The sequence below is a fragment of the Mytilus edulis genome, chromosome 2 (assembly GCF_963676685.1).
Source record: "Mytilus edulis chromosome 2, xbMytEdul2.2, whole genome shotgun sequence".
Classification (NCBI taxonomy): domain Eukaryota; kingdom Metazoa; phylum Mollusca; class Bivalvia; order Mytilida; family Mytilidae; genus Mytilus; species Mytilus edulis.
Window position 1 is genome coordinate 56,301,866 of NC_092345.1, and position 72,089 is coordinate 56,373,954.

Genomic DNA, 72,089 nt, shown 5'->3' on the forward strand with positions numbered 1-72,089 from the left:
AACAAATATACAATATTGTAATGTCCAGTTTTATCCAAGTATTTCACATGCAAAACTTTTATCACTAGGTCAATAGTTAGATAATCATAAAGACTTCGGTTTTTTTTTGGGTCAATACTTGTACTTATAAGGCTAGGTATATGACCTTCTTACTCTTGCAAAAAACATTGACTCATATTGACCGAAAAACGACTGTTTCATCACGTAAATCTTTTGAAAAACAACGGGAATTTCATGCATAATATGCATTTGAAAATAAAGATATCGCGGGTTGCATGTCGATAAGACGATATCTGATCTTATCGTAATATATACTACGAAGCGCAAATTATACAAATCATATTGTAGTATATGTGTTTACTTTAACAACGAAGTTGTTCCAGTAACAAAACGGAAGCTCAAATTGACTTCATTTAGAAATTCATGTTGAAGATGACAATTATTCAGGTGGAAGAAAACCTTCATTTTTTTAAAAGAAGGGCACTCATACCACTTCTTCTTTTATCTACGGTGATTACCAATCCTAAAAGTTGACTTGAGTATATAGAAACACAGTGACTGTCATGTTAACTTATTCTGTCTTGCAGTAAGACCCAAACCGATGGGCGACTGTCTGATCATGCGAGAGGTATAAGTACGAACCCACGTCCGATTAGAAAGGGGACGATAAATCTTATTCATCTTACTGAGCTATGACATATTTGGGGTTCTAATACAAAAAGGCTGTCCTTACCCAATATAACCTCTTATTTTTTTATGCAATGTCAGTCATAAATTGTCCCCTTTTTTCAGTCTACCTATTTTAAAAGCTACATAATTGAAATATTGTTTATTTACTTTCGGTTATCATATAAATGAAATATTTGCCACTGAACGTTTATATATCTAAGTGGAGACTATAGTTGAACGAGGTGAACCGACTGCGAACTTGTTGCGTCAGTGCAATGCCACTGACTATTTGATGTTTGGGTTACTTCTATGAGAGGACACACATGTTGTTTTGAGTCAAACTTAAAATATTACCATAAGATTTTAATAAGATTAATAACCTACCATTTTCCTTCAAGTCCAAACAGTTAGGTGAAACAATATTAAACTGAAAAAGATTAACTATTATGGATTAATTGTTATGATTTTTAAATACAATAGGTAATTTCTGACATTTAATCATACAATAAGCATATAGGTTTATGTACAAAAGTATAACAAAAACACCGAATTCAAAGGTAAATTTAAAAAGGTCCATAAAACTGACAAAAAATCAAACTTGAGACTACAAAAACCAACAGACAGAATTGAAAACAGCTGTCGTATTCCTGACTTAGTACAGGCATTTTAGAAGAAAATTTTGCCGGATTAATAGATGTAAGAAGATGTGGTATGAGTGCCAATGAGACAACTTTCAAACCAAGTCGCAATTTATAAAAGTAAACCATTATAGGTCAAAGTAAGGTCTTTAAAATGGAGCTTTGGCGCACATCGAACAGCAAGCTTTAAATTTTACCTTGATAGACATGTTAGTTTTAGGGTGTATCTAACGAAAGTTAGATTGTCTTCACATAACTCATTTGTTGAAACAGGCCTATATCACGGTGTTTATTAACCAGAAAAAAATGCACTCTCTACCTTAAATACTATAGAAGACGACTACTGAACATCAGGTTCCTGACTCAGGTGACTTAGGTGCAAACAACTGCAGCAGAATTAAACGTTTTAATAGATACCAACCTTCACCCTTATCTGAAACTATAGTGTAACAACACAACATAGAAAGACATGAACCTGATTATATAATACAATGTAGCTTCCTAAACCTCCAACTTATATATATAACAGGTGTTTTTTTTTATAGTTCTTTACGTAGTTCATGTATGCAATAGCTATGCACAAAGTCTAGTATCATTCACAACTCTAAAACATAATACCCTTTAAAACATTGAAGACGCAGAGGAGTCTACAATAATATTGCTTTACCCCAATTACATGACATACATAACGTACTAAAAAGTAAATGTATTTATGGTTCAAAAATCTCTGATCAATTAATTTTACAATCAAACTGTAAACTATGATTTTCAATATTGATCTTAGCATTTCAACTATAAGCAAATATTTAAATAATGACCTCTTTTGAAATCGATAAATGTAAAATATACCTACTTAGTACTTACTTTTAAAAACAACCTACTTCAGTACTAGTAGTTCCAGGTTTAATGTTTGCGGATTGCATATAACAATATCTCCTTTGATTGTTGATAAGTTTTACAGTTTAGAAACAAAAAGTGTAAAAGATAAGAAGTACGTAAACGGACGATATTTTCGATTTATTATCAAATTCTACATAAAGGATTAAGTTTTCAGAAACAGCTAAACCATGCTATGTGTTAATATGCTCGCACTTCTGTTTCGATCAGGAACTTACTCCATGGTCGTCTTTACACATATTTCTCATTGTTGGGCTTTTTGAAATCTTGATTGTCTGGAAGGTTTTTGGCATTTTTATGGCTAAATGTATATTTACAACTCATTGATATTAGAAGATGGGGTATGAGTGCCAATGAGACAACTCTCCATTCAAGTCATAATTTTTAAAAGTAAACCAGTACAGATCAATACATACGGTTTTCAACGGTATATGCTTGGGCAAATGGGGTTTGGAATACGAAAACTCTGTATAAGGGTGTCTGTTGGTTTTTTTTTAAACTTTTCTATTGGATTGCGATTTATTAAATGACAATTTGAATGGATATCTATAAACTTAGGGCTATATAAAGAACATGAAATAAAGTTTACAGACAATAGACATGATAGAAAATGCCTTTTATAAAAGCAAAATTCATGCGTTTCTATCCTCGTTTTATCACAGACCGAGCAATTGAGTTACGAAAAAACGGTGTGGTAGGATTGCCAGTTAGACAACTATTATATCTAGGTCCGAATGACGGGAATATTAACAATTCCACTTCGAACTACATTTGTATTTGGATTTTGAGAATACCACGTTTAGACTACTGTTATCACTATATATAATAGATGCTAGAGTACATGTCTATGTGGATATTACACTTATAACATGTTTTACTTTAATGATGCTTTTTGCTGGTTTACTGTAAGATGAATAAATGTCATAAAGCAACTATGTTTTATATACAGTTATCTTCTGAACATCTGACCTTACGATATATATCTCATCACTGAGATCACAGTTTACATGCTGTGAATTCCTATAACTTCTAGATGAATTTGTTGATTTAACTGAAACGTGAATAATTTTCTTTTTATTTTTTACAGTCCCAATCAAGTGCTATTCCTGTTTCGGCAAGGCAGAAAACAGTTCATGTGCTGACCCTATTGATTCTATGCATAACAACCTCCCTCAAAGCGAGTGTTTGAATGGAGTATGTATGAAAATGACCAGATACGTAAATCGTAAGTTTTATATGATTATTTTTAAAAGGTTACTTTGAACAATTAGTATTACACCAATCCGTTTCATTTTTTGGGAGATAAATAAAGCCATTCGAACTTCACATCATGTTCACGCTGTTCGTCATCAATCAATCAATCAATCAATCAATCAATCAATCAATCAATCAATCAATCAATCAATCAATCAATCAATCATCAATCAATCCCATGGTGTTCAGCAAACATCTATTAATCAATCAATCAATCCCATAGTGTTAAGCAAACATCTATTAATCAATCAATCAATCAATCAATCAATCGATCAATCAATATAAGTAGTTATGTGTAGACTACATATTTTCAGGTTTATTTTGTTATTTTTAATTTTGATATAAAATAATTAAAACGTAAATATAAAATTAAAATTTCTTTAAAAAATAAATTTCACCGGAAAGAAATTTATCTTGTACATCTTGTAACGGAAACTTTAATGATTTTAGATATGAAGTACAGTAGATGTTAAAGGAGATATAAGTAAGCTTCAATTTTAGCTACAGTTCAATCTAACAAAAAAAAACACAACAAATATTTAAATGTTTCCAATATGTATAAGGGTGTCAAGGGTTTCCAAACCAGGATAGAGGAGAGTTCCAGCCATATGACTCAGGGGCGGATCCAGTCATTTTGAAAAGGGGTTCCCATTTCAGGATAGAAGGGGGTTCCAATCATATGTCTTCATTCAAATGCATTGATCGTCCAAACAAAGGGGGTTCCGCGCGGAACCCCACTGTATGTCCTAATTTAAAAGCATAGATCGTAAAAAAAGAAGGTTTTCAACCCGTAGACCCTCTTCCCCTGGATCCGCTACTGATGTGTTCAATGTGTTTTCAATGATATATAAATTTACAGAACGCATTCTGATCGCAAGAAATATTGTTTACAGAGATAACAAAGACAATAAATTTTCGATTAGTATAATAGACATTTAATTAGTTTTATTCAATTGCACATAATTGTCTGATCGAGATAACCCACTATTACAGCACATAATTATCCGATAGGGATAAGACTGTATTACAGCATTTGTTATTCTTTATGCAACGAAGATTGGATTGAAGCCAATATCAATAACATACTACAGTAATCACAACATTAACGGGTGTAATATAATAAATAATTACATTTGATCTACGGCACTCTTCAATTTGGAAAACAATAATGCCTCGTTCACACGTACCTTTAAAATCGAATTCGCTAATCGCGTTCACACACTCTTCTTTTTTTAATTCGAATTGATTCGAATTGGCTAAAACTAATTAACTAATTCGCATTAGAAATACGTTTTTGTTAATCCGAATTAAAAGTTAACGTCTTTAGGACAGTAAAGCGAATTCCAATTCGAATTAGAATCGAAGTTAGGACACTAAACGTTTCGAATGCGAATTAAACTAATTCGAATTAGTTAATGCGAATCGAATTCGAATTACGTGTGAACTCAGCATTAGTTAAGTTACATTCGGGTTAGTACATCTAGTGAGTACTGATGCCCAAATAGTGGACTACCATAGGATAGCCGGGGAACAGAAATACAGTAACTGCTGCTTTTCAGTTATTTATTATATTAAAATATCCTGTCCAGATGTATACATAGAACAATTCTTAGTATCTATATAATTGATTACGTGTATGTGTATTTGTTCGGATAACATTTTTTTTAAAATCAATTTTGACAATGGATAGACTGTAATAAAATATAAAATAGTTGCTTGTCCAAAATTTAAAAAAAAAAAGATAAACTTTCGTCAGAAATATTTATCTATTTTCTGCTAGAGTACGATTTTCTCTTCATGAATATTTGATATACAACAATCAATTTTAACCAGAGTGTTTGTTACACACATTTGATAAAATTCTCCAAAACAATTTTAATCAGGAAGTTTCAGGATTTTATCTTTTCCTCTTGATCAAATATAGTACATGAAAAGAGGATGTAATTTTTAAGTATCTCATGAGTAATAACGTCACAGTGAAAGTACATGAATTATGTGATTATATCAGATTATTACATGGCATTTTTCATATCGCATGTATTATCAGCCCTAGGTTCAATATCAGCCCAAGAGCCGCATGGCTCGAGGGCTGATATTGACCGAGGGCTGATAATACATGCGATATGAAAAATGACATGTTATGATTTTTTTATCATATGCTTCAACAGTACAGAAAAATAACAGATGCATATATTGATCCTTCTACGTGGTTCCCGAAAAGAAGTTGAAAGAGTAAAAAGTTCACGGACGTCGGACCCACAATTTGATACATTCAATATGAAATCTTTCTATCATATGCCTCAACAGAGAAAAAAAAAAACACATTTTAATATGGACGAATCGACAAAAAAAATAATTCAACAATATACATAATGAACATTGTTTGGAAAAGTCAACTTTTTTAAAGTAACTTTCTAAATTATGTTTCAGAAAAACTTAAAAAATGCATTTATTTAATAATTTTTTTATATTTGTTTTTTTTTAAATTTAATTTAATTATTTTACACAATATACTTTCCAGTATTCAAATAATTGTTTTGTACACTACTTTGTAATGTTTTTTACTGAAAACGTAGCATTGAGGTGTATTTTCCGGAATTTGCCGATTATCACCGGAATGCCATGTGATAACGTTACGGAAAGGCATGTGATAACAATCGAAGCATGTGATAAACTTTTCATATCAGCCCGCTAAGCACCAATTCGAAAAATATGGAAAATACTTTAATTTAATGCTATTATCATACGGTAAAAATCATATGTTATTTAGTCTAAGTATATGATAATAGGTTATATCAGCTATGTTTGCATATTTTAAAAAATCTCTGCCAAGTTTTTTCTCTGAGTACATGTATTTGCCTCTTAAGTTTATAAAATGACATCAGTATTTTTTGTTTGTATTTCAGATGTGCTTATGATGGAACGGACATGTTCTGCCAAGCTCAATATTCACATCATGCTTGTGGATGGAGTTTGTCGGAGGGAAAGTTTTGGAAATGGATATTTATGTATGTGTGGGAAACATCTATGCAACGAAGGAAATAGTCTAAATCTTGCCAATACATATGTGTTTTATCTATTTTTCTTAATATCAGCAAACTGGTTGCTATGGTTGCGATGACGCCAAACAGAATTCTATAATAAATTTATCTATGCAAATTCCTGCAGGGCGCACATGTCGTTCTATTTCTATTCATCGTCTGCATGTAATAGATTTTTCCATGTGGAATTCATTTACCTGTCGAAGTCATTAATTTATACGTCGTTTTCATTATATTTATCATGATTATTTATACGAATGTTTATTTCGTCTCAGTTTTGAAGTTTCTTATTCAACTATTTTACACTGTACTCAAAAGTACGTTGTTTAAAACGGAAACGCGAATATGCACTTGTTATGTTTGACTATTTGCACTTGTAGATCAATATTACCAATTTTAAGTACATATATTATATACAAATGTGTATCGAACAAACTATTCGTTGTAAATGGCATGCAGATGCAGTTATTGATGATGTAATACAATGTTTTTATCTTCAAGAAGGTCATCACAATCCAATTTTTGCCAAAATTAAAAACACCCAAAATGAAAATGCAGTTAGTCAGCAACCACAACTACATTCGATATAAGACTCAAAACTATTCCGTTGAACATGTTTTTATTTCTGGAAAGGCAAAGTAGTTAGAAATCACGTTTTCTCTCCGATAAAGAAGTAGGTTCTTTTTTTTCTTAAATATTCTTTTAAATTATTATCCCATCTAAATGATTTAGTTAAATTGATATATATTAATTGTAATTGTATATTAGGTTCTTAAAGTCATGAATGTAGTATTTTTTTTTTGAATTGCGTTGATGTTCATTTTGAAACCAAACTTTCTGTTAAAAAGTCTTGTTGGAGACGACGAAACAAAACTTGAAAAGTCTTGTAAGTTTTGGCAGACTTATTAAAAAACCTGTTGTAATTCGGAAATATTGCGACTACACGTTTTTTCTTTCGTTTGACTTTAAAGTCTGGAAAAAAATGTAACGAAAGACAAATTCATTTAGCATGGAATATCGGAGATGATTATACTCAAAATGTGGTCAAACTTTATCTATCTTAAGTCATACATTAACATGCATTATTATAATATTTATTTCATAATTGAATATTAATATTGTCAGAATCTCAAAAATACACACTTATGACTATGACATTAGTAAAGATTTAGACTTCTGGGAATAAGAACCTAGCTGTGAAATAAACTTGCATAAATATCTTGTTGATGTCTTTAACTGAAAACAATAAGAAATGTATGAAATATTTCCCAATTGTGGACATTTTTAGGTATATTTAGCATAGGGAAACGGTGATTTCTTTCTACTTTGTCTTGTATTGGACCTCATACTATACTGTATATCTGTAAGTTTGAAATAATATACATGTAATATGTTTCCGTTTTTGTAAAAATCGTTTTGTTCAGCCATTTTGTTTGTGAATTACACGTTGCCTTGATTGTACAATCATATAATCCTGTGCTTCACTTTAGTCCAATACTCTTGAAGAAGACGGTCAAGATTCAAAGACCGATTTGATAATTTTATATATGCACTGTACCCATTGTTTTGATGAGCCACTGATATATAAGAACACCTTTGTATGATGTTTGTTGATATATACAATTTTATGTATATTCCTAGTTGTTTATTTTTATCCACATTGTACAGAACATTAATTGTATAAACTGTTTAATTTATTAAAATAAAATACACCTCATTACAACATTATTGTGTTTTACTTGATCAGCAAAAGAAAGATAACTCTGTTTCTAAATTTGAAATTCGTTACCGTAATTGTTATTTCCCTTTTTGATATGCTATATTGTTCATGCGAATAAAGTTTTTTTTTTAAATTTTGTTCATGTCATCAAATAAAAAAATATTTCAGACTCTAAATGCAGATCTAAACTGGGCTAAAGATATTATTGAACAGAAAAGAAACTGCATATGTCTTCGAATATTTAAGGAAGGTTAAGGTTTAGATGTTGTATTGACTGTACATGCATGTTATTTGGTAAGTTGAAAAATCAAAATTTGAATAACAGTTCAGTAAACAGGTTTGTTCTTAGTCATATTCTGTATGTGCAAGCCTTAATTTTAGGGGTTGGCACTTTTTTGGCATTTGTTTGCAATCACCATTGTTGTTTTAAGGTTAAATTATGCCGTAAAGGTTTTCTTTTATATGTCTTATATTGCAAAAAATGGTAATTTTTAACGTCCTTGACTGGCTATACAACCCTTGCACTGTCGGTATATCAGTCTTATATTGTTTAACTTTTGGGACCCTTTAAAGCTTACTACACGGTATGGGTTTTGTTCATTATCGAAGGTCTTTAGATGCCCTATTACATTGTGTTTTCTCGATATTTTTTCTTAATAATGTTGTATGGAAACTGCATGTTAAAAGTTTTAGTAACGTGAAATGTTAAGGGGTTAAAATGTAGACGACATCATTAAAATACAAATTAAAATGATAGCAGAAATCACATGTAATACTGGAAAACATCTCTGGTTCGTCAAATGACATGCAATCTATCCCCCAAGCATTACAACTGCAATTACTCATCCTGGTATTCTATCTGAGAAACAGAAACACAATTGTTATGACGTTGATCGCAAGTATACTCAATTGATCCGGACTGGTCTGTACGAACAATTTAAACTATATTATATTTTGTGAAACGTAGGGTTTTGACAGTCTTTCTATGATATCAATCTAATCAGCAACTACAACAAACTTTTATCAAGAGTGAAAAACGATAACATAGCATTCATGTCACATAATGACGAACTAATTAAAAGATGATAGCCAATAGTAGTCACATCATATTTTGACGATAACGCACTCCGGAATACATTTCTTGAGAAAGGAGTAGGTCCGATAAGGGCCGATTTAGGCCTCAAATATCAGGTTCATCTGACGAAAGATTTTGGACACTTTTTAAACACTTAAGTGTGTATTTCAGTTGATTCAATTAGTGTATGTGGAAGATTTCAACTGATTTCGTCATTAAAAACCCTCCGATTCAAGCTTAAATATGAAAAATCTATCAAATATGCCCAAAAATGTCAATTTTCAGATGGTTTTTGTCAAAAAATGAAAGTGGCCGCATCCGTGTTCATCCTCAACCTTTATCTATATTATGTATAATCTTTAAATACAACTTACATTTTAATATTAAGAATGAACACAAATGCGGCCACTTTCATTTACGACGGAAACCGTCTCTAATTTAACTAAAATGCTAAAATTGTGACGATTTCAGTAAATTAGCATAACTTAACGATGCACCCGATATATGTGTTTTGTTTTGTCAAAAACAGCCCATATTTATGTAGCAGAAGCTATCCGACTTTCCAATAAATAACTAAAAGTTTACATTTTAACAATTTTGTAAAACTGCTGTATTTTGGGGCCGAAAAGGGGTCTTACTGTACCTTCTCCTTTGCTTGGGTATTCGTATAAAATATCTATGACTGAAACCATTTTGAATTTCAACCTGAAGTACAATGCATTTCAAGTTCAAATTGGACTTGTAACTTAAATTTTGAAGTTAATCTTAAATCTCTTCCATTAATTTGTCAATATTTAATTGGTTTTGTTTTGTAATTTGGAGAATTAAGTGCAATAATAGTTACTGTATAATAGTTTGGATTCAACTTTTATAGACTGGGGACGATCTATAGGCTGGGGACGATCTATAGACTGGGGACGATCTAAAAGCTGGGCATTGTTTAGACACCCGACCATTGCAAAAGAGCATTTTGCCCTCAAGATGTCATTTGGTTACTTGTGTCGATGTCTTTTTTCAGTGACAGCTATTTTCATGTTTTGTGTTTTTGTTAATTGGGACAACTATATGAATACATGTGAATCTCTTTAACTGCATGGGTTTCAGCTTTAGAATTCATTGCTTATCTAAAAGCCAAAACTTTTAATAACTGTAAACCAACTGATTTTCGGCAGCGATATATTTTCGCGACTTTCGCGAGTAGAAAAATATAGCGGATATTATTCGTCGCGAATATGTAAAATTTGGATGTTTCCTTACTTAATTACACCGAGTTAATTTGAGAATAACGAAATTAAATCACCGCGAAATAGACTAGAAAGGGCTAAACGCGAAAAGTATCTACCGCTAAAATAGAACGTTGTCAAAATTACTTAATTATTAATTATCATGACATCCATTCGATAGATATATAATGTTTGGGAGGAGTATAGGTAAAAAAGTGCATTTCCTTCACCTATCAGTTTAGACAAAAAATTACATTCCCTCACGTGACGTATTTTAAAAAAAAAAATCTCCTAAACATTATTATTATATACAGACTGAATCTGTTGTATAATCAATGCCCATGAACATATAAATGACGCTCTAATATTCTTTTTAAAACAACTAAACCTCTGGGTATTCCGTTTGAATTGTCTCACATTGTGTTATGTTGAGTCCTTTCATAGCTAAATACAAGTTATGGATTTTGATCATTGTTGAAGCCCATATACAGACTTAAAATTGTATAAATGTACGTCATTTGGACTCTTGTGGATAGCTGTTTCATTCATAGTATTATACTACATAACCATATTTAATAATAACGGCTCGTTTGTTAGCGAAAGCGAAGCAAACCTACTATTAACGCTGTATGATGTTTGAATAGACGATATGTACTCTTGATATATTGATATTTTTGATTGGCCTACATTTTTATAGTTAACAAATAAAACTGACAGAGAATATATCAAAGGACGAAGATAGACTGGTTCTCTGTCCATTATCTGTTTGGTTCCAACAGATATGATACCCGTATGTTGTAAGGGAGAGGACCAGCCTAAGGATGGGGAATCATCTTGATTATTTAACAAAACGGGTCAATATAACAGATATAACATTGAAGCGTTAACCATTTATAGATTTTGCTGACCTTGTTTATCAATAATGGCGATCATCAACAAAGTACGGTGTATATGGCTGTAAATGGTACCATTTGGGACTTATAATGGCGTTTTTTGCGTCCTTGTATGAATTCCAACCTATTAATTCAATAAATATTTTATCTTTGCTTCAGTAAGACATAACTTTAGTAGAACCTGTATTGATGTTTGTATGCTAGGGGAACACATTCATGATAAATGCTTTGAGAAATGAGCAATTTGTTTACATCCTGTTTAGATATCTGACATCGATGGAATTAGAAGATGGCACTTTGATTCAGTGAAATGTGTTAAGAAGTTGGTCAAGGGTTCTTATGATTTAAAACTTTATAATCAGCTATGAAAACGAATTAATTTTCGTTAATGAGCAATATGGAGAGTGAGCTATCATGGTTTATACAATGGAAATTACGAAACTTTTATGCCAGCTTCTCATATGTGAGTATCTTTTTTTTTTGTATACTTTAAAAGATTTCGTCTCATCAAATTAAAGACGAAGAAGTCTAAAAGCACACGAGAACACAAGAGAACTACGTACGTGTAAAACATCATTGATAAAAAGATATTTGAAGACAAACACTAACCTAGCAACACATTCAAACCGAAGAAAAACATATGATCTTTTGCGACTGGTCTATCTGTGTTTAAATTTTATACGTAAACGTCATTTTTCTTCTTACTCTTCGTAAATAGCAACGTCATCGTGGTCTCCCCAAGTTCGTGCTTCCATGAGAACACCAATGAATAGCAAGGAATTTAACGTCGACTCATTTTTAAATTTAGACCTATATACATTATAGTAACGAGCGAATTCCAAGTTAATATTTCAAAAAACTTATCATGGTAAACTTTAAGCAGGTGTCATTTTGCGTCATTCAAACAACAGCTATATCAATCAATCAATTACACAAATATCAATACACTTAATCAAATAGATTCTATATACTTTTAAAAACTGAATTCGATAGTTAAATATAGTGTTTTCATATTTTGAAAGAAAATCAAACATTTATAGAATTATAGTTTGCAATATAAACATATAATATTACATAAGGAGATGTGATATGTTTGCCAATGAGGCAACACTGAATTAAAGTCAAACTGAAGTCGATTTAAGGAGATATCGGTCACCGATCGACCTTCAACAGTCTTTAATATTTCTTCACGTCAGAAATTTTGTAAAATTCAATCTTATCGGTATCAATGTTAGGATGTAGGTAACTTAAATTGCAGACAGCCGCTTTCCATAGAGTTATCGGTAATACGTGTAATTGATTGATTATTTGTTGGTTGCTTAACGCCCAGTGGCAAGTATTTCAGGCATGTTCAGGACGATACTTGTAATTGATATCAACTAAGAAAATGTAATTGTCTTTGCGAAACTGTACAAGATTGATATTATTAAAACTGAAATATTGATAGCAAAACAAATATTGTTTTTTTTTTTTGTCAAAACAAACTTCGTGGAAGGAACTTTAACATACACGTTTATAGATTTGTTTCCCAAAAGTTTGTTTGATTACATCTCTGGAAATAGAAATGCTAGATACATCATTTTTGACACTGGAAATAATGGAAATTATCACTCGCACATGAAATTCTACCATAGACATATTTACAAGAACAACAGTTTATACACTAAACATTTTAAATCAATTTGTGTCTCTTAAATGTACATAGTTCAGAAAGAATCAATGTATTATATTAAATTGCATGTATACAGAATACTAGTAACATATCGGAAAGCAATTAATATACAAGTATGAGCTTTTCAAAATGCTCCACTGACATCAGCAAATACATATTATTGTTTTTTGGATATGTAACGCCCAAAGTCAAAAATACCAAGTCAAGCCAAGAGTCATACGACATAAAGGTGCATAATAAAAGGGAAAACTGTAAAGTAAGTCAAAAGACACGTTTACAAAGTCCGAAAATCGTATGAGATTGGCCAGAAGTAGTGCACATTTGGTTCCAATAGGAATGCCGACAACCTGCTGGAAATTGTACGGCAAATTCAGCAAATATGTTGCCAATGAGAAACTCGAGCATATTGATCACTTGTTCTAAGGTAGAATGTATAAGGTGTGTTATTTTCGGGCTAATGTTTAACAAAAAATGCCAGATCATATTCCTAAAAAAATAATTTTTCGCGTGAGGTTTTATGTTAATGGAGGAAATAGTTTTGTATTGTTCCTTTTAGACGGGTTTTCAATTTTTCATTTAGAATATGGAAGGAGATGGTTTAATATTTAACATTTGAATCATGCGCTCGAGTCTAACCAAGAAAAGGGAACATTCTATATAACATTAGTCCACATTCATAACATGCACGCATATTATTAGTAATACTTGGTATGGATGAGTCATGTAAAAAATCAGCAGATCCCAATATCCAAGTGTCTGCTTTGACCATGTCGGCATTCCGCTCTTGATATCCTTAATCGGTGAAATGAATGCATTCTATTTTATCTGAAATCTCTAACAATAGAAATGCAAAGAAATAACTTGAACAATATCTATAATATAAATATGAAATATAGAAGTGACTATAAAAGTCCAAGGCTTAAATGTTTCTTTTATATCAGCATGATCATACTCAGCCTTCATTACTCTTGTATTAATTACATGAATTCTGAAAATTAAGTTAATGATGGCGGCAATGTTTTTGCTGATAGTAACCTGTCGTTATTTTAAATGAATGTCTCCTTGATCTATGATTACAAATATCGCGCATTACTATCTTTGAAACATAAAAAATACATTTATTCTCTTATATAAAGGACTTATCTACAATAACATCCGTGTATGGAATTTAAATGCTTCAACACCTAAAACGTCAACAACTAAAATAAAAAATATATCAATGCAGAGTCGTAAAACTTGACAATTGCAATTATATTACATTATTTTAAATACAGTTGTTGATAATTGAATTATATCTTGACGTACATGTAATATGGAGAGAGCGCTTTTTTATGACGTGTCTGTTGCGCAATCCTTTTCCTATCTTAATAAATAAAATATGTTAATATCAAAGTCACTTTCAGTATTAAACCATTCTTCATACATCAGGGAGCTACCATTTGATTTTTATGGGGGGGGGGGGGGGGTGGAAAATTTTGTCCTGCATTTTTTTTTAGCTGTAATCTCTGTCCTGCATTTTTATTTTTCACTCTGTTCGGTCCTGCCTATTTTTTTTAGTTTATCCTGACTTTTTTTTTACCTAAATTGTCGTCCTGACTTTTTTTTTTGCAAGTGTCTCATCCTGCCTTCTTTTTTTACTCAAAACTCCTGTCCTGCCTATTTTTTTCAAATTTCATCCTAGCCCCCCATAAAAATCAAATGATAGCTCCCTAAAATGGTTGTGGACTTTATTGAGTCAGTTTCCATAACACAACAGATTACCTGGGGTAACCTTTATTAGGGCCCCGCCAAAGGCGGGTCGCCCTATAGTGATCAGTCCGTCCGTCCGTAACACTTTGTGTCCGCTCCATATCTAGAGAACCATTATGATTTCATACTTTATACTTTACATGTTTATTAACCACCACCAGAGGGCGTGTCATGATGTATGTACAACTTCCTAGGTCAAAGGTCAAGGTAAAAAAACTTTGGTTTCAGTTGACAACCCTGTGTCCTGTGGTGAAGATCGTGTCCGCTCTATATCTTGAGAACCATTATGATTTCAAAGTTTATACTTGACATGTATATGAACCAACACCAGAGGTTGTGTCATAATTTATGAACGACTGCCTAGGGCAAAGTTCAGTCAAAAACTTTGGTTTCAGTTGACAACCCCATGTCCTATGATAAAGATCGTGTCCGCTCTATATCTTGAGAACCGTTACCATTTCAAAGTTTATACTTGACATGTTTATAAACCAACACCAAAGGGTGTGTCATAATTTATTTACAACTTCCTAGGTCAAAGGTCAAGGTCAAAAACTTTGATTTCAGTTGACAAACCCATGTCCTATGGTAAAGATACAATTTTTTAATGCACATTATTCACAGCGGGGCCCACAGAGATGGCTCCCATCTCAATGATATCTAGTTAAACCAGTCTTGTGTATTGTTAGTCTAAATAGAAAGTAGAATAATGTATTTTTAGTTTATTCTATTTTTAGATCATGTTATTACTACGCATATGGGCACTATTACCACGATTACCTGAGGGCACCGATTACCTCAGGGCATACAGCAGCGGACCTATCTTCCACCTGTGCAATAATTGAAACTGCAGTATTTGCTAGTAATTTTTTGCTGTTTGTGTTTTCATTGTATCGGTTGTCATGTTTGCTTCAAAATTGCAAGCCTATTTTGGACGAATGATGAGAGATGAATGTCTCGTGTAGACATTGAAGTTATTGAATTTCGTTCAATCCACTATTTTCTACATTTGAGAATGTCTGTACCAATTCATGAACATGACAGTTGTTGTCCATTCATTTAATGTGGGTTTTTTTCATTTGATTTTGCCATTTGAATAGCCTCAGGTACTTTCCGTTTTGAATTTTCCGCGGAGTTCAGTATTTTTGTTATATTACTTTTTCGTACATTTTGTTTGAAGTATATGAATGATACTCAGGCCGATCTTTCTTTACTCTTTTTCCTTATGATAGTGAAAAATACTTCTTGAATTGATACCGTTTGTCCCAAAGGAATAGTTTGCAGACAAACAAATTTAATGATGTAAATTTTCTCGTTGATCCTTTGTTTTTTAGCTATCATAATCAATATTTTCAGTTATCATGGGAAATATTCCAACATCAGTTATACCTCTTGTGGCATTATGATTTGCCTTGTTATATACGGAATATTGGTTATTTGTAACTTTTCTTAATGATATAGATCATAGCACAGAACCGATAACGTCTTCAGAGTTTATAAAAACCAAATGAATGGTTCTGACCTATCCTCATCTTATTTCTCGAAAATTAAAGATTCACCAGTAGATGTTGTCAGGTGATTTAATGTTCCGAATCATTCAAGGACGTACTAAGGTCAGGTTAAGGAGTGTGTGTCAGATTTTCGGACACCTTTGGGTTTTTTTTCTCTACGAGATATAGTGAGTGAAAAAAAATTTGCCCCACAACACCCATTTTTCTTTTCGTATAACAATTCAATAGCCCATAAAAAGTCATTTACCAAAATAAAAAGTCATTTACCAAAATTTAAGTAGATTCTAGATTTCTTTTTATTCGATCAGGTTAAGACCAAATTATTTCAATGCAGATATAATGAAAAAGCCCAAGTTAACCTTTTCCCGCCATTAAAAAAAAAATCTTGAATAACCTATTTTTAGATTAGTTGGTTCCTAAACTAAATGGTCTTCTGACTCAAAGTATCAATTCTTAATTCTAGACTTTTTTTTAATTCCACTTATGTAAAACCGTAAGACCTTATTATTTATCAAATTTCAAAATATGTTTCATTTGTCAAATCTAGTATAAATCTAGCTTAAAAAAGATTGTTTTACAGTGAACTATTATAATTGATACAGTTGTTTTTGTAGATTCAGATTCAATAAGTATTTTTAAACATTTATAACAAATTAAAGCCACAGTGTTGTATATTTTTTTACAAAAAACAAAACAGTCGATTGATCTAATACCCCCTTAACAAATGATTTATAACTTCTTTTTATACAAAAAAATAAATCGCTTTAATAGTGACAGCATATTAATTATAACTAATAGAGTTTTATAACAAAGTTCCAATTAGCCCTGATACAGTTTACAAGGAAACATATGGAAGGCATTGAATAAGACTGAATCAGTGAATAGAGTAATTAGGTACAATGAAGACAAGACAAGACAAGATAAATAATGTATTTAAAAAGTCTAACAATGTATGTGGAAAGCTTAAAAATCAATTGAATAAAAGTATGGGTTTAAAAAGTATGATATAGTTAAATGAAGGAACAAGAGGAATCCTTATTGTAAAGCTATACATGTAGCAACACAATCATATTCATTGAACCAATTGGAGAGGGGACCTAATCTACAAATCAGATTTCAAAGAATTACACAATTTTCCAGCTAATGATATAGATTTTGTTTGATAAAAATACCTTAATAAGTTTGTTACATATTGCCAAGAACAATAATATTTTGGTAAAAAAATCAATACACTATGTTAAGATGATACTTATCTTCAACACTTTGCATATTGAAGCAATTGGCTTATACATTTTTGTATAATTTATACCCAAAGCTCAACATTTACCTTCATGGTACCATGAGACTGTTAACCAAAGTTCAAATAAAGGTAATGTGAGCAATTATAGCCAACAATATGGCCATCAACAGTGAGCAAAAACCCATACCATTTTTTTGGCAAAAAGGTCCCATCATGAAAAGTATGAAACAACTAAGAAAACTAACGGCTTAATTTATAACAAAATAATTTACGATTAACAAATATGACATACATGAACCGAACCTACGACAACCACTGGGCTACAGGCTCCAAGCTTGAAACAGGCACACAAATAATGTGGCGGGGTTAAACATGGTTGAAGGCACAAACCCTGTCCTAACCAAGGACACATGCTCATTCATGGAACAATTATAAAGAATTTTCATTATTTATAGTTAAATTCTTTTCTGGCTTAGTCCTTGATATATTCTTTACAGAATTGCAAAGAGTTGACTTAGACATATTTGATCATCCTTGTTTTTTGTTACTACCGCTCTGGCAGTAAAACCCTGGATAAATTTGGGCGTCTGTGGCTGTAAATGGGACATTACATCTGATGCATCTGTAAAGGGTATACAACGCTCTTTGTACGATATAAAGTATTTCAAGCATATCTATGGAGTCCGTTGATGGCCTATCCCAAGGCACATGTTCTGTCCCTATCAAACATACTGCCTTTTTAAAATCTCCACACCTTCATCCCTGTTCACCTGTTCATTGCTGGACCTATCGATTTGTATCAAAATTAATTTGGACATGTCTTGAATATGCATGACACATTAACCACTGGACATAATGCAAACAACTATCCATATTCTTTACAGTTTTGCTCAGCAGTTTTGTCATATGTCATACATTTGTAATAAATCGATTTTAAATCAGTGTGTGTTCCTTCCCGTGGTAATTGATTACTCTTGTAACTGACAATTGTAAAAGGGTTAAAGTTGACACCCAGTAAATCGAAATTTCACCATAATCTAAAACTAAGTCATTATCGGAAATAGATGTCTATTCACAAAAACTTTATACAGATGAATTCATACTATGTACCATATCGATAATCTTTACGTAAAATCAATTGTTTACTCGACAAAACACACTCAAATAAAGTTCTATAAAAACACACTGATTATAATTATAGTAAAAAGACAAATCGAAAATATTATAGTAACGGGTTATTGACACTCTCTTTGACAATGGTTAACAGAACAAAACAATTTAAATCATTTATTTCAACGCCAATATATATACTGTTCTACGAAATTGAATTTAGACTGTCGGTCGTATGTTTACTGCCGTGAGTATTCTCGTTAGAGTCAATTAGTTACAGACCACATATCGTTTTTCCTTGTCTTTTTAATGACACGACTAAGCTCTCAGAGAATTCTATACCAAATCAATTCCATCTAAGAAAGCAGACGACCGCGTGCAAGATTGGAGAAATATAATATTACTCATAGTGCAAAATACATTTGGATTATTCCGTCCTCTGTGAAAACCGGTTATTTGGTTTTCATATTGTTAAATTTGATCAGTGTTTTTGAATTCTGGACTTACAGACAACGTGCTTAAAATCTGAAGAAATAATTTTATATTACTGTACTAAAGTGCTTTGACACGTAGGATTATTAAACATGTGACTGGAAAGAAAAAGAAACACATACGTGTATATTTCAATATGTCAGCTGACTTAAGTAGATAGTTGGAAAATAATTTTGAACACCACAACGCCTTCTTTTTCTTATATAATTGTGATGTCTTTATCAGATATATCCGTTTATACATGCGAGATATTAAAGTATCACAAAGACTAGACAATATAACGTTCTTTTCTAGCAAAGACACCAATTCAAAGCACACGTGATATAGTGCGACTTGTGCTGTTTCGGTAAATAGACTGATATACATGTAGCTGCTGATGCAATCTACATTAACAGTATGAAGCGAAGCATTATCAGATATTAATCAAAATAACACATATTCAGATGAACAATTAAATTATTACTATCCGTACGATATCAAATCAATACTGGGAGACATTCGGTTTGATTAATTTGTAATATTAATTCTCAAAGCAAATTCTCGATGCAAAAATAATTTATAATACATTGTTATATCATATAGGGAAAATAGTTTTTTTAATTGAACAGCTGTCAGCTTCTTACAACTACATGCTGTCTATATAGGTCTATTGACCGAAACGAAATATATGCTATTGTGATGTGAATATTGCTATTTGTATAATATACAATTGGACCCATAAATATGCATCTAGATAACAGAACTGACTAACTCGGACCATCTGTTAATCTTCCTCAATCTTATATGAATGTGATTCGTTGTTTAATAAAAAAAAAAGACTTGTGTTTATGCGATTATTTCTGGATTAAATACATTTAAGATTTGAACATTTTGTTATTCCGGAAACATGTACGAAAGCCCTTGGATACCGAACGTTAAGGTGGATAATTTTAGTAGACATTATTTCAAGCATGAATGATTTATGAATAACACTTAAATTTAAAGTGTTTACAAATTATTGCAGAATTATGGAATGCATTCAAAATATAGACACCGTATTATTTGTGTAAATTTATAAAAAGTGGGAATATTTAGCTTAAAATTGTACATAAGACTTTTTAAGAAGTAGCTGTGTTCAGTGTGTTGTTTATACAGTTTTCTATGTCAATTTCAGTGTTTTTAATGGTTTGCTTCGTTTTAACCAGCGATGGAATTGAAACAATTGATGGTAAGTGACTTAAATCATTTAAAATACTTATTAGTAATTGAAATTTATTCCTTTGGTATCAAATGCACTTAATAGCTGAACGCATTAAATTTTAGGAAAAAAACATTATTTATATGCTTTTTGTCATTGGCATAATTTGTACTCACGCGGTATTCTAGATCGATTATCTTTATCTAGAGTAAACATGTTTTTTTGTTTTTTCAATCTCCTGATTTTTGAGTAAAGCCTTTTCTTACCTGAACTGTTTTGATTTATTAATAAGAAGCTGGTGCCTTTAAACTCATACCATTTACTACACACTAAGTAAAAATATTAGCACATGGATTTACTGGCTGCCTTTCGTGAACATACACAATCTGTTTATCTCACTCGCATTTGAGAAAGATTGTCCATACTTACCCCCTAAATGTACTTTACTGAAAAACCAGTTCGGCTTTATGACATTCATGAATTAAAACAGAGGTGGAGGATACCAAACATGAGTATCAAAACTAATAAGTCAAATGAGACAGCCAAAAATATTACAATAAAAAACACTACATGAAAATTCAGCAACCATAACCCCTCCCCATCCCCCTAAAATAAGGAAAAAAGTTGGAACGGTATCAGGTGGCCCAAGAGTTTCAGCATATTCTTGTCCACATGCGGCGACGTGTAAGTAAAACTGCTGTCTTGTCTCATCCAAAAAAAAAAAAACAATCGAGGCACAGATCATGGGAGAGTATAACACTTTCGTCGAGTTCGTTGCATTTCCGGCAATAGCTTTGATTTAGTGAACACCATTCGTGCGTTAAGAGACAGAATGACTTACATGTATTTCCCATGTTGAGCAATCGGCTGAAAAAACATGATACTATATTGCACGAATTATTCTGCAAATTAAACTTGTAATTAATAATTAGCAGTGATGTCATTAGGGAATTGTAGTTATCAGTACAAAACTGAAAAAAATCCACATTATTTCTACTGTATCAAGCATAATGACGTTCACGAAGACGCTTGGTGAACTTAAATAGTGCAAGGATACAGGCGGTCCCCTCTATCTGGTAAATGACATCCCGACGGCACTATAACTTTTCCGGTGAATAGAAGGACATACCTCGAACGTGGTATATTGCATTGATAGGCATCATCGGTTACGTTTAAATCTAGACCATAGAACACGTTGTTCTACCAAGTCAGGACTATGATAGTTGTCCATTTGATTTTGCCATTTAATTAGATACTTTCTGTTTTGAGTTTTCCTCGGACGGTTTAGTATTTTTTGGGATTTTTCTTTTTTCAGAATTTTTGAAAATTCCAAGTTAAATTTCCCCAATTAACGGCTTTATTTGAAAATGCATGAACTGATTGTGTGTCATATATAGGTGGATACGTATACCCTATATCTTTTGATTTCTATCATACATGACCTTATGATACAATATGTATTCAAAATATTATCAAAATCGCAAAAAAGATTTTCCTGTTTTTTTAAACTATTGCAATACCTAATTTAAACTTGAATTCATTCAGTAAATGTTTAAGTAGGAATAGCCTATAATCTATATAAAGCACGATAGTTGACTCACATTTTGAGTTTCCACACTTATTTATACTGTTAATATATTTATAACTTGTTCTTTGGACCCGTTTCATCAAACTTGCAATTTCGCCAATTACATTATATATATCTCTCAGAATACTTAATCTACATCAAATACAAATAAAATGTCAATACCGTTCTCAAATTAGTATCGGAAAGATTTCTTAACCGTGTATCTTCATTGTGAAGTGTATTGATTATTGGTGTTGAAATATACAGGAAGGAGACTTACATATAAATTTCCAATACAGGCTTTTCTTGTACATATGTACTGTTATAACGATTCTACATCTTAAGTGTCAGAATACTTAGTTTGTAAAGTGTTGGAACATCACACATTTGAAAAAAAATACTAGTAATTTTATTTTGGTCAACATTAAAATTGTCGTTGAGGTAAATAATCCAGATTCCTTCTGATTTTTTATATTGGAGTGAAGAAAAACATTGTTTTCGGCAAATAAGGGGGTGTAACTTACTATAAGCCTTAGGGTGATCTTTATTCAAACACACAAAAAACAATCAATGGTTGACTTAGACCAAAGAAGCGTAAAATCTCAAATTTGTTTGGTGTTAACTAAACATGCGATGAGCACCGAAGGGTCTGCAACAATCAGAAAAAGACATAATTATATACAGTTATGTGAAATATATACAATGTATGTTATATATTGAGGATAAAAAAAAACATATGTCGAAGAAGGTCAACACATAGAATACGGATGAAGTTCAAAGTAAGATGTGTAAAGGACTCTTGATAGAGCACGATCTGAACACAGGCACTTGTTTCAGGGGAAAAAATCCGATATTAAGGTACATGTATATAGGGAAAAATCCTGAGACAACTGCTTTTGGATGTGAAGCTATCCAAAAGAACCAACTTTTGAGTGAAATTAAGATAAAAAAAAAAAAAAAACCAGCAGATCGAAGTCTACATTCAATTTGGGAGATTATAACGTTTGTGGTGGTGTCAAGCAAATGTGTATACCATATACTCCCTAGATACATGTATAATCCTGTAAGTTATATAATTTATTGTATATTTACGCATAAAATTACAAGCAGAACTGATCTTTTTATTTGATTTTTTAGTAGGGCGATATGCCGACCCTGTCAAATGTTATGACTGCCTATCTTACTCGCATTCCAGTAATAATTATTGTGGAGATCCTTTCAACGGAAGCCATCCTAGCGTCAACCATACTCTCTGTCGTGGACAATGTGTCAAATGGGTTCGATCGCCTGTCCCTGGTAAGTATATTTACACAAGACTCAATATTCCTTTATACTGGTAATTCTTAAAGTTTCTCAATATGTATTGATGTTCTGATGTGAACATTCTAATAAATTTTAAAATAATATAAACCATAATATGTATTGGATTTTGCTTGAATTATTCAACCTGGGATGAACGAGGTACTATACGTGTAACATAGAACTCTCCCAATCATACGTGTATAACCCCCCCCCCCCCCCAACCCCCATTTTTGTTTTGTTAAATCATCCTCGATAACTTTGAAAGGATATGAAAACACTCTGTCGTACTTTCTGTTTTAATGTCTTTCGGGATCATCTGGTTTTGACCTAATGATATATACCTTCAAAAATATGTAGGCAGAATTTAATTGGCTGATTTGACAAACATCAAAACAGATTGAAGAATGTTGTCAGATCATTGTCAGCAAAACTTGGACACATAATCTGTATATTTTTATCAGATTGTAAAGAGAACTAAGTTGATCGAAAATGGTCTCCTTCCTAACAAAACAGAGAGCGTTAGATGCGAGTGGAGTAAAGATTATATATATAAAAAAATAATGCGTTCAGTGTGCTTGGAAACATGGAAAACAGTGGTAGCAATTGTCTTATTACAATAGATTTGTCTGGTTCCCACCATATCTTACTGCACAAGTCTTTTCTGAAACCAACTGGTTAATTACCCCCAACACCCAATAACCATTTGGTTCCTAACATATAGAAGCACTACATATAGCTTAAATCACATGCAACGTTTAACTTAGCAGAGATTTATAGCTGATTAATATCGATATATTAGATAAGAAAGTTCTATTTGCGTAATCACTATTGTAATAATGAAATGCTGTATAATTCTATCGAAGGTCACCGTCTGTGTGTGATTTCGTGATGTGATATCGTTTCTACTGCCTGTCAAGACATTTTCCCCAAGAGCCTTTTTGTTCTCCCTGTGAAACCTATTGGAAGTGTTATTGAAAACGTCAACACTAACTAAACGTCATAAGTAATTCAATCGAGGTTCATGAAATGGCAAGGAGTATAAATGGAGAGCCGACTCTACAGAAACGTTTAGATGTTATAATTTGTCATATTAAAGATCAATAATAAGTTGCCGACAAAAAGTTGTAATGGCATTTTCATGCATACAATACAGTTAATTGATTTCCAATTGCTTCAGGTATCATCAGTGCATAGCTATATCGTGAATAAGACTTTATTTATTGACAAGACATTCATATAATGACGTCACAATTTCAGATAGAATTTCTGTCAATACTCATGTTGTCAGTTAAAATTCCGCATGTGGTAGGTGCGCTCGACTCCAATCTTAATTGACCAGGATTGTTAGTTTTAAGATTGACGGTCGGTGCTTCTCTCCGTGCAAAACGGCTTTCTCCACCCCCAAAAAAAATTAAATACCACAATAACTCTGTAAGTTGTGTTAAACACCAATCAATAAATTAATCAATCCAATGAGGTGAACAAGTCCACTATTTTAAAGAAGTAAAAGGGTCAAAATTTCAGGTCGCAGCAGCAGTTAGTATACTAATTTGGGGCAAAACGATTATTTCAGTAATTTATATTCTGAACCGTAACTTCAATATAAACAATCATCATTGAGGTGAAGAATGTTTTGTTATTGATTTTTTAAAGTCATTAAGTAAAAGATCAAGAAATCTGTTCATCAACTGAAATTTTGAGAAAATTCGGTTTCAATCAACATTTTTTTAGTCTTTTATCAGATCTTTACCAATCATTGCTGGATGTGTCTCCGTTGAGTACTGTTTTGTAGATATCTTTTGAACCATTTATCAAATCTTAACATACACGAGCCATATTGGTTTTTGAGGTCATTAGACCAAATGATAAACAGTAACTGTTATAGATTGGAATCGTGAGGTTTATGATTTTCATATATTGTAACGATATGTCAAAATTGTTAATTTACTCCATCTTGGTACATGTATCTGTTAAAATTGAACTAAAGTTTAAAAAACAGCAGTACACATTTCTTGTAGCCATTTCTTGTGATCTATGTGAATGTTGTTTTAAGTTAGAGTGTTAAAAAGCTTATTTTAACCTTTCGTTCAAAGAAGGAAACATTGAATGTTTTCGTTAAGATTATGAAGAGCACGCAACTAGGGTCAATTCGGGAGTTTTTTTTTATATCTATCTCCATCTCTTTTATATCTTGATCAGTTTAATAACAAATACATGATCAATAAAACTCAGCATCACTCTATAAAGCCACAATAATAGACAATATGACTAAACGGTGAATTAGATGTGTATTTGAAAAATAGACAGTCTTGCAGAAATTGACTATCTAATTCAATGCAGTTTTATAATTATGTAAAATGTTTTATGTTGTTCTTCCAGGTGTGTACAGATATCAACGTACTTGCTCAGATAACCTGCGAATTTTAATGACTATTCATTTAGTATGTATGGAAGAATCAAGACCTGGTACAGGACGAATTTGTTTTTGTGAGAAAAATGACTGTAACGCAGCGAACAGTATTAGAAAAGAAAACATGTTATTTATATCAACTGTTACATTGTTATGGATAATTGTATCATATGTTTTATAATGCTCAATTGAAAATGTATACACGTTTTTATTATTGATATTATACACCCATTGTGTAATAGGATATTCATCGAATATGCATTAAAAATATGTTACTAGACACTTAGCAAGTCACAAATCACATTTTTTTTAAAACTGTTATTTCAAGCATAGTTGGTACTTGCAGACGTGTATTTTTTTCTGGATAAATGTTAACCACTGTATAATTAATTGTCGAAACACGTCTTCCAATAGGTATCTAACGATTCAAGCCAAAACCTTAACAAGATTAACTCATCATTCCTTCATTGTTTTTCTTATTTTTGTGGTGTTCTACGCACATTTTGTGGTAGAATTATAAGGTTACTCGTAATCTCTGTATCTGCTTTTTTGCCGGATTGAAACGTACAATTTTTTCTTCTTTTAAATGAATGGGTATTTAACAAAAAGTAAAATCCTGTTTGTGTAGTAACTTACTTTATGACATAATTTGATCTTTAATTATGGTCTCAAACCTTCTCAACACAGCAATGGGAAGACTAATTTAATGAATCGTATTTGTGGTGCAAAGCTCCATTAAAATCATAATGGTTTTATTTTGCTAATGATAGCTAGTGACCTTTAAACTTAAAATAATTCAAGCAAAAGGATAATTTTCATTTGTTGTCACGAATCTTTCATTTTTTTTTTGGAGCAAAGGTTTTATAATAAAGAATATAATACGGTCATTTAAGAGGTTTGGATTGAATGGCGTATACACTAAACATTTAGTTTCTAGTGTATAATAGATCGGAGTTTAGTATGACGTCCATTATCACTGAACTAGTAAATATTTGTTTAGGGGTCAGCTGAAGGACGCATTCGGGTGCGGGAGTTTCTCGCTGCAATGAAGACCTGTTGGTGAACTTCTACTGTTTTCTGTTCTATGGTCAGGTTGTTGTCTATTTGACATATTCCACATTTCCATTCTCAATTTTATAACTGCAACTATTAGACATTGACAATCACATGTAACTGACAGTTTTCGTCGTTGTATATAATATTTATATACTGTATGGTATATACTGTGAGAACTAAATAATGATCGTTGATGATTTCAGGCATTTGACCTATAATGGTTTACTTTTTTAAATTGTTATTTGGATGGAGAGTTATCTCATTGGCACTCACACCACATCTTCCTATATCTATTTAACCGAAAAGAATCATGCTAGTAATATAAATGTTTTTTCATCAGCATTAGTAAATAAATAAATCATATGACTGCTAGGCGAGGTCTGATACTTGTATGGGAGCTATAGAGAAACTAACAATAAAAACGTGACTTGTCGTCGTCCTTAGACACTGATTAAAGTTTGAATTATGAAATATTGTCCAACAGTGGCTTATTTTAAGGTCTAATTGTATAATAAGTTTTTAATTTATAATCAGTTTAGTTCGTCTCATTGAATTTATCAATTTATAAATTATGAATATTAATTCATGCATGTATTAAACTCCTGACAAAATAATCATGATGAGATGAGCTATAATAGATCTTTCATAGTTAAATTGTTAATTGTGATATTCAAGGTGACACATTTAAGTCTCCTTTGAGCCTTTTGTTTATAATCTTCAAGTTGATAATACCAAAAATAACTGATACGTAAATATGTTTTTTATAAGTATTTATAAATATTAAATCAGTTTTCAGTTATTATATTATTGTATAGCAATATAATATTTCTCACAGAAAGTAACCAAAAGTTAGCGTGCAATAAATTCTAATATTGCACTAGTGCAATAAATCTTCAAAATTCATGACGTCATCAACGACAAAATCTTAGTTTACGCCAATTTTTACTTTTAAATATTATATTGCTATACAATAAAAGGGTTATTGCATGAATATTGGGGAATATTGTCCCTCGTAGAACATATATTGCACTCGCAAGCTCGTGCAATATAAAATTCTACTCGGGACAATATTCCCCAATATTCATGCAATAACCCTATATTATCATATTGACATCAATAGTGTTTTTTGTGTGTTATTGAACAACTTGAATTAATAGCACAGTGTACTGTCAAGTTATATTGGTACACACTATTATATACTTAATAAATATATAGCAAAATATCCCAAACACATTTACAAGTGTCGATCATCCACAAGACCAGAGAATATACTTCGAAACGCAGAAACTTATTATTCCTTATTGGTATTAATAAATAAATTGGATCAAAGGTTTATTAATGTATTTTAAGTTCTATGTTCAAATTGAAATTATCATGCCTAAATATTTGTAAAGCAACGCTATCGAAACAAGAAATAAAAAAGGTCAAACTAGCCTAGCTTCTTTTTTTAATAACTCATTTTTGAAATTCCACAAATGTTTAATATCATTTGTGCTTTTGTACCTTTGCATGAAAATAAAGTTGAAACGAATTTAACTTTTTTTTTATTAATGTTTTAGTTTGAACACTTATATTTAAATATAATTTTTATATATATTGCATTTTTATCAAAATTAAGTTAAACACATGGTTAAGGTTTCAACATCAAATAGTTTTTACAATGCTGTTTGTATCATTTTTTTTTATGGCGATCACTTACACATGTACAAATGTATATTAAAGAACCTTATTTACGTTATTGGAACAATAAAATGTTAGATTAATCGAAATAAGTATTTGCATATTTATAAGGCCCAATAATATACATACGGTTATAGTTTATACATATTTATTTATAGTGGATTTGGTTACAAGCTATAGCACCTTATGAAAATTCCTTTCCTATTTGTGGGTGCGAGTGCTGCCTTGCAGCGACATTAGTCTGCTCTTTTTCGAAATCTACAAGGGTGTCTGTCTTTAACGTGAAAGTGACATGGCTCTCTCTCAACACGGGTCGGTCATTTATCTTCTCCTTCCGACGGACTATCATCGTTTCTCAATTATACCATACTCGCAATGATTTCGTGGGATAGCCGAACGGGGATCGAACATTTGTGTTAGTAGTCCGATGCGCTAACCTCTACACCACACATATATACACTTGATATCAATCATGTAATATAAATAAACAATTTGTAAAAAAAAAAATAACAAGACATATTTCTCGAAAGTTTAAAGACTACCAGTATTACCTTGGTGAAGGTTGTTAATGATTTTTGGTACAATCCCTATAGATTGTTAAAGATATATATAGACCTTGAGTGTATGTTTCAAGCCAGGGGACAGCTCGTTTAAGTTGATGTTTTAAAACAACTACCAGCATGTTCAATTAGAACTGGTTCTTAGACACTTTACGACTATCTGATTTAACAACGCTTGTATTTAATTGAGTTATTTATATACGCCGACTGCTTGGGTTTGGTGTAAAGTTTATTTTTTTTAGAGTTGTTTATTTTTTTTTTGTTAGGCATTTGGTCTCTCACGATGGTAAACTGTCCTAATATTTTTGTTTGAACTAGCAACGTTGTCATTACATGCAATGCAACATTTGAAATGACGAGGAAAAGCAGGAGGTATTCGGTTTGTAAGGGAACAATATATTTTATCCACAACACGCAATCAAGATTTTCCAAAAGATAAATATTAAACTTTACCAATAAAGGACCCTCAGCTCAATACTTTTCTTATAACCATAAGCTCTTTTAAGGAAATCGTTAAAAGAAATACATGTCGTAGCAAATCTTATCAAGTGGGATATACACCTATATGCTGTTTACATATTTAAACAAGTTCAAACATTCATAACCCGCCCCTCGCTGTCAATGTCAAAGTAAGCCAAGATACTGGACAAATCTAACTGCATATGTGGTATCGTTTGTTTGAAAACTCAATGACATAGAAGTTGTCAACTTAGTGATCTACTATATATAAATAAAGTTACAAAACGAATATAGCAACATAAAAAATAGAAATTGAGTTGAATTTTATGCGACTGTCAAACAAGTCAGAGGTTTAGCTAGCTGTAAAACTAGCTTTAAACAATCCACCATTTTCTACTTAAGAAAATGCCTGTACCAAGTCAGGAATATGACAGTAGTATCCATTAAATTATGGACTTTCCGTTTTGAATTTTCATCGGTGTTTGGGATTTTTCTCTCTCCATTGTTATCTCTCAGGGTAAAAATGACAAAGAAACAAATAAAATACGTCAACCATATTTCTTTCTTTTTTCCTTTTTCTAATTTATCTAGGAATGCTCTGGGCTATGAATTATAAGAGCGGTATGTCTTCAAGCTTTATTACATACATATTATAAATGGACCTTAGTCTAAGATTTTAAGAGAAAAACAAATACAATCAGTTTTTGTAAAAAGATTTTCAACATGTCATTACAAAACATAATGACACATGTAAGGTACATAACATTGAGATATCAACAGATACAGTTTTTGTACAGTAACAATGGAACCTGTTCTAAATAATAATAACACAAACATTATACATCATAGTTAAGAGAATTAAGTTAACTGCAATCATTTATTTATAAACACAAATAAGGCTATTTTTTAGTAATAAAATATTCACAATATTTTGAATTACATGTAATATATCACAAATAAATTGAAAACAAAACACCAAATATTTTATATTACAACTGGGATTTCTTGTATGATAGATTGTCAAAATATTTGTCCCTCAGTGATATTCAAGTCAAAAGTAGCCTTTCGCAAACAATGTATATGTACATGGAATTAGATCTAATCATAATATGAATCAACTCTCTATCTGGGTATCTGTGCATCCCATTAATATATAAATATATACTAATACATCTAACAATACAATGATGTAATCGAAAATAAGATTCCAGTTTACTTGCATGCATCCCTCTTTTTTCCAATTCCAACTAATTACACCAAAATCACAGTCAAGTTTCCCTACATTTCAAAAGAGTTTAAAATAACGATGGCTAATATGAAGGAGATTCTAAAAAATATCTACAGTGGCGAATGTTAATCCTTATTCACCCGAATCTATTTTTTGTTTACTTGCACTGTGCAATGATTCCGACTTGAAGGTACACAAGACATGGAGCATTTTCTTAACAGTATTTCTAAACGGCATAGACAGCCAGCTGAACATAAATAATGTAACTGGAGTGTTGGAAATATTAAAAATATTAGTAATTATTGATAAATATTGAGTAAAATCATTCAGCGGTGATTCTTCAGAAATAGTTTGAAGCAAGGGAAATATAATAGTCGGTGCAAACGAGATCACATAGAAAGCTGTTACTGCTCTTGTAATTATTGATATCCTTTCCAAAGAAGAAACGATATTAGATTTAGTTATGTTATTGTTCTGCCTAAATTTCATCTGTTGTCGTAATTTGCGAATCGTGAGGATGCTTAAAACAACAAAAAATAAAACAGGTAGGAAACCAGAAAACACAATTTCTGTAATCTGAAGAACTTTATATCCGAATTCATTTCTCTTATTTTTGCTTGAAAAAGATGAAGCATCCCTACATACAGCGATCACTTCTCCACTTTGTTTATCAAGATGAAAAACCTTTTTAAAATCTATTAAAAGAAAACGAAAGACGGCAAAACCAAAAGATAAAAAACACATTATAGTTACATAAGATGCAACTTTGATGTTAATAAAATAGCTTTGATAAGTGAACGGCTTTTCCAAAATTATATATTTCTGGAATGATTTGTAAAACTTTTAACCATTGGGAAAATGCTGATATTAATGGTATGTCTTGTATTGCAAAGCAAACAAGATCAAGGCTTGTACTGTAAACCAACTTATTTTCGCGGATACTTTATTTCACGTTTTACCCTTTCTAGACCACCTCGTGGTTATTTAATTTCGCGATTTTGTGACTTACTTGATTAGGTTTAATAAGGATTGATCCAAGTTTTACATATATTCGCGACAATTTATATTCGCGTTATTTTTCTACTCGCGAAAGTCGTGAAAATAAATCGCTCGCGAAAATAAGTTGGTTTACAGTATATATCGCCATTATACCACTCTTCTTTATGAGGTCGTTAGACTTTAGTGATCGAAGCAAAACTATTTGCCAAGTTATAAAAATGACGAGCAGTATTGGCAGGATATAAAGGAAGTACTTCTTTGACAACTCATCAGTGGACCTTTTTGGAGAAAAATACAGCACTTCCATAGATGCAGTTCCTTCATGAGCAACCACGTGACTGAAGCCCTTCATAAAGTCCATAATGATATTCGATGTCATCGTATCTTTCTGTTTAAAGCTGAAATAGATTTTAATTTTTAAACGAAGTCGTCATTTGAACCATTAATCGGCACATACTACAACTTTAAACAGAGTTCATGTGTGTAAGATAAAGTCAGCTGCTATTCGCATGAAAACTTTGTTAAAAATTGGGAATTCAAAAACACATAAATTAATCAGAATGTTAAGGCTGTCATACACGGTGCATTACATTTACGCGAAAAATTAATTACAGTTGAAATTGAACGTTCCGCGTTAAAAACTAATAACTATCGAAATATTTATCATACATAATCTTTATATTTACCTGTAATACCTGTTTACAAGATGAATACGAGTAAAAGAAATCAAAAGCTGCAACCAAATGCGGCCGTAATACATATACAGTATGTCGCATACTCATAGTCAGTAGAAAACTGAGTGGTGTTGAATAATAATAACCCATATAAATTAAACTCTTTGCATGGTTTCTGAGCAGGTTTTTTTTTTATTAATTAATGTTTGATACATGGTAAAAATAAAAATCATTTTTGATTCTAAAAAGTGTTTATATTGATGTAATCGTTTCTCCAAATAATGCAAACAAACAATAAATTCCGTGCGTCCGCAAAGCTTTTCTAGATTTACCTTCAACAGGAATGCTTAAAGCTGAATATTTGAAAGCCTATGATGTATAGGAACCATAACAGTTAAAAATTGTTTAACTAAACAGGACCTAAAAAATAGCCTTATTCATCTAAAGTCAACTTTGCATGAGAAAGTTAATTCAAAATGTAGAAACGGATAACTTTAGGAAGGTTTGTCAAAAATAATATCAGTACAACAGAACTGACTACTGAGCTGATGATACCATCGGGGACTGATAGTCCACCAGCAGAGGTATTAACTCAGAGCTGTAAGATGAGAACATTACTTTATAGACTGCATGCGACTGAAGAGCTTATCAGAGTGTACCTTCACCAGGAACGCGTAGATCAGAATATTCAAAAGGCAAGGATGCATAATAACCAAAAACAGTTGAACAGCTTTTTATCTAAAAAAGGATCTAAAAATAGCCAAATTCATCCAAGGCATCCATCCATCAGTTTTATGCACACAGTTCCCTGATTATAATTAATCATAATATAACCAACCACTAAAAAAATGTAGGCTTGTGCAATGTTTGATTTGAAAACTAATGGGAACAGTTTAAATAATAAAAGTAAGTGTTTATATTATGCCTTTACAAGTACACAAATATATGAAATAACAAGTATAGGTCAAGCACCAGGTTGTGCAAAATTGTCAGATGAAGTTAAAGTTTATATATTTTGTACAAATATTTGTATAAAAAGAAAGATAACTCAGTGACATAATAAAAACATGTATATCATGCTATTTGATTGAAATTCTTAATCAAGTGCACGGTAAAAACGTTGACCGCTGAATACATATATCTTTCATACTACTTGATAATTTGCTTCTACTCCTCTAGAATTACACAAAGTGTACAGGAATAATGAATGAGTGACTATTTTACAAGTCAAATATGTTTGTGTGTCCATCATATTTGATTGAATATATGGCAAGATTTATTCAAAATACTAGATTTTATATATAAAGATGAACTAAAAAATCTAACCCTTAACCATTGACATTTTTGGGATACATTCATTATGAAAACGTGGTACTAAGTCTTTCAATGTCTAAGAATTATATATAATAGAAAGAAAGCCACGAAAACAGAACATAATTTTCATAAAATATAAAATATAGAAGTCCTAGTCACGAGACAGCAGAATGTTTCCCTTTGTTACCATATGTTGGAATAGTTAAAATGTATAAATTCCCTAACCGTTGGCCGAATATACATAGAGGAGTTTTCAACTTTCAAATATGTAACAGAGGACGAACACAATAAAACAATATCATTAAAAATGCTAAAATAATGACGCAGAAGTTACCTTACTGGCTAATCGCTCTTTACTGTATATGCATATACAACGAGAAACAAACACACTGTGTGCATACATTTTGCGGTCACTCCGTTTTCTTTTATATCTGTTTGTAATTTGACTAGCAAGATTAAAACAAATTCTATCAAAACGATCGTTTTTCTTGCCATAACCTGATGGAGGTGATAAAGCTTATAGAGGTGTGAATCCATAGTATTATCTTACGTGTTACACTTTCATATGTCCGGCATCGAATCCAGGTCGTATATTTTGTTTTATACAATACGTTTTCTTTAGATGATGCTATACCAATATACTCAGTGATTTATATTATCTTGCATCCAGTTCATGTTAAGTTATGGGCATATAAAACTCAACAGGAGAGAACCGAATACGAGATAATATCTATACGTTTCAGAAACCAAAATGTGGATTACTGGTATGCACACGAGCTCACTAGATATAGTGCGGAGTTGTTTCCTAAAAATGGCTATATATCCACTTTAGAGATCAAAAATGAAACATTATAATCATATATTCTTAATATATTGTCATCTGAGATCCATAATCTTATTTTTACCATTGTAATGAAATAACAAACACAAACATACGAATCCACTTGCTCTAATTGACCTTTCCCTTGAAAATTGCTAAAGCAAAGGCGTGTTCCGTCAACATGATCCCATGGTAATTCTTGTGTTTTTCTAATGTTATCTCGTGCGCTCATCAACCCAAAATGCATACATGTAATATATATATACCAATATCAAAATATGAATATAAAAACATATCCACATTTTGGTACTAATGGATGGGAGGGGCGGAACTTATCATGAACCTCATCAACATAAACAGTCAATATGTATTGCCTGATTAAATATAGCCCTTTAAACAACCACAACTTGGATATTTAAAGAATGAGAATGTATCACATGTTCTTCCGTCAAAGATATCAACTAATAAGGTTATACCCATATCCTCAGTGAATGATATAATATTGAATCCAGTTCATATTAAATTATGGGCATATAAAACTCTATAGTACATACAGCCTATTTGTATGCCAATCTCAAATTACACCACTAACAAGGCTTTTCTTATGAATAGTATTCCCAAAACTCAAAACAAAAATATCTTAAACACTTTAATTAAATATTTTTCCTTAATAACTTTACAACGCTACACAATTTTTCAAGATACGTGCACACTGTTCTTTATTAATAATTTCATCATAATTCAATAAATTCTCATGAATTTGACCACATACAAACTTTTAAAAGTCGCGTTAAGGCAATGAACTCATATCAAAATGAACATTGTTTTATTTTAATAACATCTTTAGCATGTGGAAAGTTTGTTGTAAGCAAAGGGACTTCACCATCAAGTGTCAACTATGCTGGCTTGTCTCTTACTTTACTGTTGTTTAATCAAACACACTCATTGTTTCCTAATCAGGAACATTGGCAATTGTATTTCTACTTGATTCTTCACAACTCTGCTGAAAATATATAAACCAATAACAACTTGTTTATTTGTACTTGAAAAGGAAAAATCCCTTCGCCTACAATCCATGTGGAAAACCACGTCCCTTGAACTGTAGACACAGAAATTTAAATTAAAAAAATTAACCATACAAGTCATGAAATCTTAGTATACATTATACTAATTAATTAAAACAAAACAAAACAAAACTATTGCAACAATTATTTAATCTCCCAAGACAAACAGATTTTTGTGACATATTTAAACACCAATGAAATTATATACACATCCAATAGTAAACAATATAAAATTACGGACACATTATTAGAATAACTTTTAAAAAGGTTCATTTGAACATAAAGCTGTTTCAATCACATATTTATTTTTCTTATTTTTTTTTTTAGTATCGTGCCATTTTTGCATCTTCTGCCTTTCTCAATACAGACAAACACAATTCAATGACTTGCAATTTGTTCTCACCAGATTCAGATCAGAAAAATCATTTCCTTTTAGATTGATCGAACTCATTGACATACATTTATCGTGCAACGTCATATTGCTTTTCCTTTATTCATTAGCTTGTCCAAACTTTAGGTTGCACCATCTGAAAACAAAAACTTTCTATTCAATTCAATGTACAATCAAACTGGCTGCTGAACGCGGGCCTCGAAGAAGACATCTAATAATTCAATACACATCACTCTGGCAAACAAGACTAGTAATATCAAGTGACATGTAATTTCACAGTAAACTATTAAACTTTCTCAATATTACTATTTTTCTAACAAAGTCTTTAAAGGGAATTTTCTATAAGTATGAACGATGTTATAATAAATAAAAATTCCACAACATTCAACAGTTACAAAGGAAATTATTTACCCTATAAACAATTTATTATTCTCCTTTCAAATACAGGTTTCAAATACAGGTCTCTAAAAGGGCCAGAGCCCCCACTTCTACATAAAATATGTTTGCGCGATAGCACTTTTCCGGCGTTTAACCGGAACACAGCATAACCAATATCTGACCACCTTGGTTGATAATAACTACCCAAGGTCTAACTTCCCAAAACATTTTGCCACCGAGGTAAAAAAAACCCAACCTAGTTCTATCAAGACACCCTAATGCGAATATAAATGACCACCAAGGCGAATATAAATGGCCACCAAGGCGAATATAAATGACCACCAAGGCATACATAAATGACCACCTAGGTCTATTGTCCCCAAGGCATATATAAATGACCACCTAGGTCTATTGTCACCAAGGCATATATAAATGACCATCTAGGTCTATTGCCACCAAGTCATATATAAATGACCACCTAGGTCTATTGCCACCAAGGTATATACAAATGACCACCTAGGTCTTTTGCCACCAAGGTATATGCAAATGACCACATAGGTCTATTGCCACCAAGGTATATATAAATGACCACCTAGGTCTATTGCCGCCAAGACATAAATAAATGACCACCTAGGTCTATTGCCACCAAGGTATATATAAATGACCACCTAGGTCTATTGCCACCAAGGTATATATAAATGACCACCTAGGTCTATTGCCACCAAGGCATATATAAATGACCACCTAGGTCTATTGCCACCAAGACCTATATAAATGACCACCTAGGTATATTGCCACGAAGGCATATATAAATGACCATCTAGGTCTATTGCCACCAAGACATATATAAATGACCACCTAGGTCTATTGCCACCAAGGCATATATAAATGACCACCTAGGTTTATTGCCACCAAGGTATATATAAATGACCACCAAGGTCTTAAAGTCAATCAAGGCAAATGTAAGTAATAGTAATTAAATATAATTACTTTGCCGACAACATGTGAAGCACGACCATCCGGCAGCTTGGATATTGAAGGATTGAGGATTTATCACATGTACTTCCGCCATGGATATCAACCTTTGAGGTTATGAATCTTGCTATTTGAGACTACATTTAAGATTTTGATTAAACGTGTTCTTTCCTACTGAAATCTGTTAAAACACATGCTGAACTTTTCTGTGAAACGTTTTTTTTGAAAAGTTATCTGCACGAAACATAATTTTATGTTCAACCTTGTCTTTATCACATTGGGTGCTCCTTTATTACAGTATAAACATACATTGTACCAAACTTCTTAACATCTCTCAGACGGTTACAGTTCTGAATATGTTCAGGCTTGTATTGTTGAAGTTAGACAATCAGTCCCATATATTCACACATTCACATCTTCTCGACAGTAAATTAAAATGGAAAAAGTAACCTCCCAGTCGTAATTATTTTAGTGATATTTCAGTAGTTTATGATTATTTTTATTGACGGGAGATCTTTTTTTGAGACGTCTTTTAATACATAATAGATGTGTCTCAATCGTTTCACCTCGGTCGATTCCATACCCTCATGTAACCTCGTCCGTAGGTTTCCATTTCTGATCTCCTGTAAAGGAAGGGAATAAAGTATCAAAAATAGCAAAATAAGCAGCAAACCGTTCATCTTCCGGCGAAGAAATGTACGGCGTAGACACAGATCACATACCGTATTACAACCGAGGGATAGAAGGAGAGTAGCGGATTCTACCGAGAATTGCCGAATGAGATGTGTCTATAATTAATTCAGGCTGAATATTGATCTCTAAATATCGTTCGTGGCTTTTCATGTTGTTGAATCATTGACATGTATATACCATCACTTGAATGATATAGAAATTATAAGATTTGAAAACGTTCAAAAAATTAATAGAAACTGAGTTGAATTTTATGAGACTGTCATACAAGTGAGAGGTTTAGCTAGCTGTAAAACTAGCTTTAATCCATCATTTTCTACATCAAAAAATGCGTGTACCAAGTCAGGAATATGACAGTAGTATCCATTCGTTTGATTTATTTGAGTTATTGATTTTGCCATTAAATTAGGGCCTTTCGGTTTTGAATTTTCCTCGGAGTTAGGTATTTTGGGGATTTAACTTTTTTTCTATTGTTTTCTATCAGTGTAAAAAATGATAAAGACAGATAAAATACGTCAACCATATTTCTTTTTTTTTTTATCTAGGAATGCTCTGTGCTATAAATTAAAAAGAGCGATATATCTTCAAGCTTTATTTCATACATACTATAAAGTGACCTAAGTCTAACAAATACAATCAGTTTTTGTAAAAAGATTTTCAACATTTCATTACAAAACATAATGACACATGTAAGTTACATAACATTGAGATATCAACCGATACAGTTTTTGTACAGTAACAATGTAACCTGTTCTAAATAACTATGATTAGGGACATTCTATACTTTATAAATATAGGAAGATGTGGTATGAGTGCCACTGAGACAACTCTCCATCCAAAACACAATTTATAAAAGTAAACCATTATAGGTCAAGGTACGGCCTTCAACACGGAGCCTTGACTCACACCGAACAGCAAGCTATAAATGGCCCCCAAAATTACTAGTGTAAAACCATTCAAACGGGAAAAGTATAGAAAGTCCTTGTTATGACACACAAAATACAACGTAGTTAACAAAAATAAAGTTAACTGCAATCATTCATTTAAACATAAATAAGACTATTTTTTAGTAATTAAATATTGACAATATTTTGAATTAATATATCACAAATAAATTAAAAACAAAACTCAAATATTTATAATATTACAACTGGTATTTCTTGTATGATAGATTGTTCAGATATTTGTCCCTCAGTGCTATTCAAGTCAACAGTAGCCTTTTGCAAACATTGTATATGTACATTGAATTAGAGCTAATCATAATATGAATTAACTCTCTATCTTGGTATCTTTGCATCTCATATGTTTATTACATATAATTTGATAAATAATAATAATATATATATAGCGGACGGCTGCAGTGCAGGCGATTTGGTGTCACGATATCACAGTAGCATAGGTTCGAATCCCGGCGAGGGAAGAACAAAACATTTGCGAAAGCAAATTTACAGATCTAACATTGTTGGGTTGATGTTTAGACGAGTTGTGTACACATAATGTACACAGCCATGTATCACCACCATTGATGGCGATCCAATGGATACATCTGTTGTAGAGTTGTCACTGACTCAGACGTACTTATAAATATAATTATTTTCTGTGACTGTATCTTACATTAATTTGTAGGATCCTTTACTATAGATAATTGAGCTGATCTGTAACAATAACATCTCCATGCCTTATATATCATGTACTGTAGTACGACGCTAGAATAAAACTGACGAGGAAAGGTAACACACGGCCACTGAAAGCTTTATTTTTGAAGAGCCCAGGTGGTCGTGTGGTCTAACGGGACGGCTGAAGTGCAGGCGATTTGGTGTCACGATATCACAGTAGCATGGGTTCGAATCCCGGCGAGGGAAGAACAAAAAATTTGCGAAAGCAAATTTACAGATCTAACATTGTTGGGTTGATGTTTAGACGAGTTGTATATATATATAGTGTCTAAAAATAGCAACAATCAACATTCAATCTATCTAGGTGTGGATCAGTTTGTAAATAAACTGATGCAGTTATAAATTAAATTATATAAGTGTCTAAGAAAGTGTCTATATATTTATATATACAACTTGTCTAAATATCAACCCAACAATGTTAGATCTGTAAATTTGCTTTCGCAAATTTGTTGTTCTTCCCTCGCCGGAATTCGAACCCATGCTACTGAGATATCGTGACATCAAATCGCCTGCACTGTATCCGTCCCGCTAGACCACAAACCCAGGTGGCCAACAGAGTTATCCATCGGATCACCAGCAATGATGGTGATACATGGCTGTGTACATAATGTATATACAACTCGTTTAACATCAACCCAACAATGTTAGATCTGAAATTTGCTTTTAAAAAACGAGATTCGAACCCATGCTACTGAGATATCGTGACACCAAATATATATATATATATATATATAAGTACGACGAGTTGTATATATATATATCCTAACGTTAATACTGAGTAGAAGACACAAAAGCATGACATAAAATCAACAAAATTGTTTTCATCTAACAATACAATCTTGTAATCGAAAGTAAATTGTAAGATTCCAGTTTTCCTGCATACATCCCTCTTTTTTCCAATTCCAACGACTTACACCAAAATCACAGTCAGGTTTCTCTACATTTCAAAATAGTATACAATAACGATGACTAATGTGCTGGGGATTCTAAAATAACAAAACTCTACAGTAGCGGATGTATATCATTATTCACCCGAATCTATTTTTTGTTTACTTGTGCAATGATTCCGACAAGAAAACAAGACATGAACCGCTTTCTTAACAGTATTTCTAAACGGCATAGACAGCCAGCTGAACATAAATAATGTAACTGGAGTGTTGGAAATATTAAAAAAATTAGTAACTACTGATAAATATTGATTAAGGTTAAAAAACGTTGATTCTTCAGAAATAGTTTGAAGCAAGGGAAATATAATAGTCGGTGCAGACGAGATCACATAGAAAGCTGTAACTGCTGTTGTTATAATTGATATTCTTTCCAAAGAAGAAACGATATTAGATTTAGTTATTTTATTATTCTTCCTAAATTTCATCTGTTGTCGTAATTTACGGATCATGAGGATGCTTAAAACAATAAAAAATAAAACAGGTAGGAAACCTGAAAACACAACTTCTGTAATATGAAGAACTTTATATCCGAATTCATTTCTCTTATTTTTGCTTGAAAAAGATGAAGCATCCCTGCATACAGCGATCACTTCTCCACTTTGTTTATTAAGATGAAAAACCTTTTCAAAATCTAAGAAAAGAAAACGAAAGACGGCAAAACCAAAAGATAAGAAACACATTATAGTTACAAAAGATGCAACTTTGATGTTAGTAAAATAGCTTTTATAAGTGAACGGCTTTTCCAAAATTATATATTTCTGGAATGATTGTAAAACTTTTAACCATTGGGAAAATGAAAATATACATCCTGGCATTAAAGTACCTCCAATCTCAAATGCATAACACCATTCATACTGAACATAATTCTCTTTTCGAGATAAAGCTGATATTAAAGTTATGTCTTGTATTACAAAGCAAACAAGATCAAGGCTTGTATATATCGCCATAATACCACTCTTCTTCATTAAGTCATTAGACTTTAGTGATCGAAGCAAAACTATTTGCCAGGTTATAAAACTGACGAGAAGAATTGGCTGGATATACAGGTAGTACTTCTTCGACAGCTCATCCGTTGACCTTTTTGGAGAAAAATACAGCCCTTCCATAAATGCAGTTCCTTCTTTAGCAACCACGTGACTGAAGCCCTTCATAAAGTCCATAATGCTATTTGATGTCATCGTATCTTTCTGTTTAAAGCTGAAATATATTTTAATTTTTAAACGAAGTCGTCATTTGAACCATTAATCGGCACATACTACAACTTTAAACAGAGTTCATGTGTGTAAGATAAAGTCAGCTGCTATTCGCATGAAAACTTTGTTTAAAATGGAGAATTTAAAAACACATAAATAAATCAGAATATTAAGGCTGTCATACACGGTGCATTACATTTACGCGAAAAAATAATTACTATTGCGCACAGCTTTTGATTACATTCGCGCTCAAATATATACAGTTGAAATTAAACGTCCCGCGTTAGAAACTAATAACTATCGAAATATTTATCATACATAATCTTTATATTTACCTGTATTACCTGTAAGATGAATACGAGTAAAAGAAATCAAAACCTGCACCCAAATGCGGCCGTAATACATTTACAGTATGTCGCATACTCATAGTCAGTAGAAAACTGAGTGGTGTTGAATAATAATAACCCATATAAATTAAATTCTTTGCATGGTTTCTGAGGAGGGCTTTTTTTTTTTTTATTAATTAATGTTTGAAACATGGTAAAAATAAAAATCATTTTTGATTCTAAAAAGTGTTTATATTGATGTAATCGTTTCTCCAAATAATGAAAACAACCAACAAATTCCGTGCTTCTGCAAAGCTTATCTAGATTTACCTTCACCAGGAATGCTTTGAACAGTTAAAAAAAAATTTAACTTAACAGGACCTAAAAAATAGCCTTATTAATCTAAAGTCAACTTTGCATGAAAAAGTTTATTCAAAATGTAGAAACGGATAACTTTAGAAAGGTTTGTCAAAAATAATATCAGTACAACATAACTGACTACTGAGCTGATGATACCATCGGGGACTAATAGTCCACCAGCAGAGGTATTAACTCAGAGCTGTAAGATGAGAACATTACTTTATAGAATGCATGCGACTAATGAGCTTATCAGAGTGTACCTTCACCAGGAACGCTTAGACCAGAATATTCAAAAGGCAAGGATGCATAATAACCAAAAACAGTTGAACAGCTTTTTATCTATAAAAGGATATAAAAATAGCCAAATTCATCCAAGGCATCCATCTATCAGTTTTATGCACACAGTTCCCTGATTATAATTAATCATAATATAACCAACCACTAAAAAATGTAGGTTTGTGCAATGTTTGATTTGAAAACTAATGGGAACAGTTTAAATAATAAAAGTAAGTGTTTATATTATGCCTAGGTCAAGTGCACGGTAATAACGTTGACCGCTGAATACATACATGTATATCTTTCATTTTACTTGATAATTTGCTTCTACTCCTCCAGAATTACACAAAGTGTACAGGAATAATGAATGAGTGACTATTTTACAAGTCAAATATGTTTGTGTGCCCATCATATTTGATTGAATATATGGCAGGATTTATTCAAAATACTAGATTTCATATGTAAAGATGAACTAACAAATTTAACCCTTAATCATTGACATTTTTGGGATACATTCATTATGAAAACGTGTTACTAAGTCTTTCAATGTCTAAGAATTATATATAATAGAAAGAAAGCCACGAAAACAGAACATAATTTTCATAGAATATAAAATATAGAAGTCCTAGTCACGAGACAGCAGAATGTTTCCCTTTGTTGTTCTTAATTTAGTAACTTTACCATATGTTGGAATAGTTAAAATGTATAAATTCTATAACCGTTGGCCGAATATACATAGAGGAGTTTTCAACTTTCAAATATGTAACAGAGGACGAACACAATAAAACAATATCATTAAAAATGCTAAAATAATGAAGCAGAACTTACCTTACTGGCTAATCGCTCTTTACTGTATATGCATATACAACGAGAAACAAACACACTGTGTGCATACATTTTGCGGTCACTCCGTTTTCTTTTATATCTGTTTGTAATTTGACTAGCAAGATTAAAACAAATTCTATCAAAACGATCGTTTTATTACCATAACCTGATGGAGGTGATAAAGCTTATAGAGGTGTGAATCCATAGTATTATCTTACGTGTTACACTTTCATATGTCCGGCATCGAATCCAGGTCGTATATTTTGTTTTATACAATACGTTTTCTTTAGATGATGCTATACCAATATACTCAGTGATTTATATTATCTTGCATCCAGTTCATGTTAAGTTATGGGCATATAAAACTCAACAGGAGAGAACCGAATACGAGATAATATCTATACGTTTCAGAAACCAAAATGTGGATTTATGGTATGCACACGAGCTCACTAGATATAGTGCGGAGTTGTTTCCTAAAAAAGGCTATATATCCACTTTAGAGATCAAAAATGAAACATAATAATCATAAATTCTTATTATATTGTCATCTGAGATCCATAATCTTATTTTTACCATTGTAATGAAATAACAAGCACAAACATACGAATCCACTTGCTCTAATTGACCTTTCCCTTGAAAATCGCTAAAGCAAAGGCGTGTTCCGTCACCATGATCCCATGGTAATTCTTGTGTTTTTCTAATGTTGTCTCGTGCGCTCATCAACCCAAAATGCATACATGTAATATATATATACCAATATCAAAATATGAATATAAAAATATATCCACATTTTGGTACTAACGGATGGAAGGGGCGGAACTTATCAAGAACCTCATCAACAGAAACAGTCAATATGTATTGCCTGACCAAATATAGCCCTTAAAACAACCACCACTTGGATATTTAAAGAATGAGGATGTATCACATGTTCTTCCGTCAAAGAAATCAACTAATAAGGTTATACCCATATCCTCAGTGAATGATATAATATTGCATCCAGTTCATATTAAATTATGGGCATAGAAAACTCTATAGTCCATACAGCATATTTGTATGCCAATCTCAAATTACACCACTAACAAGGCTTTCCTTATGAATAGTATTCCCAAAACTCAAAACAAAAATATCATATATATTAAAACACTTTAATTAAATATTATTCCTTAATAACTTTTCAAGATACGTGCACACTGTTCTTTATTAATAATTTCATCATAATTCAATAAATTCTCATGAATTTGACCACATACAAACTTTTAAAAGTCGCGTTAAGGCAATGAACTCATATCAAAATGAACATTGTTTTATTTTGATAGCATCTTTAGCATGTGGAAAGTTTGTTATAAGCAAAGGGACTCCACCTTCAAGTGTCAACTATGCTAGCTTGTCTCTTACTTTAATGTTGTTTAATCAAACACACTCATTGTTTCCTAATCAGGAACATTGGCAATTGTATTTCTACTTGATTCTTCACAACTCTGCTGAAAATACATAAACCAATAACAACTTGTTTATTTGTACTTGAAAAGGAAAAAATCCCTTCGCCTACAATCCACGTGGAAAACCACGTCACTTGAACTGTAGACACAGAAATTTAAATTAAAAAAAAAATAACCATACATGAAATCTTAGTATACATTATACTAATTAATTAAAACAAAACAAAACAAAACTATTGCAACAATTATTTAATCTCCCAAGACAAACAGATTTTTGTGACATATTTAAACACATCAATGAAATTATATACACATCCAATAGTAAACATTATAAAATTACGGACACATTATTAGAATAACTTTTAAAAAGGTTCATTTGAACATAAAGCTGTTTCAATCACATATTTTTTTTTTCTTATTTTTTTTTTTTTATAGTATCGTGCCATTTTTGCATCTTCTGTCTTTCTCAATACAGACAAACACAATTTAGTGACTTGCAATTTGTTCTCACCAGATTCAGATCAGAAAAATCATTTCCTTTTAGGTTGATCGAACTCATTGACATACATTTATCGTGCAACGTCATATTGCTTCTCCTTTATTCATTAGCTTGTCAAAACTTTAGGTTGCACCATCTGAAAACAAAAACTTTCTATTCAATTCTATGTACAATCAAACTGACCGCTGAACGCGGACCTCGAAGAAGGCACCTAATAATTCAATACACATTACTCTGGCAAACAAGACTAGTAATATCAAGTGAAATGTAATTTCACAGTAAACTATTAAACTTTCTCAAAATTTCTATTTTTTTTTCTAACAAAGTCTTTAAAGGGAATTTTCTATAAGTATGAACGATGTTATAATAAATAAAAATTCCACAACATTCGAAAGTTACAAAGGGAATTATTTACCCTATAAACAATTTATTATTCTCCTTTCAAATTCAGGTTTCAAATACAGGTCTCCAAAAGGGCCAGAGCCCCCACTTCTACATAAAATATTTTTGCGCGATAGCACTTTGCCGGCGTTTAACCGGAGCACGGCATAACCAATATCTGACCACCTTGGTTGATAATAACTACGCAAGGTCTAACTTCCCAAAACATTTTGCCACAGAGGTAAAAAAACAAAACAAAACCTAGTTCTATCAAGACACCCTAATGCGAATATAAATGACCACCAAGGCGAATATAAATGACCACCAAGGCATACATAAATGACCACCTAGGTCTATTGTCACCAAGGCATATATAAATGACCACCTAGGTCTATTGTCACCAAGGCATACATAAATTACCACCTAGGTCTATTGTCACCAAGGCATATATAAATGACCACCTAGGTCTATTGCCACCAAGGTATATACAAATGACCACCTAGGTCTCTTGCCACCAAGGCATATATAAATGACCACCTAGGTCTATTGCCACCAAGGTATATACAAATGACCACCTAGGTCTCTTGCCGCCAAGACATAAATAAATGACCACCTAGGTCTATTGCCACCAAGGTATATATAAATGACCACCTAGGTCTATTGCCGCCAAGACATAAATTAATTACCAGCTAGGTCTATTGCCACCAAGGTATATATAAATGACCACCTAGGTCTATTGCCACCAAGGTATATATAAATGACCACCTAGGTCTATTGCCACCAAGGTAAATGTAAATGACCACCTAGGTATATTGCCACCAAGACATATATAAATGACCATCTAGGTCTATTGCCACCATGGCTTATATAAATGACCACCTAGGTCTATTTCAACCAAGACATATATAAATGACCATCTAGGTCTATTGCCACCAAGGTATATATAAATGACCACCAACGTCTTAAAGTCACCAAGACAAATGTAAGTTAAAGTAAAAGAATATAATTACTTTGCCGACAACATGTGGAGCACGACCAGCCGGCAGCTTGGATATTGAAAGATTGAGGATTTATCACATGTACTTCCGCCATAGATATCAACCAATGAGGTTATAAATCTGCCTATTTGGGACTACATTTAAGATTTTGATTAAACGTGTTCTTTCATACTGAAATCTGTTAAAACACATGCTGAACTTTTCTGTGAAACGTTTTTTTTTAAAGTTATCTGCACAAAACATAATTTTATGTTCAACCTTGTCTTTATCACATTGGGTGCTCCTTTATTACAGTATAAACATACATTGTACCAAACTTGTTAACATCTCTCAGACGGTTACAGTTCTGAATATGTTCAGGCTTGTATTGTTAAAGTTAGACAATCAGTCCCATATATTCACACATTCACATCTTCTCGACAGTAAATTAAAATGGAAAAAGTAACCTCGCCAGTCGTAATTATTTTAGTGATATATCAGTAGTTTATGATTATTTTTATTGACGGGAGATCTTTTATTGAGACGTCTTTTAATACATAATAGATGTGTCTCAATCGTTTCACCTCGGTCGATTCCGTACCCTCATGTAACCTCGTCCGTAGGTTTCCATTTCTGATCTCCTGTAAAGGAAGGGAATAAAGTATCAAAAGTAGCGAAATAAGCAGTAAACCGTTCATCTTCCGGCGAAAAATGTAAGGCGTAGACACAGATCACATACCGTATTACAGCCGAGGGATAGAAGGAGAGTAGCGGATTCTACCGAGAATTACCGAATGAGATGTGTCTATAATTAATTCAGGCTAAATACTGATCTCTAAATATCGTTCGTGGCTTTTCATGTTGTTGGATCATTGACATGTATATACCATCACTTGAATGATATAGAAATTATAAGATTTGAAAACGTTCAAAAAAATTAATAGAAACTGAGTTGAATTTTATGAGACTGTCATACAAGTGAGAGGTTTAGCTAGCTGTAAAACTAGCTTTAATCCATCATTTTCTATATAAGAAAATGCGTGTACCAAGTCAGGAATATGACAGTAGTATCCATTCGTTTGATTTGTTTGAGTTTTTGATTTTGCCATTAAATAAGGGACTTTCGGTTTTGAATTTTCCTCGGAGTTTGGTATTTTGGGGATTTAACTTTTTTTCTATTGTTTTCTTACAGTGTAAAAAATGATAAAGACAGATAAAATACGTCAACCATATTTCTTTTTTTTTTTTTGATCTAGGAATGCTCTGTGATATAAATTAAAAAGAGCGATATATCTTCAAGCTTTATTTCATACATACTATAAAGTGACCTAAGTCTAAAAAATACAATCAGTTTTTGTAAAAAGATTTTCAACATTTCATTACAAAACATAATGACACATGTAAGTTACATAACATTGAGATATCAACCGATACAGTTTTTGTACAGTAACAATGGAACCTGTTCTAAATAACTATGATCAGGGACATTCTATACTTTATAGATATAGGAAGATGTGGTATGAGTGCCTTAATGAAGCTTCCATAAAACTGCCTTTTACAAACACATGACTGATTTGACGAGTTTTCTCTGTTAGTCTTCAGCTTGGTCTTCCCAAACAATTGATGAGACAACTCTCCATCCAAAACACACTTTATAAAAGTAAACCATTATAGGTCAAGGTACGGCCTTCAACACGGAGCCTTGATTCACAACGAACAGCAAGCTATAAATGGCCCCAAAATAACAAGTGTAAAACCATTCAAACAGGAAAAATGTATAGAAAGTCCTTGTTATGACAAAATACAAAATACAACGTAGTTAACAAAAATAAAGTTAACTGCAATCATTCATTTAAACATAAAAAAGACTATTATTTAATAATAAAATATTGACAATATTTTGAATTAATATATCACAAATAAATTAAAAACAAAACTCAAATATTCATAATATTACAACTGATAGATTGTTCAGATATTTGTCCCTCAGTGCTATTCAGGTCAACAGTAGCCTTTCGCAAACATTGTATATGTACATACAAATGAACTCTCTATCTTAGTATCTGTGCATCCCATATGCATATTACATATGATTTGATAGTTAATAATATATATATAAACAAGTCTTAATTGAAAACTACATTCAAATCTATGATTACATTGGATAAAAACCGCAATTTTTATACATTTGCATATAAAACAAATTTCGTTATAGAAGGGTCTAAATACAGCACAAACAGCATTTTCAAAAAGACCAAAAGAGTGAAAAAGTATATTTAAACAAAACGCATTTGACTAACAGGTTGAACAACTGATGTTCTTTAACCCTGCTGACTGCCATTGGCGATTGACAAATAAAATTGATTACGAGATGTAACAAAATGGATCTGAATATGAATTTAATACTAAACAGAAAACAATAAAATTATGGCCCAGATATTATACCAGTAACATAAGGTGTCAATATTTTTTTGTACACCAGATCTAGATTTTGACAATATATGTCTCTTCAGTGATGTTAGGGATCGAAATTGTATGTGGAAGGCCATATAATTCACTCTCAATTTAAGATAGACTCTTGAAGTTTATGAGTCAATATAGGATGAACGGATATCTCTTCAGTGATGTTAGGGATCGAAACGGTATTTGGAAGGCCATATAATTTACCCTCAATTTAAGAAAGACTCTTGAATTTTAAGAGTCAATATAGGATGAACCGATCATATAAACCGGAGGGAAAATATGATACATGCCCAAACGAAAAAATATAAACAAGTCTAAATTGAAAACTACGTTCAAACCTATGATTGCGTTGGATAAAAAACAGCAATTTTTATACGTGTGCATGTAAAACAAATTTCGTTATCAAATTTCGTTATAAATATATATATATATATCCTAACGTTAATATTGAGTAGAAGACAAAAACGCATGAAATAAAATCAACAAAACTGTTTTCATCTAACAATACAATCTTGTAATCGAAAATAAAATGTAAGATTCCAGTTTTCCTGCATACGTCCCATTTTTTCCAATTCCAACGACTTACACCAAAATCACAGTCTAGTTTCTTTACATTTAAAAATAGTATACAATACCGATGGTTAATGTGCTGGAGATTCTAAAATAACAAAACTCTACAGTAGCGGATGTATATCATTATTCACCCGAATTTTTTGTTTACTTGTGCAATGAATCCGACTAGAAAACAAGACATGAACCACTTTCTTAACAGTATTTCTAAACGGCATAGACAGCCAGCTGAACATAAATAATGTAACTGGAGTGTTGGAAATAGTAAACAAATTAGTAATTATTGATAAATATTGAGTAAAGTTTTTAAACGTTGATTCTTCAGAAATAGTTTGAAGCAAGGGAAATATAATATTCGGTGCAGACGAGATCACATAGAAAGCTGTAACTGCTGTTGTTATAAATGATAGTCTTTCCAAAGAAGAAACGATATTAGATTTAGTTATATTATTATTCTTCCTAAATTTCATCTGTTGTCGTAATTTGCGGATCATGAGGATGCTTAAAACAACAAAAAATAAAACAGGTAGTAAACCAGAAAACACAACTTCTGTTATATGAAGAACTTTATATCCGAATTCATTTCTCTTATTTTTGCTTGAAAAAGATGAAGCATCCCTGCATACAGGGATCACTTCTCCACTTTGTTTATCAAGATGAAAAACCTTTTCAAAATCTAAGAAAAGAAAACGAAAGACGGCAAAACCAAAAGATAAGAAACACATTATAATTACATAAGATGCAACTTTGATGTTAGTAAAATAGCTTTTATAAGTGAACGGCTTTTCCAAAATTATATATTTCTGGAATGATTGTTAAACTTTTAACCATTGGGAAAATGAAAATAGAAATCCTGGCATTAAGGTAGCCCCGATTTCAAATACATAGCAGCATTCATACTGAACGTAATTCTCTTTTAGAGATAAAGCTGATATTAAAGTTATGTCTTGTATTACAAAGCAAACAAGATCAAGGCTTGTATATATCGCCATAATACCACTCTTCTTTATGAGGTCGTTAGACCTTCGTGATCGAAGCAAAATTATTTGCCAAGTTATAAAAATGACGAGCAGTATTGGCAGGATATAAAGGTAGTACTTCTTTGACAACTCATCAGTGAACCTTTTTGGAGAAAAATACAGCACTTCCATAAATGCAGTTCCGTCATGAGCAACCACGTGACTGAAGCGCTTCAGAAAATCCATTATGCTTTTCGATGTCATCGTATCTTTCTGTTTAAAGCTGAAATAGATGCTAGTTTTTAAACGAAGTCTTTATTTGAACCATTATATATAATATAATACAACTTTAAACAGAGTTCACGTGTAAGATAAAATCAGCTGCTATTCGAATGAAAACTTTGTTTAAAATGGAGAATTTAAAAACACATACATTCATCAGAATATTAAGGCTGTCTTACACGGTGCATTACATTTACGCGGAAAATCATTACTTTTGCGCACATCTTTTGGTTACATTCGCGCTCAATTATTTTACAGGAAAACTCAGGTATATTTAAAGGTAGCTTATATGTATTTAAAAAGTAGGGATTGAGATTACCCCTTCCCTTAACATAGGTGTCCCTGCTCGCCAACGTGAAGGAAAAGGAGGGGCCTCTAACATGTTTTAATTTACTTTGTTCTATTATGCACAAATACCAAGTTCTGGAACTATATACAGTTGAAATTGTAAACTATCCGAATATACCAAGTCAACTGGTTTTACGTCTTAGCGCTCTTAGTTTGGTGGTTTTGAAATTTAAAATAATGTCTCAAAACACAAAAATACATCGATATAACTAAGCAGATATTTCTTTCGATTTCAATATGAAATACATATAATTTGAGAACTAATAATGTGTTAAAAACTAATGGGGAATTGCATTTCCGCTAATTTTTCAAAGTCCAAATACTACATTTCCGCAAATTCAAGGAATACGTTTCCGCAATTTGTATTTATTACTTTTCCGGAAATTTACCTGGTAAATTATACATATTTGAATACATATTAGATAAAAAAAAGCCATCACCTCTTGACCCAGAGGAAATGAGAACAACGAATGGTGACGAGTCTTTTCATGCCCACCTGAACGAGAAGTTTTACGCTAGCCATCCTAATATTTTTGTATTTGTCGATTTGATATTGAAACTGCAAACAACATCTTACATAAAGATGAGAAATCTAACTGTGAAAAGCAACCCTTCGAAAATATGAAAAGAAGAAGATTGACTTCCTTCTTGAACAAAATACAAAACTTGCAAACGGTTAATGTACTACTGTGGACTTTGTACGACGTGTTGGCTAAAAATAATCTGCAAGAATTGGCTTATGAACTCATATCAAGATATATCTGATTAGTGCTGACTTTTGAACATACGTTTTCATACGTTTTATGACGAGTTTTACTTTCATGTAATGATGACCTTAAACTAAATAAAGATATTATTTTTTTTTATTATGATTGTAAAGTTTGCTTTCGATCAACAGGTATTCCTTAATTGTTTGCGGAAAAGTAACAATTTATTTTCCCCGGAAAAATTACTTTTTTTTCCGGAAAAGTAAGATGTTTATTTGCGGAAACGTAAACTATTTTTCCGGGAAAGTAATGCCAATTTGCGGAAACGTAAAAAGCCGAAACTAAACGAAATATTTATCATACATAATCTTTATATTTATGTGTATTACCTGTAAAATGAATGCAAGTAAAAGAAATCAAAAGCTGCACCCAAAATGCGAGCAAATGTAATGCGGCCGTAATACATAAATAGTGCATACTCATAATCTGAATGGTGTTGAATACAAGTTACCCATATAAATTAAACTCTTTGCATGGTTTCTGGGGAGGTTAGTAATTAAATTTTCGCAAGTTTGATACATGATTAAAAATAAAAATCACATTTGATTCTAAAAAGTGTTGATATTTATGTAACCGTTTCTCGAAATAATGAAAACAACAAGCAAGTTCCGTGCGTCCGCGACGCTCTTCTAGATTTACCTTCATCAAGATTACTGAAAGTCGATGATGTATTAGAACCCTATAACTGTTGAAAAGAAAAATAACTAACAAGGACCTAAAAATAGCCTTATCCATCTCACGCCAAATTTGCCTGAGGAAGTTGAAACTTTTGCTTCTCTATAATTTTAAAATTTAGGAATGAGTAACTTTAGAAAGGTTTGTCATAAATCTTATCAGTACCAAAGAACTGACTACTGAGCTGATGATACCATCAGGGACTAATAGCGCTCCAGAGGTATCAACTCAGTTCTGTAAAAATAAGAACAAGACCTTTTGAACGCCATGCGACTGAAGCCCTTATCAGAGTACAGGAATGGTAAGACCAGAATATTTAAGCCAAGGAGGTTGAATTCCCAAAACAGTCGAAGAGCTATAATATAACACTATAAGAGGACAAACAATAGCCAAATCCATTCAAGGCCAACTTTGCCTTATTATATTTAAATATAGAACTAACGACGAAAAATAAGTAGGCTTGTGAAAGTTTAATTTGAAAACTAGTTGGAACAGCTTAAATAATAAAAGTAAGTGTATATATGTTGTGTACAAGTTATCATTTTGTACAAATTATAATTTGTACAAAAATATTGTACAAATTATAATTTGTATTTTGACTTTGTACAAATTATAATTTGTACAAAACCTGTCTGTACAAATTACAATTTGTACAAAATGTGACCAAAATTCACTTATAACTTGTACAACAGTTTTAAATATGAATTTTAGTGAAAAATGCATTGATTCACACAATTTAATTGTAATTAACTGACCACACACTAAACCTTATTAACAAAATACACCGTTTTTACACAACTACAAAAGGCAGATTGATCTTCGAAATTTTTGAGAGAGAAAAAAAGGTAAACAACTAAGATTTTTTTTCAAATTTTTAATACATAAACTTCTTTTTCTTAAAAAAATTCATTTAATAGTACTACTTGATTAGTTCTTATCGTTTTTTTTGAGGATTTTTTTATTCAGAAACTTTGCAAAAACGATTATATTTGTGAAATTTAATATTTTGTATCGTGAAAGATCGTGTACAGCATTTTGATGATCGTGAAAAGGATCTCAAAAGATTTGTTGCCACTTATTTGTTATTTCATAAATTCCATGAAAACAGTCAAATCTTTCTTTAATCAAGTGAAAATTTATATATTTGTAATTGGTACATAAAAAAATTGGAGTTACATGACTTATTCCGCTTCACTTTATTTTGTGACTAGATTGATGGTTCAATGTCATTGGGTCAGATGATTTTATAATACTACAACAACTAGCTTTACTATAAAATAAAAGTCTGTCTGTCTGTTCTGCATAAGTTTTATGTTGGTTTTAAAGTTTAGATTGTCTCACCTGATTTCCGTTAAGTTTTATGCACAGTCATAGATATTTATAAAACAAAGATCCTTGTTGAAAAAAAAAACATTGATAAAAAAAACGGCAGAAAAACAACTGACATATTCCTAACTTTAGCATAGTTATATTCCTAACCAAATGGGGTGTTTAATCTTGCTTTCTTTCTGGATATTTATTTGTCTAAAAGTCTAACTGAAGCAGTGAAATACAAATGTTTATTTACAGCAACGGTTCCTTATTTTCAACGTTCCCAATGTGAAGCAGTTAAAATGCCTGTAAAACCGGTCATCATCGATTTGAGAGTCAAAAGATGGTTTGCAATACCTGATTCCATAAATCACTAGATCACCTTCTCAAACGAATGATAAAAAACTACTTTTGAAATTTGTAACTTGGTGTACTATGTGGTTATTTAATAGCAATTCAATAATGTGTATCAATGCTTTTTTCACCAAAATCCATATGATAAATTATTGTACAAGTTATAAGTGATTTTTTGTCCATTTTTGTACAAATTGTAATTTGTACAAGCACTTTTTGTACAAATTACAATTTGTACAAAGTCAAAATACAAATTATAATTTGTACAATATTTTTGTACAAATTATAATTTGTACAAAATGATAACTTGTACACAACATATACATAGTGTTTTTACAAATATGTAAATAACAAGTATAGGTCAAGCAAATTGTCAGATGAAGTAAAATTTTATATATTTGGTACCAGTATGATAAATTTGTATAAAAAGAAAGACAACTAAGCGGCATAATAAAACTCTTATATCAAAATAATTGACTGAAGTTCTTTATCTAGGCCATGGTAATAACGTTGACCGCTTAATAAACATCTGTTACATATTAGTTAATAATTTGTTTCTAATCCTCTAGAATTGCACACATTAAACAGGACTAATGAATGAGTGACTGTTTCACAAGCTAAATTTTGATGTTTGTCCATCACATTTGATTGAATCATATATGTGACAGGATTTATTCGAAATACTACGTTTGAATATTCAGATGAACTAAAAAATCGAACCCTGAACCACTGATATAATTGGGATAATTTCTTTGTGGAAATTTAGTATTGATCTAAGTCTTCCAATGTTTTAAAATTATATCTAATAGAAAAAAAACACTAAAACAAAACAGAATTTTCATAGAATATTAAGAATAGAGGTTCTGGTCACGAGACTGCAGAAGGTTTCCTTTTGTTGTTGTTAATTTAGTACCTTTACCCTATGTTAAAATTTTATATTAACATCTATAATAGTTGAAATGTATAAATTCCCTAACCGAATATGCATAGAGAAGTTTTCAACTTTCAAATATGTAGAAGAGGACGACCACAATGAAACAATATCATTAAAAGTGCTAAAATAATGACGCATAACTTACTGGCTAACCGCTCTTTACTGTTTATGGATATACAATGAGAAACAAACACACTGTGTGCATACATTTTGTGCTCACTTCGTTTTCTTTTATATTAGTTTGTAATTTGACTAGCAACATAAAAAAACCCACGCGGATTAGTAAAGTGTTATTGGATGAATCACGCTTTCCTGTGAATTCTATCAAAACAATCGGTTTTCTTACCATCACCTGATGGAGGTGATAAAGCTTATAGAGGAGTGACTCCATAGTATTATCTTACGTTTTAAACTTTCATATTTCAGGCATCGAATCCAGGTCGTATATTTTGTTTTATACAATACGTTTTCTTTAGATGATGCTATACCCATATACTCAGTGATTTATATAATCTTGCATCCAGTTCATGTTAAGTTATGGGCATAAGAAACTCTAGAGGAGAGAACCGAATACAAGATAATATCTATACGTTTCAGAAACCCAAATGAGGACTAATGGTATGCACACGAGCTCACTAGATATAGTGCGGAGTTTGTTTCCTAAAAAGGCTATATAACCACTTTAGAGATAAAAAAAAATGAAGCATTATAATCAACATTATTGTCATCTGAGAACCATAATCTTATTTTTACCATTGTAATGAAAAAACAAGCACAAAAATACGAATCTACTTGCTCTAATTGACCTTTCCCTTGAAAATAGCTAAAGCAAAGGCGTCTTCCGTCAACATGATCCCATGGTAATTCTTGTGTTTTTCTAATGTTGTCTCGTGCGCTCATCAACCCAAAATGCATACATGTAATATGTATATACCAATATCAAAATATGAATATAAAAACATGCTGGCTTGTTTCTTACTTATCTGTTGTTGAATTAAACACACTCATTACTTCCTAATCAGGAACATTGACATTTGTATTTCTACTTGATTATTCACAACTGCTGAAAATATATTAACCAATAAAAACTTGTTTATTTGTGCTTAAGACAGCATTAGTCACACTTTGAAAAGTAAAAATCCCTTCGCCTTCAATTCATGTAGAAAACCACTAGGGAATCAGTGTCCCTCGAACTGTAGACAAAGAAATTTAGATTAAAAAAATTAACCATAAATAAAATTTTAGTATACATTGGTGCTAGTATTCAAATCATAAAAATTATATTTATTAAATAAAACAAAACAAAAATATTGCAACAATCATTTAATCTCCCAAGACAAACAGATTTGTTTGACATATTTCAACACATCAATGATATCATATACATTGTAAACATCTACTAGTAAACTTCATACAAATACGGACAAATTATTAGAATAACTTTTAAATAGATTCATTTTAGTGGAGTGACAAATCGGAAAAAGGCGCTTATTTAAAGAGTTTAATGGACCGAAATACATCACGGCTGAAAATACGCATTGAGTTAGAGTAAACATTATACTTTCATTTTAGCCCTGTCGTAGTTTTCCCACGGTGAGGTTTTTTTGGAAAATCGCGTTTAAGTGTGATTTTCGGGTTTCTTTCTTTTTCATTTTCAAACACGCTAACGCTTATAATAAATTCTCGAATGAAGATATCATCTGGATATTGGTATTAGATGAAAGAGTGATATATCAGCTTTTATTTGACATCAAACTTTCATATCATATGACCATACAAATTAAGTGAATTGGACGATTTTAAAATGTATGTAACATTTTTTTCAATCTTACCGTCTGTCAAAGTACATATGTTATATATATATAACCAACAGTAAATTTTCACACAAAAAAGTAGAAAAAAAATAATACTTAAGGATGTACTAAGGTGAGGTTTTGGAATTTGAGTCAAATTTTTTGACTCCTTGGTGTTTTTCCATACAATACCATGTAAAATATTTTGCCCCATAACACCCATTTATTTTTTCATCTAAGACTAAATAGCTCATGAGAGGTCATTTACCAAATTGATTTTTTTTTCTTTTGTTTTGATACCCAAATGATACTATTGTGATATTACTATACTTATTATATAGCTATAACTACCTGGTATGGCGCCGTATAGCTTCTACAGTTGGAGTTGTTAGTTGTCCTTTACATCAGGATCACGTCCGTACAGCTAGGCCGATTTGTAACAACTCATTAGTCCATCGCTTGCCATTCGGAACACTCGGGACTCTTCATGTAGCTTGTTCTTGTACCGATGTTCTCCACAATACCAATGCAAATATAAGGCAAAAGTCCGAGTCAGTCTTTTCCCGCCATATTTTAAATCTCAAATATCTCCATGGAGGTCCATGAACTATTAATATTTTTAGCGTATCGTTATCCTTAATTGATGCTCTACCAGCTTGTAGTATCAATTTTAATTTCTAAATTTATTAATTTTTACCTAACCTCACCTAAGTACACACTTGAAAAAATTTGATAGATAAAAGTTTGATAGAACATACAAATAAACTTTTACAAGCATTTTCATAAAACTCATCACATATATAGCAGTATTACTTCTCAAATTTCACCACAATAAGTCATGAAACGTTACCCCTTCCTATTTCCCCCTGTCATATGAAATGCAATGAATTTAATATGCATTTTCATAAGTTTTATAAAAAAGAATATATATTTGTATCAATAGTTGTAACTATGTGTTTGAAAAGGTACATATGTTAAGGTTAAATGACGTTCGAGGTGCTTGTATTCTTGTTTTTCGAAAAGACTAATTTTAAACCACATTGACACAACTCCGAAAAAAAAATCCGGAAAGATATTGTCAGTGCCAGTTCCTTTTAATAGAAACGAGTAAAGTAGCTTAGATCGTGATATTAAGCCTAATACATGTCAAAGAAGAACACATTTTCATAATTTGAATTAGTGGGCACAAAAACATGCGTGTAACGATGAATCAACTTTCGTCAAAACACGATTCATGACATATCCATGATTTCCATGACTGGTAAAAATTTCTTTCCTGGAGCTAAAAGTCAAACAAGCTAGGCAATTAAGGCATGTCGAGTCATTCGAGCATGCCGATATTGTTTTAAATGACGCACACTGCCACGCAGGCCATCCAGTGATGAGTTTACTCTTCATAAATAACTCCAAGGACAAGCCGCTTCAACATTGAGCATGCATTAACTACTTGGTGAAACTAAAAATAATTTGCTTCTGATGCTTCATATTTTCTTCTTTATTTGTTTTAGGAAGTTGATTTTAATGCAAGTTAAACAATCTGCATATATATATATTTATTGAGACACTAGCCCTTAACATCGGAGACAAACACCTACATGTATTAGTGTTTGCGTCACACAAACTATACATTATTTACTGAGTGCGTAAAACATCACTTCATTATGAAAATAAATAAAAAAAAGTCAATATAATCGTCAATGTATTTCTTTTACAATACAACTTTTGTCAATAAACATTTAGAAAACGAAGCCGTAGGAGCGCAGGGCGATGTGTTGAATGAGTGTTGTTCAGATTACACATATATTTAGACTTATTCTTAAATAAAGGCAACAGTAGTATACCGCTGTTCAAAACTCGTAAATCGATGGACAAAAAACAAAATCGGGGTAAAAAACTTAAACTGAGGGAAACGCATCAAATATAAGAGGAGAACAACGACACAACATTAAAATGTAACACACACAGAAACGGACTAAGCATTAGACAAAATCCGATGAGAATAACAAATATAACATCAACACCAAATACATGAATTTGGGATAGAAAAGTACCGTGACACGTCTTATAGTAATGTGAATTCACACTCAAATATAAGAGAAAACAAACGACACAACGCTAAAATGTAACACACACGGAAACAAACTATAATATAGCAATGGCCATATTCCTGACTTGGTACAGAACATTTTTTGAAGAAAAAAATAAAATACACCTTTTTTTACACTTTCAATTTTTCTTATTATGCGAGTGTCATACAAGTGAGAGGTTTAGCTAGCTATAAAACTAGGTTTAATCAACCATTTTCTACATAAATTAATGCATTTACCAATTCAGGAATATGACTACTGTTTTCTATTCGTTAGAGCTTTTCGTTTCGCCATATATATTAAAAGGACTTTCCGTTTTTAATTTTCCTTGAAATATGGTTGTTTTGTTATTTTACTTGTAGAAAATGTTTATTTATTACTTGCCGACATATTTTTAAATCTTATATTTTCTATATCATTCAAGAGATGTTATAACATGAAAAGCCACAGGTCAATATTTGGCCTGAAGCTATTATAGACACATATAATATTGTTTCAAGACATCAAAATGAAGATATCTCGTTAACAAAAATATCTGTTAAAGACAAAATATTTGGATATTACTAAAACCAATAGCCCTTGCAATCTTAAATCGGCAGATGCATAGCACCATCTACAGAAAAAGTATTTTGTAAAATATATATGACACTGGTTGTTGGAGGCACGTCCTGGATTGGATGAAATATAAAGTTGTAACACGTAAGATAATACCAGGGAGTCGCACGTCTAGCAGCTATATCAACTCCATCATGTGAAGGTAGGAAAAACGATCGTTTTGATAGAATTCACAGAAAAAAATACGTTTCCCAATAACACTTTCTTTTTATGTTAGTCAAATTACATACTGGTATAAAAGAAAACGGTGTGAACGCAAAATGTATTGTCGTGTCTGTTTATCGTTGTATGTGCATATACTGTATCGAGCGAGTATTCAGTATTTGAAGTTCCGAGTTGTATATACACTTTCAATGATTTATTTTTTATTTTTAAATGTTTCCATCCTCTGTCACACATTATAAGTTAAAAAATCGTCTCCCTATATTCGGTTAGGCAAAATTTTAAACCATTCATAATAGTTGAAATGTATATATTCGGTTAGGGACATAAGGGATCTAGAATGTCATACAAGAACTTTTTGTAATTGTCAGACATCAGACGGTCACAGTTGCTTTCACGAAATAAGTGAAAATTGAATTAACAATCATAGACCAAGAGGATTCTTGGTTGGGTTTAAGATTGGCGTAGCTGCATACTCAGGTAATTATAACATAAGTTATGTAATATATTCAGTCTTGTTATATCCAATTATAAGGGCGTAACCCTTAAAAAGAGTGAAAATACATGACAGGTAACGGGCATCAGATTACAGATGATGCTTGCATGAATAACGTAAATTATATTGTCATAGTTTCATGACATAATGTCTTAAAACACCAAAAGACTATTTACGGTGTTATCCTGATTCAACACTAAATTGATTTAGAAAAAGTGTAATGCAACGCTGAGCAAACGTTGAGTGTAATATTTGAAAATATGTCGACGGGGCTTAATCAACCATTACAGACTTTTCAACAAGTAAAAAAATACCAAAAGATTAATAATATACCAAACTAGAGGCTCTAAAGAGCCTGTGTCGCTCACCTTGGTCTATGTGCATATTAAACAAAGGACACAAATGGATTCATGACAAAATTGCATTTTGGTGATGGTGATGTGTTTGAAGTTCTTACTTTACTGAACGATTTTGCTTCTTACAATTATATCTATAATGAACTTTGCCCATTAGTAACAGAGAACAATATTTGGTAAAAATTTACATATATTTACCAAATTAATGAAAATTGTTAAAAATTGACTATAAAGGGCAAAAACTCCTTAAGGGGTCAATTGACCATTTAGGTCATGTTGACTTATTTGTAGATCTTACTTTGCTGAACATTATTGCTGTTTACAGTTTATCGCTATCTATAATAGTATTCAAGATAACCAAAAACGGCAAAATTTCTTTAAAAATTACCAATTGGAGGGCAGCAACCCAACAACCAGTTGTCCAATTCATCTGAAAAATTCAGGGCAGATAGATCTTGACCTGATAAACATTTTTATCCCATTCAGATTTCCTCAAAATGGTTTGGTTTTTGAGTTATAAGCCAAAAACTGCATTTTACCCCTATGTTCTATTTTTAGCGGTGGCGGCCATCTTGGTTGGTTGACCAGGTCACGCCACACATTTTTTAAACTAGATACCCCAAAGATGATTGTGGCCAAGTTTGGATTAATTTGGCCCAGTAGTTTCAGAGGAGAAGATTTTTGTAAAAGATTAATTTAATTTATGAAAAATGGTTAAAATTGACTATAAAGGGCAATAACTCCTAAACGGGTCAATTGACCATTTTGGTCATGTTGACTTATTTGTAGATCTTACTTTGCTGAACATTATTGCTGTTTACAGTTTATCTCTATCTATAATAATATTCAAGATAATAACCAAAAACAGCAAAATTTCCTCAAAATTACCAATTCAGGGGCAGCAACCCAACAACCGATTGACCGATTCATCTGAAAATTTCAGGGCAGATAGATCTTGACCTGATAAACATTTTTATCCCGTCAGATTTCCCCAAAAGATTTGGTTTTTGAGTTATAAGCCAAAAACTGCATTTTTACCCCTTTGTTCTATTTTTAGCCGTGGCGGCCATCTTGGTTGGTTGACCAGGTCATGCCACACATTTTTTAAACTAGATACCCCAAAGATGATTGTGGCCAAGTTTGGATTAATTTGGCCCAGTAGTTTCAGAGGAGAAGATTTTTGTAAAAGATTACTTTAATTAACGAAAAATGGTTAAAAATTGACTATAAAGGGCAATAACTCCTAAACGGGTCAACTGACCATTTTGGTCATGTTGACTTATTTGTAGATCTTACTTTGCTGAACATTATTGCTGTTTACAGTTTATCTCTATCTATAATAATATTCAAGATAATAACCAAAAACAGCAAAATTTCCTCAAAATTACCAATTCAGGGGCAGCAACCCAACAACCGATTGACCGATTCATCTGAAAATTTCAGGGCAGATAGATCTTGACCTGATAAACATTTTTACCCCATGTCAGATTTGCTCTAAATGCTTTGGTTTTTGAGTTATAAGCCAAAAACTGCATTTTACCCCTATGTTCTATTTTTAGCTGTGGCGGCCATTTTGGTTGGTTGACCGGGTCACGCCACACATTTTTTAAACTAGATACCCCAATGATGATTGTGGCCAAGTTTGGTTTGATTTGGCCCAGTAGTTTCAGAGGAGAAGATTTTTGTAAAAGTTAACGACGACGGACGACGACGACGGACGACGGACGACGGACGACGACGGACGACGGACGACGACGGACGACGGACGCCGGACGCCGGACGCCAAGTGATGAGAAAAGCTCACTTGGCCCTTCGGGCCAGGTGAGCTAAAAACGTGAACATAATACCACGCACCTAAGACGAAAAACAGCACCAGCACCTATAATATATACAAGACTATCATTAATAATATTTTGTGGATTTGATACGGAATATTAAACAAGGTCTTGTTAACTTCCGGTATGTGAACTTTTATCTTATTTTGTTTTCTTTCAGGTGAGTTTTTTTGTGAACCTATCTTTTTTTTAACACTTATTCATCATTTACTCGTTTTATTGATGGATACAATATTGCCGACATTACCTTTTGACGCAGACAACAAGATTACAAAGGGTCAGTAATGTATAATAACCAAAGAGAAAAAACAGTGTCTAATATTAAAATGAATCATGGTCCCTGTGACCCAGAAGAAAATTTTCCTGTATAAAATAATTGAAAAATAGTTGATGCTGATTAGTAAATGTTATATTCCAAATATAGATGGCATGTTGGAAGATTTTCAAGCTAATTGATTTCTATCGACGTTACCGACAGGCATTCTTTATGTTTGATTTTTATTTTGGCCAGATGAGTATAGTTAACACATCATATAAGTATGTATTGGGAACTCTCGTAAACGTAATGCTAACTCTTGTTATTTCCAGCATTGGTCCAAACACGAAACTAATACTACCATCCACATTTTGTAACGCATCAAGGTGTATTTTGGCTCATGGAATACATATTATTGCCTTTTTGAAGAAGGATATAATTTACTACATACTTATACATTGAACTATATGTCTCTCTGTACACAACGGTAACAGGGCAAATACATCATAAAGGGGAAAGTTTGGCAAAGTGATATTAAACAATTATAGCGTCTACTTGAATTACCTGAACAAATATTGATATTGATTTTTTTTGTGGAATATACGTTAATTAATAAGACAGGTACCAAATGACATAAAGGCCCAAAAGACATTTTCGACCTAGGGTGACGAACATCTAACTTTAAAAAAAAGGTTGTCATGTTTTTTTCCCTAAAACAATTGTTATGATCGAAAGAAATCCTGATTCGGACAAAACACTATATCCCCTTCTTTTGAATTTAAAAGGTTGCTCCTTCAGTGATTAACATACATCTTCAACAATCTTCCAATTGTCCTGAATCTAGAAAAATGATGAGAAAAGGCGAAGCTCCAATTTCCCCTACATTTGTTCTTTTTTCTCACAGGATTTAAATATAAAGGTTGTTAAATCCTACTTAAAATGGAATATTAACTGGCCTGTTTCTGTATTGGCCCTGTTATAGATTCGAGGTTACCTGTATTTGACCTGAGACTCAAAGAGTCAATGGCTAATAAAGCTGATATAGGATCTATAACAGGGCCAATATAGAAACAGCCAGTTTATAATACTTTTAATAAATGATTCTCATTCTATTAATTAGAAAAAACTACACATAACTAAGAAACTTAACGTAAAAAAGATACATAATTTCATATATTAAATTGTCTTTTCGCATTCACGTCCATGGATTTTTTGTCAACATTGTCAAGTGTAATTTCTAATGTCTTGTCCAAGTACTTAATGTTATGCTATTACAATTCATTTTATCTAGCAAATATAAAGTAGCTGGGAAAAATAAATCAGACCGTTTTACTTCACTTACACATGAATCGTTTGCGTTCTTGATTGATTGATCAGCGGAAATAAACCAGTGTCAATAATCAAAAATTGTACTCGAAAAGGCTGTGAAATAATTCCGTTTCAACACTTCAAGACGTTACCAAATACTGAAGATCATATAAACCGTTTGTTTTGTATTTTTAATTAAAAAAATATAGTACAAATGTTGTTTTATATGCATACTACAATGGCCAAATTTACGTCATGCGAAGACAATTTTAAATGGAAGTGAACGTTCCATATTAGCGCATGATGGCCCCTGTATTGGCTCTGTTCGAAAAGCAATATCAACTCTTGATTTATATCGTCATCAGTATTCCCCATGCTGATGTATCCGTATAAGAGATGATTCGCTCGTATCATTTTAACAAAACAGTATATACCATGATAGACTTTAAGTATTGTTTCATAACTGAGCATATTTCAATAACAAATGTATTCAGCTCTTTTAACTGCTGTTAAAGACATTATAAGGGTGCAAATTGTGCATGTTTTTTCCCAAAAGTTTTATCAATGGACATTGCTAACCAATTTGAATCATTTTGTAACTGAATGACAAAGAAAAAAGTGTTACGAAGAAATAACAAAATTAAAAAAAATCTGCAGCAATTAGACAGTTTACATTAAAACTAACGGAATAGTGATTATCTAACTGAAAAATTGTTCAACGATAATAATATTGTCATGTTATACAGAAGGCATCGTCACTTTTGTAGTCAGTGCTTCGGTATTGACATAATTTATAACATATAAATACTTTTCTATATATATTCTCTGTTGATACCTTGTCAAATATATTGTTTGAGAAACTAATGTATCAACTCCGTCAGGCAAATCTATCCTTAGTGTAGATGATTTTTTTTTTATCTTTACTACCCCTTATGGTGTAAAAGCTCTTCACATATTTAGATACTTATACATCATTTTTTTTTTCAATATTCGGGTATAAAAGAGGGACGAAAGATACCAAAGGGACAGTCAAACTCATAAATCTAAAACAAACTGACAACGCAATGGCTAAAAATGAAAAAGACAAACAAACAACAGCACACATGACACAACATAGAAAACCGTTCAGAATGAGGGCAAATCCAGAAAAGCAATTAGAAGGCAAGAATATCAAGTGTTATTTTCCTATTTTTATTTTTTTTGGAATTCTCTTTTCAATTGAACCATCGCTTCCCCAGGAAGTGATATACTCAAGTGTATGTATTATTGTATTGGATAAATTTATTATTTGTATCCGTCCTGTTAATTGGAAATACTGAGTATTCATATTTTTTTTTAATGGCCTCTGTCAAGTTTATGTTAATTCTAATCGCTCTTTACTATTTTCAAGCTATTACAGGTAAGTGCATATTATTAATTTTCTAAAGGCATACAACTTTCTGCAATTAACTTGCAAATGACTACTTCCACATACAAATGCATTTCTGACTTGCAATTACATGGGTTTGGGCATTACCGATGAAGATAAATTCCGAAAGCGTTTTTCGTTTTGTTCACAGCTCAAGTTGACATTAAAGAAAGAATCATTGTCTATATAAGAAATTTTATTCTTGGTCGATGTAGTGTTGTCTTTTCCATCTGTCACAAGCATGTTGCCGAAAAAATCAGTCTGCATTTTCTCATATAAAAATTTTGAGTAAGGACATGGTTACATAAGTGTAATCCAGCACGGGTAAGTGAGGAGGGAAATCAAAAGCTACAACACTGAAATGTTCTGTCGTTATAGTATATCAATAAAAAAAACATGCAAACGTCACACGACGTCAAGTATATGGTCATTAACTTATCAAAATAGTATTCTTCAACTATTCAAGTTTGAAATAACATACTTATGAAAAATACTTTAGTTGAAGAATAATTCAAAACTTTGAGATTTAACAAAATTGATCATAACTTTGTTTTTTATTATTTATAATTTTTCATTTAGGTGGTGTTGAGACACCGTTGTCATGGGATGAAGCAAGACGCGAATGTAAGACAAAAAACAAAATATTGTCACCTTTGAAGTCAATCCAGCGAAATAAAGAAACTCATTTCAGGTCTATTCGATCAGTATGGACAGCAAATTATAATCTTAATTTAGGATGCAATATATCTACAGGTAAGGAAATAAACATTTATGTTGAAAAGGTACATAATCTCAAAAAACGTGTTCTAATATTTTATTTGCATTTGTAAATTATTACTGGCACAGTCTAGCCTATATTTGGAAATATCCATTTGACGTTGCTCGATACTTAAACATCCCGTCATTACATTTTGTGCAACAGTAAATTTTTGTATTCTTGTCCCTCGTTTTTGCTAATGTAGTTTGTCTATTTAGGTCTTTCCATTTTTCGTGGAAAGACCTTTTGTTTTTCTTCTGTTTTTTTTCTTCTTCTGCCGTCTGAGATGCTTTTTTGACATATCGAATGGATTTTTGGCCAATGATGTTGTACAGTAATGGGGATTTGAAAACTCACCCTATGTGACCGAACACTTATTCTTATGGGAGTTATCTCCACGCGTCCCCTTTTTCTTGTTATCGCCATATTGTTTGTCTACTTTTAAGAATGATTTGGTTAATTTTGACTTGAGTGATCAGAAGACATCTTATTGATGTCAATTCACATATAATCCTGCTGGTCACGTTATTACCGGTGACCTCAACATTGTTAATAACACTTCTCTACGAAATGTGGTATAGAAAGGTCCGTATTATCGTGACCCTAAATCCATCAATTGGAAATACAACTTTAAAATCTTGATGGTTTCAGTTGAGGACTATGCCAGGCAATGGGCTAAGCGCGAGACGGAAGACATAGACATTCTTTCCGAATGGATTAAGGCAGTGAGGTCGTTAATACAAACCAGAATTAAGAAACTGAATTGGTCTATCAATGCCCATGCTACGTCAATCTTTAAAGACCCAAATGTTGCAAAACACCTATCCTACCTCAATGACAAATATGTTGTTGCCCCGCAGATAAAGCCCCAAACAACATCGTTTTTGTGTGTAAAACTCATTACATTAACTGCTTGATAAACGAATTAGGTATTGACAATTCACTTGGAAACTCAACATATACCCTCACGACACTTACCAAAGAGGAAATCCTGGATAATCATAGGTCTGTTCTGTGTTCCTTTGGGATTTTAACCAAAGATGAAGAACTGTATTGGATACCTAAACTACATAAGTGTCCTTACAAACAACGGTATATTGCTGGGTCTTCCAAGTGCTCCACGAAACCTCTTTCTAAATTATCAACATCCATTTTATCAGCAATCAAAGACGGGCTTCAAAGTTATTGTAAAACTGCCTATTCTAGGGGGCGTGAATCAGATGTGGATACTTAAAAATTCCAAAGATCCTTTAGAGTACATACAATTTAACTCTCTTTCATCTTGTAACAGTATTAAAACATTTAACTTTTCTACTCTTTACACTAGTATTCCACATTCCAAACTAAGAGAAAAATTGAAAGAGTTGGTATTTCTTTGCTTTATAAAAAAGAATGGCCAACGTAGATACAAGTATCTTGTCTTATGGAGGGATAAATCCTACTTTACCATTCTGATTCAAACAAAACGTTCTCTAAAACTGATATTATCAAGATGCTTGATTTCTTGATAGACAACATATTTGTTACGTTCGGAGGACGTGTTTTTCAACAGACTGTCGGCATGCCAATGGGAACAAACTGTGCCCCTCTACTTGCCGACTTGTTTCTTTATTATTATGAGGCTGACTTCATGCAGGAACTTCTTAGGAAGAAAGATAAGAAGTTAGCAATATCCTTTAACTCTACTTTCCGCTATATAGATGATGTTCTTTCACTAAATAATTCTAAATTTGGTGACTATGTGGAACGCATCTATCCAATCGAGCTAGAGATAAAGGATACCACAGTTAAGTCGGCCTCATATCTTGACTTACATCTAGAAATTGACAATGAGGGTTCGTGTTGTTTATTCTTTAGTTTTCTATTTTGTGTCATGTGTGCTGTTTTTTGTTTGTCTTTTTCATTTTTAGCCATGGCGTTGTCAGTTTGTTTTAGATTTATGAGTTTGACTGTCCCTTTGTATCTTTCGTCCCTCTTTTATTGGAGTTATTTGCCTTTGAAAATTTACGATAGTCGATTTGTTGGATACATTTCTACGTTATAAGTCGTAGAGGCGTACAGTCTTTTGATATGAAGTCCTTGGTCCCTTTGAAGGAAATTGAGGTCAAAGTCAAAGGACAAGGTCATGTAATAAATTTTGAATTTTGCTTGTTATCGTTATTCCAAAGAAACTGTGACAGTAAATGATATGATGTCTGTGCCAAATAACTGTTTACAAAAAGGCTCAACTTCAACTTATTTAAGTCGAAGAGTTTTGGTTAACCCTTATAGAAGTTTTTTCCCCTTTTGTATTTTAAATCAGTATTTCTCCACAACCATACAAGTGATTGACTTGGGGTCTTTTGATTCGAGTTCACTGATCTATGACCTTGTAATTGAGATCAAGGTCGAAGGTCAAGGTCATGTTATCAATTTACTTTTGCTTGTTATCCTTATTCAAAAGAAACTGTTTCAGTAAATTATATGATGTGTTTGCCAAATAACTGTTTACAATAAGACGCAACTTCAACCTATTTAAGACGAAGAGTTTTGGTTAATCTTTATAGAAGTTTTCGCCCCTTATGTATTTGTAATCAGTATTTCTCCACAACCATACAAGTGATTGACCTGGGATCTTTTGATTTGAGATCACTGACAAATGACCTCAAAATTGATGTCAAGGTCAAAAGTAAATTGGACGTTCTAGATATTGACCTTTGCTAAAAAAAATTCTAGTTCATTATTAAACAATTAAAGTCTTCTGCTTAAACCTATTAAATTAATTTTTTTATATCAGTTTGATTTACCACATTACATCAACACGGAGTGACATTTTCTTACATCGTTTTTTAAATTTCATTCTTATTATCGAGGTGGAAAGACCTTTAATTGTTCTCTGAAAAATTGGTTTTTAATTCCCTTTTTTTCTTTGTTGACATATTTGTTTGTTTTAATAAGGATTAAAGTTATTGCACAATGGTGCTTGCTATATCGCTATTTTAGACATTTACCTTTTACATTTATTTGTTTTGTTCGCACATCGTTGTCAATACAATGGAATTTGATTCGACTGTTACGAGTGAGAAGTTTAAATAACTATACACCAGGTTTAATCCACAATGTTCTACCTACAAAAACAAGTACTAAGTAAGTAATATAACAGTTGATGAATTTGAGCATTTGATTTTGCCATTTGATTAGGGGTTTTCCGTATTGAATTTTATTCAAAGTTAGGCACTTTTGTTATGATTACACTTTAGAACATTTCTTATCAACTGATAAATACCTTTGACGGTTTGGGTTCTAAAACAGTACGTACAATAATTATCATGCTCTGAGTTTTTATTTTCTCCGTTTACTTGTCAACATTAAATGTCTTTTTACCTTTAAAATGGTATTTGCTAAATTACAATTTATGCACAATTTCTGTTTTCAATAGCTAATTTTTTCCTTTATAACAGGTTTCTGTGAAAGTTTATACATTGAGCAAATTCCGAAGAGCGAACATTATGAAGGGTTGTGTAAGAATGGTTGGTATATATTCAAATAGGATATACATTTGATGTAGAATAGAACATAAAGCGTGTTTCATAAAATATGTTTAATTAGGTTATTTTTGCAAGTCGATATATACACTTGAATATCTTATTTCCGTCTAAATAATTACACTCCAAATTAAATTAATTTTGATGCAATTTTATTTTTTTGCTACGTACCTTGCCTTCACATTTGAAAGCACAAATGACCCAACTAATAATCTAGGATATCTTTGCTGAGTCATTTGGTGTGTTTTGCAACGACCAAATGGTGCCCCCTCTGTTGGACGTTTCCGTTCCCGATAATATCACAATCCCAGTAGTTACATGTATGACTTCTGTGTTGACGTGAAACACCATCGATACAATAATTGTCTGTAATTTGACTGATTATAGAATGAATATAGTTATCAAAGGTACCAGGATTATAATTAAGTACGCCAGACGCGCGTTTTGTCTACATAAGACTCATCAGTGACGCTCATATCAAAATATTTATAAAGCCAAACTAGTACAAAGTTGAAGAGCATTGAAAATCCAAAATTCCAAAAAGTTGTGCCAAATACCGCTAAGGTAATCTATGCCTGGGAAAAGAAAATCCTTAGTTTTTCGAAAAATTCAAAGTTTTGTAAACAGGAAATTTATAAAAATGACCACATTATTGATATTCATGTCAACACCGAAGTGTTGACTACTGGGGCTGGTGATATTCTCGGGGACGAAACGTTCACCAGCAGTGGCATCGACCCAGTGGTGTAAATAGTTATCAAAGGTACCAGGATTATAATTAAATTCGCCAGACGCGCGTTTCGTCTACATAAGACTCATTTGTGACGCTCATATCAAAATATGAAGTTATTTGAAACAATCAGATTTACCCTTCGGCATAACATATGTATTTGGTGAACTTTTTTTCGCAATTTTGTTTTTAGTATTTTTAGTATTTGTGTTATAAATGGCCATCATTATTAGTTATAATCCATTATTTTGTTTATTATTCTGCCAACATAAACCCGACGTCAATTAAAATTTCGCTCATTTCCCAAAACAAACCTTGCATCCACACTTATTTAATTCATTGCCACAGTCATGAAGCAAACATAGAAAGAAATCTAACAGATATACACATCAAAACTTGGTATGAACATATATTCATTCATGGACTATACTTTTTTAACAGATTTCCTAGTCACCGGAACTTCAAAACATTTTCAAATTGGATCCAACAATACCCTTAAAGGAACATGCAAAAGGGGTATTCCTGTTGACTTATTAAATATGACGGAACTTGGTCACGCAATCAAAGAAATGGAAGTCAATACAAACTACTGGATTAATTCTACGAATATTGGTACGTATACATTTTTAGGTCATCTGGCCCACAGGGCCAAGCGAGCTTTTCTCATCACTTGGCGTCAGTCGTCCTTAGTCGTTAACTTTTACAAAAATCTTCTCCTCTGAAACTACTGAGCCAAATTTAACCAAACTTTGTCACTGGTTACAATCATCATTGGGGTATCTAGTATAAAAAAAAATGTGTCTAGTGACCCGGCCAAGCAACCAAGATGGCCGCCATGGCTTACAATAGAACATAGGGGTAAAATACTAAAGCATTAGGGCAAATCTGAACAGGTATTAAATTGTTTATCAAGTCAATATCTATCTGCCCTGAAATTTTCAGATGAATTGGACAACCGGTTGTTGGGTTGCTGTCCCCCAATTGGTAATTTTTACAGACATTTTGCCGTTTTTGGTTATCATCTTGAATACTATTATAAAGATAAACTGTAAACAGCAATAATGTTCAACAAAGTAAGATCTACAAATAAGTAACATGACCAAAATGGTCAGTTGACCCCTTAAGGAGTTATTGCCCTTTATAGTCAATTTTTAACAATTTTCAATAATTTTTAAAAAAATTAAAATTTTTAAAATAATCTCCTCTGTTACTAATGCGCAAAGTTCATTATAGATAGAGATAATTGTAAGTAGCAATAGCGTACAGTTATTTGTG

The 72,089-nt window shown here is 32.1% G+C and overlaps 2 protein-coding genes across 2 annotated transcripts in view; both read left to right on the forward strand.

The window, feature by feature from the left end:
• The first annotated feature begins 11,304 nt into the window (after positions 1 to 11,304).
• LOC139512471 (UPAR/Ly6 domain-containing protein qvr-like) lies at positions 11,305 to 28,459 on the forward strand. The gene is made up of 4 exons (XM_071300101.1): positions 11,305 to 11,873; positions 20,335 to 20,388; positions 23,063 to 23,221; positions 25,607 to 28,459. The coding sequence occupies exons 1-4, from the start codon at positions 11,825 to 11,827 to the stop codon at positions 25,816 to 25,818; spliced, it is 474 nt and encodes a 157-aa protein (XP_071156202.1). The 5' UTR covers positions 11,305 to 11,824; the 3' UTR covers positions 25,819 to 28,459.
• A 37,243-nt stretch (positions 28,460 to 65,702) lies between these two features.
• The window catches only part of LOC139510924 (uncharacterized), an 8,770-nt gene continuing 2,383 nt past the window's right edge, over positions 65,703 to 72,089 (forward strand). The window contains exons 1-4 of the mRNA XM_071297476.1: positions 65,703 to 65,794; positions 66,383 to 66,556; positions 70,001 to 70,069; positions 71,256 to 71,426. Of these exons, the coding sequence (XP_071153577.1) occupies positions 65,734 to 65,794; positions 66,383 to 66,556; positions 70,001 to 70,069; positions 71,256 to 71,426 (475 nt within the window). The 5' untranslated portion in view covers positions 65,703 to 65,733. The remainder of the gene's footprint in view (positions 65,795 to 66,382; positions 66,557 to 70,000; positions 70,070 to 71,255; positions 71,427 to 72,089) is intronic.

Bases quoted from the DNA above. Each gene is read 5' to 3' on its own strand.
- LOC139512471 (XM_071300101.1), top strand. From the start codon at position 11,825: ATGGTTTATACAATGGAAATTACGAAACTTTTATGCCAGCTTCTCATA. The intron at 20,389-23,062 runs GTAAGTGACTTA...TTGATTTTTTAG, and splicing joins TGGAATTGAAACAATTGATG to TAGGGCGATATGCCGACCCT. The intron at 23,222-25,606 runs GTAAGTATATTT...TTGTTCTTCCAG, and splicing joins GGTTCGATCGCCTGTCCCTG to GTGTGTACAGATATCAACGT.